The sequence below is a fragment of the Ranitomeya imitator genome, chromosome 3 (assembly GCF_032444005.1).
Source record: "Ranitomeya imitator isolate aRanImi1 chromosome 3, aRanImi1.pri, whole genome shotgun sequence".
NCBI classification, from domain to species: domain Eukaryota; kingdom Metazoa; phylum Chordata; class Amphibia; order Anura; family Dendrobatidae; genus Ranitomeya; species Ranitomeya imitator.
Window position 1 is genome coordinate 381,714,890 of NC_091284.1, and position 72,089 is coordinate 381,786,978.

General features: G+C 42.9%; 1 protein-coding gene across 1 annotated transcript; it reads right to left on the minus strand.

Annotated features, from left to right (window-relative positions):
• Window positions 1-22,208: 22,208 nt before the first annotated feature.
• On the minus strand, window positions 22,209-52,614 carry LOC138670014 (gap junction beta-5 protein-like). The gene is made up of 2 exons (XM_069756974.1): window positions 52,495-52,614; window positions 22,209-23,186 (listed from the first exon to the last, which is right to left on the minus strand). The coding sequence occupies exon 2, from the start codon at window positions 23,165-23,167 to the stop codon at window positions 22,343-22,345; it is 825 nt and encodes a 274-aa protein (XP_069613075.1). The 5' UTR covers window positions 23,168-23,186; window positions 52,495-52,614; the 3' UTR covers window positions 22,209-22,342.
• Between the last annotated feature and the right edge of the window lie 19,475 nt (window positions 52,615-72,089).

Here is a 72,089-nt window from a genome sequence, read left to right on the forward strand (position 1 = left end):
CCAACCAGTAGTCAGCACTTGTAACAATCTGGGCAACTTGGCGGTCATGGTACAGGCACAGCAGCATGTATTATAAATAGTGAGGAGCAAGTATACTCATTGCTTGGGTGGTCTCCGAGTATTTATGACTGCTCAGGGATTTAGTTTTCATCGCCCCAGCTGAATGATTTACAGCTGCTAGTCAGCTTGATTACATGTGGAGATTCCCTAGCAACTAGGCAACCCCCACGTGTACTCTGGCTAATAGCTGTAAATCATTTAGCTGCGGCGATGAAAACTAAATCTCCAAACACTAACAAATACTCATAAATACTTGGAGATCACCCAAGCGTGCTCAGGAAAACCCGAGCAACAAGTACACTCGCTCATCACTAATTATAAACCCAAAAGAATATTCACTAAACAGATAATAAATAGCGATGAGCGAGTGTACTCGTTGCTTGGGTTTTCCCGAGCACGCTCGGGTGGTCTCCGAGTATTTATGACTGCTCGGAGATTTGGTTTTCCTTGCCACAGCTGGATGATTTACGGCTATTAGACAGCTTGAGTACATGTGAGGGTTGCCTGGTTGCTCATGTTTTCTTCCTCTATCCCCTCCTGACCACTATGGACAACATAGAGGGAATCATTTTCGTCTTCATCTCCTAACTGTTGTGAGTCCAGAACCTCTTCCTTCTTGTCCTTTTCATGGTCCTTTTCCTATTTGTTCCTTCCATGGCAAACATCTGTGAAATGACAGGCCTGAACGTATAGATATTGTTAACACTAAAGGTATCCTCCTCTGTTTCCTCCTCTTCCCACAGGACCACCACCACCACCTGCTCACCCACACTATTTAAAGTGTGCTCAAGCATGTAGTAATTGGGATGCTTATGACGGCATCATCACCGCTAACCATCGTAGTAGCCATTAAGAAAACTTGTAAAAGGGTGCAGAGGTCCTTCATTGTGTCCACTACGCAAGTGTGAATTGACCCACATCCGTACTGCGCTGTGCCAGACTATGAAAAATTTCATATTGCACCAGGTCTTGGTGCTGCTGCCAAAGTCACTGCAACATGTGCAGAGTTTAATTACACGGTGTGGTCATATCGCATATCAACCTGTTAACCGGTAGTCCGAAATATCTCTATACCAACTGAAGTGGAATGATGGAAGTCAGCACATAACAGCAGTGTTTTTTTCAGCAGTGCATCCAGGATGGGACAGTGTCGGAGGAATTTCTGTACAATCAGGTTGAGGATGCAGGCTGCCATAAGGTTTGCACCATTATTGCACATGGCCTTCCCTGGCTCTAGGTTGAGTGTAGACAGCCATTGCTCCAAGTCGGCATGTATAGCTGTCCACAACTGTTGATCTGTATGACTACAATCTCCAAAGTATATTAATGTAAACACTGCCTGATTACAGTGAGCCCTTGCTGGGCAATAGGGATGAGGGGAGTTCTCTCTGCAGTGTTGTAAACACTGCCTGATTACAGAGAGCCCTTGCTGGGCAATAGGGATGAGGGGAGTTCTCTCTGCAGTGTTGGAACGTGTGTTTAATTAAGGCAGCATTTGAGGGGGCAGGTGGAGGCTCTAAAGGAGGTGGAGGAGGCAGAAGCACTGGAGGAACGGTTACATACCGAGGTTTGTTTCACAAGCCCTGGGGATTCCAAGACTTGGTATCTAGTGACACCTAGGTGTCTACTGCTTTAGTTCTCTATTCCCTGGCGCATACTAGTCTAGGTCTCCAGCCCAAGCTGTTTAGTAGTTTAGTTCTCCAACCCCTGCTGTCTAGTAGTTTAGTTATCCATCTTATGGTGTGTAGTGGTTTATTTCTCCATCCGCAAGCACCCTGCGAGCCTTGGGGATTGCAAGACTTGTAATGCAGCCCCTTCCCTGACTGACCCAACAGCCACCAGAGTAACCTAGTGCCCAGTCATCGAGATGTAACTCCCTGGCAGACACAGAATTTTTCAGGAAATGGGTGATGTTGTCTGTGACATGTTATTGTAGCGCAGGCACATCTTTCCTGGAAAAGTTATGGTGATGGGGTAACTGGTACTAAGGGACTGCGATGGCCGTCAGCTTTCGGAAACCATCTGTACTACCAGGCAGAAAGGCTGCATTTCTGTGGCCAACAGATTGGAGGGGCTATGCAATGATCACAGAGATCACAGGCCATGAGTCATACAGAAACAAGCGCTGTGATCTTTGTTGCGAATAGCTCTCATCTGGCCCCTATCATCCAGACAATGACACGATTGAGTGTCGAATCATCCAAGGAGGCCACAGGCTGTTCACAATAATTAGTTCTCAGAAAAGTAATAGTGAGCGTACGGCTTATCCATGTCCAGATTACAACACATGGAATATGTGTATATGATCACTGCTAACTCCACGATAATTCTACACTCCTTGATGCCAACAACAATCCTGTTTTTAACCAAATAAATAAAAACAGGCCAATTGGACACCATTCTTCTTTTGAGGTTCACACCATCAGGGTGTTCCACCCCCTCTCCCTCAGAGTAGTAGTCATGTACCGGCCCCAAGGCTCACCTATCCACTTCCTTGACCAGTTTTATGCGTTGCTGCCACACTTCATGTCCTTAGAATTGACAACCCTTATCCTCAGAGACTTCAACAGACCCACTTCCTCAACTGCATCCCAGCTCCTATTTCTTGAGCCTTGTGGCTCTCACAACTTTCATACTCTTAGACACACAAAAACGGTTGACCACAACTGCGGAACCGAGGGCTGGCTGCAGTGCTGACAGAGGGTGGAGTATGGTGAACTGGACAAACTGCTGGACCGTGAGTGAGGTGCAGGCATAGAAGTTATGATGGATTGATAAAGCTGTGGTGTGCTCGTTCTCTGAGATCGGTCAAGAACAGCAGGCATGTCAGCTTCCATTACAGCTGATGGGCTCTCAGTCAGCCTCACTGGAGTGGGCAAAAAATCGAAGGTTCTACAGTCGGAGACCTGCGTAACAATAATTGACATGGTAACAGAGGAGGAGGAAGAAGCCGCAGATGCACAAAGATGAATTTCACCTCCACAAAATGGCAAGATGCGATATGACATGCTGTATCACACTTAGCAACAGAAAAAAATAGGGTTTTTTAAACTCTGCAACAGCTCTGCACAAAGATAAACTTAACCGACACAAAATTAAAAGGTTGGATATGGCGTGCTGTATCACGTTTGAAACAAAAAAAAATAGTTTTTCTCCTCTGCAACAGCTCTGCACAAAGATGAATTTCACTGCCACTAAATGACAAGGTGAGATATGGCGAGCTGATTCACATTAGCAATGGAAATAAATAGTTTTTTTTACTCTGCAACAGCTCTGCACAAAGATGAGTTTAACCGCCACAAAATGACAAGGTGGGATACGGTGTGCTGTATCACATTTGAAACAGAAAAAATTGTTTTTTTATATTCTGCAACAGCTCTGCACAATGATGAATTTCACTGCCAGTAAATGACAAGGTGACATATGGTATGCTGAATTACGTTAGCAATGGAAAACATTTTTTTTTTTAATTTGGAACAGGTCTGCACCCAGATTAAGTTCTGCGGCACTAAATGTCAACGTGACATATACCTTGCTGAATCACATTTAGTAACTAAAAAAAATTGATTTTGAAAGGTTTGCTTGTGCTTGGAGCACAATAGAAGTAGCGCAAAGCATACTTTTATGAAATGTGCCCTGCTTTGTATGTCTGTGGACCTCAAAAATAGCACAAAAAAAATCTGCTGGAAGGTCAATTTCACAGCCACGCAGGACACTAGCTATCTAAGCTATCTGACTTAGGCTAGGTTGACATCGCATTGGGGCAATCCGTTTAATGGATCCGTTTCTAAGCGGCATTAGCGCTATCTAATGGATCCGTTAACTTGCCCATAGACTTCAATTAGCGTAACGCATCCTAACGCATGTCAAAATCAGCATGCATTAGCGATGGTCCGTTATTTTGTGATGCACCTTCGAACGCGGATTACTGCATTTTCGGGTACGTTATGGTGAACGCACAGTGAACAGAACCGTTCGCTGTGCATAGAACTCTATTGCTAACGTATGTTCACGCAATGCAACTATGCGTTAATGCATGCGTTAGCACGATTGCAAAAATAAAGACAATTTGGGACACATTGTTAGTGCATCCATTTAACGAATCCGTTAAACGGAATGCTCTAACACGATATGAACCTAGTCATAGAAACAACCACCTAGCTAACTAGCTAAAATCTATCAGCAGCCAGGACCAGCATCATGAACAGCCTTTATGTACTGTTATACTGACAAAATGGTGCTAAACAAGATGTCTGCTGTTTATATAGAGAGGGACATGTGATTTCAGCAGCGAATGGCAATAGCCGTTGTGTCTGATATTATGGATGTTTCCTGCACCCTGATTGGCTAGCTGTAATGTGCATATACAGGTTCATCTCACAATATTAGAATATCAAAAAGTTAATTTATTTCAGTTCTTCAATAAAAAAAGTGAAACTCATATATTAGATAGAGTCATATCAAACAGAGTGATCTATTTCAAGTGTTTATTTCTGTTAATGTTGATGACTATGGCTTACAGCCAATGAAAAACCAAAAGGCATTGTCTCAGTTAAATAGAATACTTTATAACAGCAGCTTGAAAAAATGATTTTAAAATTCGACATGTTGGCCTACTGAAATGGATATTCAGTAAATACACTCAATACTTGGTCGGGTCTCCTCAATTACTGCATCAATGCAGTATGGAATGGAGACGATCAGCCTGGGGTACTGCTGAGGTGGTACGGAAGCCCAGGTTGCTTTGATAGCAGCATTCAGCTCATCTGCATTGTGGGGTCTGATGTCTCCTATCTTCATCTTTACCATTCCCCATAGATTCTTTATCGGGTGAAGGTCAGGCATTTGGGACTTTTGGCAGCGTGGACAGGTGTCAAGTCCTGCTGGAGAGTGGAATTTTCATCTCCAAAAAGCTTGTCGGCAGAGGGAAGCATGAAGTGCTCTAAAATTTCCTGGCAGACCCATGCGCTGACTTTGGTCTTGATAAAACACAGTGTACTTATACTGTACCTACAGATGACATGGCTCCCAAACTTCCCACCACTAGACCTCAAGCAGCTTGGATTATGTGCCTCTCCATTCTTCATCCAGATTATGGGACCTTGATTTCCAAGGTCAAGTGTGAAGTTTCCACAATCAATGATGGTTTTGGGAGCCATGTCATCTGCTGGTGTAGGTCCAATGTGTTTTATCAAGACCAAAGTCAGCGCAGCCATCTACCAGGAAATTTTAGAGCACTTCTTGCTTCCCTCTGCCAACAAGCTTTTTGGAGATGGAAATTTCATTCTCCAGCAGGAATTGGCACCTGTCCACGCTGCCAAAAGAACCAATTCCTGGTTTAAAAACAACAGTATCACTGTGCTAGATTGGCCGGCAAACTCGTCTGACCTTAATCCCATAGAGAATCTATGGTGTATTGTCAAGAGGAAGATGACAGACACCAGACCAAACAATGCAGATGTGCTGAAAGCTGCTATCAAAGCAACCTGGGCTTCCATAACACCTCAGCAGTGCCACGGGCTGATCGCCTCCTTTCCACGCTGCATTGTTGCAGTGATAGATGCAAAAGGAGCCCCGACCACGTATTGAGTGCATTTACTGAACATACATTTCAGTAGGCCAACATTTGGGATTTTAAAATCATTTATTCAAGCTGGTGTTATAAAGTATTCTAATTTACTGAGATAATGACTTCTGGGTTTTCACTGGCTGTAAGCCATAATCATCAACATTGACATAAATAAACGCTTGAAATGCATCACTCTGTTTGCAATGTCTCTAATATACAAGTTTAACTTTTTGTATTGAAGAACTGAAATAAATTAACTTTTTGATGATATTCTAATTTTGTGAGATGCAACTGTTTAAAGTTAGAACATTTTTTTTTACAAGCACGCCGATCCTCTGAACTCTTCCCATGTGCCCCTGCTCAATTACTGTATATACCACCATTTTCCTAGCCAAAGTGCTAAAAATATTTTAGTGGCAACACTAATATTTTCCTGCACTTTTACTGAATGTTACAGATTTTCCCCAATTTGAAGAAAATATGCTCTTGTTTCCGATAACTAATCCAAATATGCCATATACATACTCTGGTCCTGAGTACACTGATATCCCATATGAGAGGTACAACCACTGTTTGGGTGCACGGCAGATCACCATTTGACTTTTTGAATGCAACATTTGTTGGAATAATTAGCGGAAACCATGTAACAATTAGTGAGGCCTTGATGTGCCTAAAAAGTAGAAACTCCCCCACAAGTGACCTGATTTTTAAACTAGACCCCACAAGGAATTTATCTACTGTATATGTATATGTATGATCAGCTGATCAGCACCTTGCACCCTCAGGTACTTCACAGAAGTGTATAATGTTGAGTTGTGAAAATAAAAAAAATCACATTTTTTCCACAAAATGTTATTGTAGCCAAAAAACATTTATTTTTACGACTGTAACAGGAGAAAATGGACTCGAAACTTTGTTTTGCAATTTATCCGGAGTACGCTGTGTGAGGCAGTGACCAGGGTCATATGCGTGGGTCGCTATGTGACCTCCAGGATGTGCACAGAAGCGTTTTGAGGCTGAGGGAGTGCATTGCAGTCACAGGCATAGCTTTAATTGCAATGCAGAATGAAAGTGAGTGTTGGCCTTGGGCAAGCCATTTGTCCAAGGCATATTTAGGAAAACCTGCCATGGGCTTTTATTTTTTAAATGGACTACAGGAAGGTAGTGGTGTGGTCCATTTACTCTCCAGCCAGGTTTTCCATATGGCCTACAGCCTCAGGTTCCTTGCAAAAACCCTGCAGCAGAGGGTTGGGTGTGTCAGTTTTGGTTTTGCAGGTGTGCAGAGCAGAAGGCTCTGCAGAGATTGACTTGTGTGAGTCAACAGAGAGCCAAGCAGAGCCAAAAGGCAAGGCACCCCTCAGCATACACGGTGGTGCAGTTGCCCACGTTAACCAGTCCTGGTTAAGGACTATCTTGTTTCCCGTCTGCGATCCAGAGGATTCTAGTTACTTTCTGTTTTGTGAGTACGCTGTCTATTAAAATAGACTTTTGCTTGAACTTTCTTGGGCGCATATTAGGGCTTGGAAGGGAAGTAATAATGTTTCGTAAAGCAGACTTTGATGGAATGGTATGAGGGTGTCATGTTTTGTTTGCAGGGCTCCTGTTGAGCCAAAACAGTGGAAATGTCCCTCAAGTGACCCAATTTTGGAAAACTATACCCCCTCGAGGAATTTATCTTCATGTGTGGTGAGCCCCTTGAACTTACAGAACTTGCAGAAGTTTGTAATGTTGAGTTGGGGAAAATTAAAAAAAAAATCAAATTTTTTCCACAAAAATGTTATTTTAGCCAAATAAAATTTATTTTCACAAGTCTAGCGGGAGAAAATGGACCTCAAAATTTGTTCTTGAATTCTCTGGAGTATTCCGATATCCCTTATTTGGGAGAAAAATACTGTTTGGGTGCAAGTCAGGTCTCAGACGAGAAGGAGTGACATTTTGAAATGCAGACTTTGATGGAATGGTCTGCGAGTGTCTTGTCACGTTTGCAGAGACCCTGATGCGCCTAAACAGTGGAAATGCCCAACAAGTGACAACATTTTTTCACTGAATTACTGTGCCCTGGTATGTGAATTTTATAATGTAGTGGCATACATCAGTTGGGTAGAGTGCATCAGGTTGGCATATGTGAGTTATGCCGTATACCTCAGGTTGGCATAAGTGAGTTGTGTAGCGTATGTCAGGTTGGCATACGTGGGTTGTGCAAGTCTGAGCTTTATTTAGTAGTCCATGGATGTGTGGTACAGTCTGAAGTATTACTTAATACACAGGCCAGGTTTGTCGGGGCAGTTGTCACTTTGAAAAGTGGTGTCCTTGCATATCCCCCTTCTGTAACACATTCGACAACTCCTTTGTGACCTTCCATTTTTGTGATTTGAGAGAACTTCCCCGGATACAAACACCTTCATTTTCAGAAATACTGGGGCTCACTCCTTCCTAATCTGCAAAGATTATGGCCTTGATCATTACCTCCTGGAACTGAAGTTATGACATACTGGTTTGGCCTTCATATCATGATAGCACAAATGCATTGTACATTGCCATCTGTACGATGTGCACGGCCAGCTTCTTATACCGCACCTTGACCTTTCTTATGACACGGTACCGCTGGAGGACTTGATCTGTGAGATCATCTACCCCATGTACTTGTACCCCAGTACACAGTCTAGTTTGCAGACCTATGTAGAGGTACATTGTACAGCGCAGGGGGTGCTACCGTCACCATGTGTGGTGGTCATAAAAGGACATAACTCTAGTCCTTGTACTTGATCACAGCATGTTGTCACTACATTATTATTATTATATATTTATATAGCACCATTAATTCCATGGTGCTGTACATGAGAAAGGGGTTACATACAGAGGTATAGATATCGTTTACAGTAAAAAAGTTTATAATGACAGACTGGTACAGAGGGGAGAGGACCCTGTCCTTGCAGACTTACATTCTATGGGATAGTGGGGAAGAGGCAGAAGGTAGGGGCGAGGCAGCAGCTCTGGAGATGGCGAGGCGGCAGAATGGTTATGGCAGGCTGTAGGCTTTCTTGAAGAGATGGGTTTTCAGATAAGCGCTTGAAGGCTGTAGGATGGACGCACAGTTGTGGTGCAAAAAGGGGATAAAAAAATAGACAGAAAAAAAAAATCCTTGCCAAAAATGAGCGATGGTTCTATTCAGTGGCTATGTCTGATCAGCAGCACGGCAGCTGCAAGTTTCGCACACGGAGTGGTGAAAAGGGGTGGGGGAGAAAAAGTAGCCAGTGGAAAAAAATCTCTTAGAAAGCAGCAAGCATGAGTACAGACCAGTGATTTGCTTTACTGATCAATGCTTGGTGGCTGCAGGATGCACGCACGGAGGTGGTGCAAAGAGGAGGAGGGGGGAAATGGACAGGGACAAAAAAAGTAATGGAAAACAGCGCGTATAGACGTTGATCAGTGATTTGTATCACTGGTCAGCGCTCAGCTGCTGCAGGACTCGCAATAAAGAAAAAACCTGCTAAAACTATTGATCAAGTACTGATCAACGATCAAGTGCGGGTGGTAAGGGGGGAGAGGGGGATTGGGGTGGATGAGGAGAGATCCGACAAGGATCAGGGATCAGGAACTCTTTTTACTGCTTTCTTGTTTCTTCAGCAGGAGGAGGAGAACAGGCAGCAGGATCTGTGATATCACAGGCTTCTGCGGCACCACAAGGCCTAGTACAGAGCAAAGACGGACAGAATGACCGCCCTGTACAAATCCGAATCTAGAATGAGGAAGTAGAGGGCGGTCACTTGCAGGTCACAGCACGTCTGTGCGCTCTGATTGGTGTGATCGATGTCATTATCAATCGCACTAATTACACTAATTAGAGCGGGCCCAAGTGTTCCTGGCCTTGCACAAGCCTATCATCAGTGCTTTTATAGCACCAATCCTTGGCTGGACATCTGATTGCCTGAAACACTGAGAAACGCTGCAATTGGCTGTTCAGAATTGAACAATCACAGCGATCGTAGTTGTGGGGGCGTCGCCACCCCCTAGATGACAACGCCATGTACCCTTAGATAAGATGGCGCCATAATTTTAATGATAAGATTTAATGATAAGATATTATGAATCCATACGTTGAAGGTCGGTAAGGACTAGACAACCTGGATGTATGGGTACGTATTATGTCAGAAAGGGGTTAAAATACCAATATGAAAATCGTTACTAGTTGTCATTAATGAAACCAATGTAGTGCATGACACAATGCATCAGGTTCCCTTGTTAGGCATTTTCCTTTAATCTCCCATAATTATTACATACAGTTCCTTGAAAACGTATTCATACCCCTATAACAGGGTCACTAGAGCCATATGTGAGGGAAGATATGTGTCACAAAAGTTGCTTTCTGCTTGATGTGAAAGCCATAAGTGTTTTCTCCAGCATGATATGTGATGAAAACAATCCTATCGCTGTATGGGCCTGGCACTCATGATGGGTAGGCCAGAGATGGGCAGGATTCCTGAAACACCCGCCAGGGCCATGGGGTACTCGGTACCGGGTCCTGTATTTAAAGGGATATGTTACAGCGGCAGTGACCCAGTCCGTGGCCCTGGGCGCCCATGTTAAAGGAAAGGTCTTTAAACGGATTTGTAAAATAATAAATGTTTGTGACTCCACCTGTGGTATTTGGTCAGGGATGACCAACACTGCTTAAAGGGGTCCACTGTGATGATGTTATGGCATGAGGGATGTTATGGCATACCACAGGTGAAGCTGGGTCCCCAAGGCTCCTAGTGTAGTAGGGACAGGTAGTAGGTAGTGTAGTAAGAAACGGAGGACACAGGGTTGCAGTCTCTTTACCTCTTTACTTGGATTAAGGCAGCCACAGTCCAGGGTACCGGATCACAGGTGCTGGTATGGTCCGGCCAGCTTGGAAGCGACTCAGAAATCCCCCTAACCAGGTGGAGATGGAAGCCTTCCCTCTAGCACCGTGGTGTAGTCCCTTGCTGCCTTAGGCCTCACACAAGGTCCTCACATTTTCTCTCTCTGTCACCCTTTAGTTAGGACACTAACCCGCATGGCAGGTAACTCGAGCCTTTTTACAGAGTCTCTATCATGACCCGGGCTCTATGCGTTACTGTGTCTTCAGGTGTCTTTGGTGGACAGGTGACTTGCAATCCAGCTGTCAGCCAGTTTTTGCTGCGAGACGTAAAGTACTGCACAACCTTGGTCTTCTGGCTACTATTATCTGCGCTCAACGTGGAGGAAGCCCACTTGCAGCTTCTCTCTCCAGCTCTTCACTCTCATTTGCTTCTTCTCCTCCTCAGTCTCTGTACAAGTTGCTCTGCTTTCTCTTTTCCTTCCCAGGAGCTGCAGAATCACTTGTCTGCATGGCCCCAGCTTTCCTTCCTCACTCCTCGCTCTCCTCTCACCAACTGCCTCTCTCCAACTGCTTAGCAACTACCTAGCAACTGACTCCTCCTCCTGACCAGAGAGAGCAGCTCCCCTGAAGTCGGGTGTAGAGCTCCCCCTTCTGGCCTGGAGTCAGAACGGTGTTGTATGTGCTGAATACCTGTTAAAGGGATCCTTCCTAGCTTCCAAGCATGACATCACTCTCCTCATGAGGAAAGCAATGCCACTGTAACAACCGGTCACCTGGGGTGATACATTCCTACCCACCATATCTCCACCTCCAAAGTGGGGTTCGAGGGAGTTAAATGTCTAGACAGTTTTTTTCTCTATGTTGTGTGGAGGAGAGGATGCCTCCAGACCTGCAGCTCCTGAAGCTTATATTTTCATCTGATTTAAACAGAGAAGTAAGAGAATCTCCTGGGCCAAATAACATCTTAGCTGGACAAATGAAGATTGGAAGAAAGTACTCTGTTGCGATGAAACAAGAATATCAATTTTTGGTAGTGACGGAGCGCGTAATGTTCGGAGAAGGTCAAAGGAAGACTGTCTTCCAGAGTGTGTGACAGCTACAATGAAACATCCTGAGAGTGTTTTGATTTGGGGCTGTATGTCCTGGCATGGAATTGGAAGAATACAGGTGCTTGAGGGAACTATAAATGTTTCTAAATATATTCATGATGTCCTTGAACCAAAGCTCATCCCATCAATTTGTGACCTTCGCAAGGAACAGACTGAATTTATTTTTCAACAGGATGGAGCACCATGTCACACTGCAAGGCAATGTCTAAAATGGTTTGAAAGCAAACACATTTCTGTGCTTTCATGCCATGGAATAGTCATGATCTGAACCCTATCTGTGGTCAAGATTAAAGCAATTAGTTTCTAGTAAGCGACGTAGCAACAAATAGCATTGATTGCAGCTTTTATCAGTTCCTGGTACCATGTTATAACTACAGAAAACCTGGGAATTCTTGTTGAATCGATGCCAAGGAGATGCAAATCTGTTATCGATGCTAAAGGATACTCTACATGCTACTAAAGAAAGAACACATAGGGATAGAATGAAATTAACATATTAGGACATGATATTTTGATTTGGCCATTCCACTGTTCTTATAGAAGTAATGAGATATTTTGAATTATGGTAACCTTTTTTCTAAGTAGAGGTGCTCTAATCTACCTTAGACTGCTTGTGGCATTATTGTTATAAACACTTTGTATGATTGCATGCTAAAAACTTAAAAAAATGACAAACATTTGAAGTATATCCACAATTTTTGACACTAGTGTACATACCCCAAAAGACTTTCAGCAGTAAATGCAGTGAAAAGTGGTTGACTTAAGGGAGCTGAATGGAAGTGAACATCATAATTTTCAGATTTATATTTTTTAAATATTTAGAAAACCATATCAACACAAATACTTGCTACTTTGTGTTGGTATATCATACTGTATAATGTCCAAATAAAAAACATTGTAATTTGTGGTGTGAGAAAGTCACTGGCAAGGTGCTGGAGGGAGTTAACCCCTTAAGCCCCGAGGGTGGTTTGCCAATTTTTACAATTCTGACCACTGTCCCTTTATGAGGTTATAACTCTGGAACGCTTCAACGGATCTTGACGATTCTGACAATGTTTTCTCGCGATATATTGTACTTCATGATAATGGTAAAATTTATTCGATATAATGTGCGTTTATTTGTGGAAAAACGGAAATTTGGCGAAAATTTTGAAAATTTTTCAACTTTAAATTTTTATGCCCTTAAATCACAGAGATACAGTACAGACCAAAAGTTTGGACACACCTTCTTATTTAAAGATTTTTCTGTATTTTCATGACTATGAAAATTGTACATTCACACTGAAGGCATCAAAACTATGAATTAATACATGTGGAATTATATACTTAACAAAAAAGTGTGAAACAACTGAAAATATGTTTTATATTCTAGGTTCTTCAAAGTAGCAACCTTTTGCTTTGATGACTGCTTTGCACACCCTTGGCATTCTCTTGATGAGCTTCAAGAGGTAGTCACCGGAAATGGTCTTCCAACAATTTTGAAGGAGTTCCCAGAGATGCTTAGCACTTGTTGGCTCTTCTGCCTTCACTCTGCGGTCCAGCTCACCCCAAACCATCTTGATTGGGTTCAGGTATGGCGTAGCACCCCATCACTCTCCTTCTTGGTCAAATAGCCCTTACACAGCCAGGAGGTGTGTTTGGGGTCATTGTCCTGTTGAAAAATAAATGATGGTCCAACTAAACAGAAACCGGATGGCATAACATGCCAGATGTTGTGGTAGCCATGCTGGTTCATTTTGCCTTCAATGTTGAATATATCCCCAACAGTGTCACGAGCAAAGCATCCCCACACCATCACACCTCCTCCTCCATGCTTCACGGTGGGAACCAGACATGTAGAGTCCATCCGTTCACCTTTTCTGCATCACACAAAGACACGGTGGTTGGAACCAAAGATATCAAATTTGGACTCATCAGACCAAAGCACAGATTTCCACTGGTCTAATGTCCAAACAAAGCCCAAACAAGTCTCTTCTGCTTGTTGCCTGTCCTTAGCAGTGGTTTCCTAGGAGCAATTTTACCATGAAGGCCTGCTGCACAAATTCTCCACTTAACAGTTGTTGTAGAGATGTGTCTGCTGCTAGAACTCTGTGTGGCATTGACCTGGTCTCTAATCTGAGCTGCTGTTAACCTGCGAATTCTGAGGCTGGTGACTCGGATAAACTTATCCTCAGAAGCAGAGATCTTCCTTTCCTGGGGCGGTCCTCATGTGAGCCAGTTTCTTTGTTGCGCTTGATGGTTTTTGCAACTGCACTTGGGGACACTTTCAAAGTTTTACCAATTTTTTGGACTGACTGACCTTTATTTCTTAAAGTAACGATGGCCACTCGTTTTTCTTTACTTAGCAGCTTTTTTCTTGCCATAATGCAAATTCTAACAGTCTATTCAGTAGGGCTATCAGCTGTGTATCCACCAGACTTGCTCAACACAACTGATGGTCCCAACACCATTTATAAGGCAAGAAATCCCACTTATGAAACCTGACAGGGCACACCTGTGAAGTGAAAACCATTCCCGGTGACTACCTCTTGAAGCTCATCAAGAGAATGCCAAGAGTATGCAAAGCAGTCATCAAAGCAAAAGGTGGCTACTTTGAAGAACCTAGAATATAAGACATAATTTCAGTTGTTTCACACTTTTTTGTTAAGTATATAATTCCACATGTGTTAATTCATAGTTTTGATGCCTTCAGTGTGAATGTACAATTTTCATAGTCATGAAAATACAGAAAAATCTTTAAATGAGAAGGTGTGTCCAAACTTTTGGTATGTACTGTATGTCACATAAAATAATTAATAGGCAACATTTCCGACATGTGTACTTTACATCAGCACAATTTTGGAACCAAAATTTTTTTTTGTTAGGGAGTTATAAGGGTTAAAAGTTGACCAGCAATTTCTCATTTTTACAAAACCAATATTTTTTAGGGACCACATCACATTTGAAGTCATTTTGAAGGTCTATATGATAGAAAATAACCAAGTGTGACAACATTCTAAAAACTGCACCCCTCAAGGCACTCAAAACCACATTCAAGAAGTTTATTAACCTTTCAGGTGTTTTACAGGAATTTTTGGAATGTTTAAATAAAAACATTTAACTTTTTTTCACAAAAAATTTACTTCAGCTCCAATTTGTTTTATTTTACCAAGGGTAACAAGAGAAAATGGACCCCAAAGGTTGTTGTACAATTTGTCCTGAGTACGCTGATACCCCATATATGGGGGTAAACCACTGTTTGGGCGCATGGCAGAGCTCGGAAGGGAAGGAGCGCCATTTGACTTTTCAATGCAAAATTGACTGGAATTGAGATGGGACGCCATGTTGCGTTTGGAGAGCCCCTGATGTGCCCAAACATTGAAACCCCCCACAAGTGACACCATTTTGGAAAGTAGACCCCTTAAGGAACTTATCTAGATGTGTGGTGAGCACTTTGACCCAACAAGTGCTTCACAGAAGTTTATAATGCAGAGCCGTAAAAATAAAAAATCATATTTTTTCACAAAAATGATCTTTTTGCCCCCAATTTTTTATTTTTCCAAGGGTAATAGAAGAAATTGGACCCCAAAAGTTGTTGTCCAATTTGTCCTGAGTACGCTGATACTCCATATGTGGGGGGAACCACTGTTTGGGCGCATGGCAGAGCTCGGAAGGGAAGGAGCGCCATTTGGAATGCAGACTTAGATGGATTGGTCTGCAGGCGTCATGTTGCATTTGCAGAGCCCCTGATGTACACAAACAGTAGAAACCCCCCACAAGTGACCCCATATTTGAAACTAGACCTCCCAAGGAACTTATCTAGATGTGTTGTGAGAACTTTGAACCCCCAAGTGTTTCACTACAGTTTTAAACGCAGAGCCTTGAAAATAAAAAATCTTTTTTTTCCCACAAAAATGATTTTTAGCCCCCCCAAATTTTTATTTTCCCAAGAGTAACAAGAGAACTTGGACCCCAAAAGTTGTTGACCAATTTGTCCCGAGTACGCTGATACCCCATATGTTGGGGAAACCCCTGTTTGGGCGCACAGGAGAGCTCGGAAGGGAAGTAGCACTGTTTTACTTTTTCAACGCAGAATTTGCTGGATTTGAGATCGGACGCCATGTCACGTTTGGAGAGCCCCTGATGTGCCTAAACAATTTAAACCCCCAATTCTAACTGAAAACCTAATCCAAACACACCCCTAACCCTGACACACCCCTAACTCTAATCCAAACCCTAATCCCAACCGTAAATGTAATCCAAACCCTAACTTTAGCCTCAACCCTAACCCTAACTTTAGCCCCAACCCTAGCCCTAACTTTAGCCCCAACCCTAACCCTAACTTTAGCCGCAACCCTAACCCTAACTTTAGCCCCAACCCTAACCCTGACTTTAGCTCCAACCCTAGCCCCATCCCTAACCCTATTTTTAACCCTAGCCCTAACCCTATTTCTAACCCTAGCCCTAACCCTAGCCCTAACCCTAACCCTAACCCTAACCCTAGCCCTAACCCTAGCCCTAACCCTATCACTAGCCCTAACCCTAGCCCTAACCCTAACGGGAAAATGGAAATAAATACATTTTATTTTATTATTTTTCCCTAAGGGGGTGATGAAGGGGGGTTTGATTTACTTTTATAGCATTTTTTTATAGTGGATTTTTATGATTGGCAGCTGTCACACACTAAAAGACGCTTTTTATAACAAAAAAGTTTTTGCGTCTCCACATTTTGAGAGCTATAATTTTTCCATCTTTGAGTCCACAGAGTCATGTGAGGTCTTGTTTTTTGCGGGACAAGTTGACGTTTTTATTGGTAACATTTTCGGGCACGTGACATTTTTTGATTGCTTTTTATTCCGATTTTTGTGAGGCAGAATGACCAAAAACCAGCTATTCATGAATTTCTTTTGGGGGAGGCGTTTATACCGTTCCACATTTGGTAAAATGGATAATCATTGTTTTATGTTTTGGTGCTTTTATACGATAAAAACTATTTTATAGGACTATAACTTTTTTATTTTTTTGCTGATGATGCTGTATGGCGACTCGTTTTTTGCGGACAAGATGACGCTTTCAGTGGTACCATGGTTATTTATATCCATCTTTTTGATCGCGTGTTATTCCACTTTTTGTTCGGCTGTATGATAATAAAGCGTTTTTTGCCTCTTTTTTTTTGTTTTCTTACGGTGTTTACTGAATGGGTTAATTAGTGGGAAAGTTTTATAGGTGGGGTCGTTACGGACGTGGCGATACTAAATTTGTGTACTTTTATTGTTTTTTTTAATTTAGATAAAGAAATGTATTTATGGGAATTTTTTTTTTTTATTTATTTAGGAATTTTTTTTTCTATTTTTTTTACACATGTGGAAATTTTTTTTTAAACTTTTTTACTTTATTTCTGTGGGGACATCACAGATCGCTGATCTGACAGTTTGCAGAGCACACTGTCAGATCAGCGATATGACTTGCAGTGCTGCAGGCTTACTGTTGTGAATTCTGCTCTTGGGCTCCCTCCGGTGGTTGTTGATGGTAATGCAGTTATTCCTGAGCAGCAGTATTGGACAGGTGTTTCTGCTAATTGCAATTCGGACTGGGGTATTTAGCTGTGCAGGACTCATTAGTTCTTGCCAGTAGTCAATGTTCCTTTGGAAGTGTTGGTCCTCTGCCTGGCCCCTCCTGCTTGCTTCCAATTCAGCTAAGATAATTGTTTTCTTCATTTTTTTTAGACACACTGCTGTGTGTTTATTTTCTGTGCTTATCTTGTTTCTTTTTTGTTCCTGCTAGACTGTGCTTGATGTTTTTCTCAGTCTAGTTGGACTCGCTGGAGTCGCAGATATACTCTCCACATCTTTAGTTAGGTGGTGGAGTTTTTGTATTTTTCTGCTGTGGATATTTTGTAGTGTTTTATGCTGACCGCATAGTATTCTGTACTATCCTTTCCTATCTAGGTAGAAGTGCCTCCTTTGCTTATCCCTGTTTTCTGTCTGCGTGTGTCTTTTCCTCTCCTACTCACAGTCATTATTTGTGAGGGGCTACCTATCCTTTGGGGGTCTACTCTGAGGCAAGAGAGTTTTCCTATTTCCATCTTTAGGGATATTTAGTCCTTAGGCTGTGTCGAGGTGTCTAGGTCTGGTTAGGCACACCCCACGGCTACTTCTAGTTGCGGTGATAGGATCAGGGATTGCGTTAAGTAAAGTTACCACTGCTCCAGCGAAGGTCATTTCATGCTGCTCCAAGGCAACCTGATCATAACAGCTTACCAAGCGCCTGCTCTGAGTAGGCACTTGGTAAGCCACCTCCCTCCCTGCAGGGCCCGGATGCCGTGGCCATTTTGGATCCAGGCCTTGCTGCAGGGAGGAAAGTAGGAGACCCTCACAGCAATGCGATCACATCGCGTTGCTGCGGGGGTCTCAGGGAAGCTCGCAGGGAGCCCCCTGCCTGCGCAATGCTTCCCTGCACCGCCGGCACACCACGATCATGTTTGATCGCAGTGTGCCGGGGGTTAATGTGCCGGGAGTGGTCTGTGACCACTCCTGGCACATAGTGCCGGATGTCAGCTGCGATAGGCAGCTGACACCCGGCCGCGATCGGCCATGCTTCCCCCGTGAATGCGGCCGATCGCATATGACATACTATCCCGTCACTGGGAATTAAGTCCCAGGGCACCTTGACGGGATAGTATGTCATATGGGATTAAGGGGTTAAATAGCCATTTTGTTGAAGGCTGGGTTTTTGTGGACACCCATTAGAGCAGGTGGGAGGTTGTCCACCTTATCTCCACCCCAGGGTGTGGTCTGGGACTTAAATAGTTGGCCTACAGAGGCAGTCAGTGTTCAGTAGGGCTGGAGAGAGAAAATCCAGAGTTTTGTGTCTTGAGGAGGGAAAACAAAATCAGTGTGTGGTTGTCATCTGCAGTGGGGAAATCTCCACATATACAGAGACGCTATACCATTTTGTTTTGCTTTCCTGTTTTGCCCGAAGGGCTGTGTTTATTTCCACTTCACATTGGTTTAAGCTGCATATATAATAAATCAATGGAAGATTTAAAGAGACAGTGTACCTATGTCTACCTGCATGTGTAGCCGAGTGAGCTGATCTACTACAGTGAGAAAAGTGTGAAGAAAATGTGGAAAAGTTCAAAACTTGTGAATACTTTTTTCAAGTCACTTTGTGTTTTAAAATAGGACCTATCATTACTTATAACATGTCTATTTTAGCACCTACATGAATTCCTCACATACAACAAACTTTGGGGCTCTTTTCTTATAAATCTGTATTAAACTGTTCATCTATTGTTATTTAAAAATATAAATAAATGAAAGAGCTTGTCCTGGTTGAAATGAAAAGTCTGCAGTCATTCTAAGTGATTGAAGCCTGCTAAATCGTGACAGTGTGTTATATACACACTGTCACTATTCTCCCGTATTACCCATATTGGTGGGTATAAAATGACTGCAGTCACATGTATGACTTGAATTTATAAAGTGATTGCAGTCTTGTTATTTCAGCCAAGATATCTCTTTTAAAAGCATTGTTCAGCCTTAAGATACAAGTCTAAGGATTGAGAATCCTCACAGCGCGTGCAGTGTGGGCATTCTCCAGTGCCACTGTGGGAGCGGTGGGCACTTGTTCGGAAGTATGCATACATGTGGTCATGAGACGACTAGGTCGGCACGGCTTCTATCAATACAAGTGTATTGATCAAGGTCAGATGAGACTTGTCACAATGTGGCGAGGAGTATGCTAATTGCTGCTCCCGGAGCCGACACCGGAGAATTCCCACAGCACCCAGTACACATATTGTGAGGATTTACAAAACTGCAGTCACATTGTATGCTAATGCTGGACAACCCCTTTAATTAGTGGGTTTTACCGTTCTCATTTAAAAGGCATGTGCTTCTACACTTTCCGACTCTGTCATCACTGATTGGACTGTGCAGAGACACACCAACAACTTGTTAGTACCTGTTTTCTATTTATTCACAGATTTCTAGTGCAGTAGTAACAACAAATCAATGGCACAATAAAAAGTGTCAAGAAAAGAAGCTACAGAAATTTATTTAATGGAGAATGCAAGTACTGTATTTACAAAAATAGATGTGTTAGAAAAGGTGACAAATGCCTTTTAATAGGCTCCTGGAACCATCAATTAGTATATCCATTATCTACTTAATTGTTTTATAGGTTTTTTATGTGAATATTTTGGTATGCAAGCACATAAATTTTCTTTTACTTCTAATTCATTTTTGCATATGGAATTTAAGGAAAATACTTAATTTTTAAACACCTACAAAATAAATATAGTCTTCTATATACTATATATATATATATATATATATATATATATATATATATATATATATATACACACTGTATATATAAATATATATATATATATAAATATATATATATATATGCAGCGAGACTCGGCTCACTCGAACACCTATAAGTCTATGAGTGCGAGTGACACATCGGCCCCTGCTCACAGCAGAGAAGGAGCCAAGAGTCATTAGCCTATCGCACCCGATGCCCTCGCATAGGATGACATAAGCTAGTTTGAGTTCGGCCTAAGTCCGGGAGAAGGGACCTTAGATTAGAAGCACCACACCAGTGCTGACAACCCCCCTGCTGGAGTGGTGCTTTAAGGCCAGGGTCACACTTGCAAGTGTGATGTGAGAAACTCGCGAGAGTCTCTTGCATCAATACCCGGCACTCGGGACCGGAGCGTGCGGCTGCATAGAGATACATTCAGCTGCACACTCCGGTCTGAGTGCCGGCGGCAGTGCCGGGTATTGATGCGAGAGACTTGCGCGAGTTTCTCCCATCACACTTGCAAGTGTGACCCCGGCATAAGAAACATTAGACGCTATAGTCGTTTATATGTATCATAACACTACAGTGGTACATAGACAATTGTTAGCTCTGCTGTGACCGAACTTACTGCACTTTGACTATTGGTCAGCACCAATGTGCAGGTGTAAGTTCACACTGTGGCCAGGAAAGCACAACCAAGAATTTAAACAATGAATTGTTTATGAATTACAATTACCGTAATAATTTAATTACGGCCGGGTAGTTAATCATTATTTTTATTTTAGGTCATGCTTGCCCTTTGACTATAGAAGATAGACAAATTGTATTATATAATAATTTTATAATTATTAAGTATTATAAAATGATTATTACAATGAATAGTTGACACAGCAACACCAAGCCAGATACTTGTACTAATGAATAGTGATGAGCACGTATACTCGTTGCTCGGGTTTTCCCGAGCACGTTTGGGTGACCTCCGAGTATTTGTTAGTGTTTGGAGATTTAGTTTTCATTGTGGCAGGTGAATGATTTACAGCTATTAGCCAACTTGAATACATGTGGGAATTCCCTAGCAACCAGGCAACCCGCACATGTACTCAGCCTGGCTAGTAGCTGTAAATCATTCTGCTGCCGTGCGATGAAAACTAAATCTCCGAACACTAACAAATACTCGAAGGTCACCCGAGCGTGCTCGGGAAAACCCGAGCAACAAGTAAACTCGCTCATCACTACTGAGGTTATGCATGCTTAATAATATTTTACTTCTTGATTTATACTTACAAGGTAATTGTATAATCAATACACAATAAAATTTTCATACTAAAGGCCTTTGTTAAACCGGGCAATTCTGTGGAGAATAAATTGGATTCTTGCTACACAACTAGGCCAACTTGAGCTGCATGACTTTTCTTTCATGTACATTTGCCTCCTTTTTAAAGTGTGCTCAGGACTATCTGGTCTGGTGAAGATCTTACAGCCAAAAACGTTAACTGTTTAGTCATTGTCCTGTTACTCTGTGTGAATAAAACAAGAACTAAATGACTTTTTAGAGTGTGGAAGTTAATTAAATAAATGTGGATGCATGGTGTTGCATTGTACTTAATTTGCATCACTAGGATTATGTGGCTACCTGCAACCTACTGCAACCATCATGAAAAATCCAACACTGGGATTTTTTTCAAAACCAAAGAAATGAGCTGAAACACATGCTGATATAAGTGCAATGTATAAGTGTGTAAGGGCTTATTCACACTGTGGCCATTAACAAACATAACCTAGAATAAAACAAAATGAGCGACTACCCTGTAAAAAGTAAATTGTAATAGTGCATGTAAATAACAGGGTACTTAGTTGACACTGCTTTGATTAAAAAAAAAACATAAAAGCCAGCCCACCGCAACAAGGTGTACCCACTCATAGACTTCAATGTAAATTGCCCTGTCTATTAGTTGGCTATTTTTTTTCTTACAAATCCCTGCTGTTAAAATCGTTGCACAATGCCAAATTACATGCAAGTTGCAGAAATGTTGTGTTACCAGTGTCACCATGTAGCTCTATCCTAATATTTACATTTTAGGATGTAGCATTTATTTTATGCACCAACAATACAATTAAATACAAAAAAGGTTTGTATATCATAAAAATATTATATACATTTTATCCTTGTTGATATTCCAATATAATGCATTCTGCTATAATAATTCTTATTGGTTCTGGTTGTCTGTTATGCCGAGATGATGAAAAAGCTGACAAGACTTAGCTTTTTTCCAATGGCTGCCCAAGTACCCAGCTATGACAAAAATACATGGTATGCATCTGAATACATAAGCATAGGTTATACTCAACATAGTCACTAGTTTATCTGAACTTTAGTCCTGGTGACCTTAGTATTTCAGATCTGGCAAAAATGTTTGAGCCCATAAAAATATGGATGATTTAAAATACTTCCTTGATTTCACTAAAGCCCTACACCGGCTCTGCCACATCAATATCCTGATTGCATCCATCATTATCAATTTCATTGATTGAGGATTTACGATCTTCTGAAATGATAACTGTCTTTTCACATTTGGATAGTTTGCGCTCATTGAGGTTACCGCAGACAGAGTTTTTTGGTTTAGTTGCCTGCCCTTTGGAAAGTATGTTCTCTTTACACTTCTTTCCAACAAGATATGCAGCTTCTATGAGATTCAGAAGAACACACACCCCAGAACTGATAATCATAAATAGGGTGAATATATTTTTCTCAGAAGGCCTGGATACGAAGCAGTCCACAATGTTTGGACATGGAGGAAGAGTGCATTTTACTACTCGAGGAAGAAAGAAATTTTCATAGAGTCGATAAAACACATAGATAAAAACAGAATCCATTATGGCTTTTACAAGAAGACTGATGAGATAGGTCCACCAAAGTCCACCTCTCTTTTTTCCAATGTCTTGGTAAAGTTTACCACTGTTCTCTCCCATCTTCTCCCTACGCTTCTTCTCTCGATTATCTCTATATGCCACATGCATAACAACAAGAAGAGAAGGACATGTAACCATGATGAGCTGTAAAGCCCAGAGGCGGATGTGTGAGACGGGAAAATATTGGTCATAGCAGACATTCCTACATCCAGGCTGTCGGGTATTGCAGTCAAAGTCTCTTTGGTCATCTCCCCAAACCCGGCTGGCTGCTACTGCATATACAAGGATCCTAAAGATAAAGACAATAGACAGCCAGACACGACCAAATTCAGTGGAGAATTTATTAACTCCGGTCAGTAGAGCTTCATATACTGCCCAGTTCATTTCTGTAATTCAGCGTTCACTGAAAAAGAAAAGATGATATATCAGCAATAAAAGTTCTATTATGCGGTTTACATCAAGACTTCTTAAACTATCTCCCCTAATAATAATTTTATTTACAAAGCACCAACCTAATCGGCAGCACTATTCAATGGAGCAGGGACATGTACAGACAATAAAGACAGTACAAAGTAACTCATAGTTTGTTACAGGAGGAGTAATTGCCCTGCTTGCAAGCTTACAATCTATAAAGGAGATGGTGGGGTGGGGTGACACAATAAGTAAAAAGATCTTGTCATGTATGGTCTAGCCATCATTATTAACTAAGGCATTTCAAATAAGCTCCATGATCCGGTAATCAGCCAGTATCTGTAGAAGTACAGTTACCAAGTGCTATTGGGTGTGTGGAGGATGTGCAGGAGGGATCATATTCTGCCGAAGGGTTAAGAAAGAGGGAATAGAGAAGAGTTAGATTAGTGAAGTGAGTTGATAAGCTTGTCTAAAGAGATGTGTTTTTAAAGCACACTTAGGGTCTAGGTATTAGTCGGATCGTCCGGGGAAGTGCATTCCAGAATACTAGAGCAGCATAAGAGAAGTTTTGAAGATGGACGGAGGAGATTTAGATCATGGAGAATGTTAGTTTATATCAGTTGAAGAATGGAAGGCATGGAATAAGGTGATTAGGGTGAAGATGCTTTGTGAGTGAGAAAGATGAGTTTGCATTGTATTGTGTAGTGAATGGGCAACCATTGTAATGACTGGCATAAGATGGAGACACCGGTGTAAATAAGTAATGCAGTACAACTGAAAAAAAGCATGTTTGTTTAAATACAGCATCTGGCATAGCTTACTTGTCTCATATCCTGTCAACAGCCATGTTAAACTGCATGCACTTCAACGATCTTGCAACTAGAAAGAGTTTGCACATGTCCCCTCCAACACATGTGCTCTTCCTAAGCCAGATCTGAATATATAGGAACTATCTGCTAAGATCTCGGCCTAATGTATTTCCTAAACAATTAATCACCTAACCAGAAACCAGAGCAGGTAATGCTACAGTCATGGCCAAAAGTATTGACACCCCTGCAATTCTGTCAGATAATACTCATTTTTTTTCTGAAAAAGATTGCAAACACAAATTATTTGGTATTATTATCTTTATTTAATTTGTCTTAAATGAAAAAACACAAAAGAGAATGAAGAAAAAAGCAAAACATTGATCATTTCACAGAAAACTCCAAAAATGGGCCAGACAAAAGTATTGGCACCCTCAGCCTAATACTTGGTTGCACAACCTTTAGCCAAAATAACTGCGACCTACCGCTTCCGGTATCTATCAATGAGTTTCTTACAATGCTCTGTTGGAATTTTAGACCATTCTTCTTTGGCAAACTGCTCCAGGTCCCTGATATTTGAAGGTCGACTTCTCCAAACTGCCATTTTTAGATATCTCCACAGGTGTTCTATGGGATTCAGGTCTGGACACATTGCTGGCCACCATAGAAGTCTCCAGTGCTTTCTCTCAAACTATTTCTAGTGCTTTTTGAGGTGTGTTTTGGGTCATTGTCCTGCTGGAAGACCCATGACCTCTGAGGGAGACCCAGCTTTCTCACACTGGGCCCTACATTATGCTGCAAAATTTGTTGGTAGTCTTCAGACTTCATAATGCCATGCACACGGTCAAGCAGTCCAGTGCCAGAGGCAGCAAAGCAACCCCAAAACATCAGGGAACCTCCGCCATGTTTGACTGTAGGGACAGTGTTCTTTTCTTTGAATGCCTCTTTTTTTTCTCCTGTAAACTCTATGTTGATGCCTTTGCCCCAATAGCTCTACTTTTGTCTCATCTGACCAGAGAACATTCTTCCAAAACATTTTAGGCTTTTTCAGGTAAGTTTTGGCAAACTCCAGCCTGGCTTTTTTATGTCTCGGGGTAAGAAGTGGGGTCTTCCTGGGTCTCCTACCATACAGTCCCTTTTCATTCAGACGCCGATGGATAGTACGGGTTGACACTGTTGTACCCTCGGACTGCAGGGCAGCTTGAACTTGTTTGGATGTTAGTCGAGGTTCTTTAGCTAACATCCGCACAATCTTGCGTTGAAATCTCTTGTCAATTTTTCTTTTCCGTCCACATCTAGGGAGGTTAGCCACAGTGCCATGGGCTTTAAACTTCTTGATGACACTGCGCACGGTAGACACAGGAACCTTCAGGTCTTTGTAGATGGACTTGTAGCCTTGAGATTGCTCATGCTTCCTCACAATTTGGTTTCTCAAGTCCTCAGACAGTTCTTTGGTCTTCTTTCTTATCTCCATGCTCAATGTGGTACACACAAGGACACAGGACAGTGGTTGAGTCAACTTTAATCCATGTCAACTGGCTGCAAGTGTGATTTAGTTATTGCCAACACCTGTTAGGTGCTACAGGTAAGTTACAGGTGCTGTTAATTACACAAATTAGAGAAGCATCACATGATTTTTCAAACAGTGCCAATACTTTTGTCCACCCCCTTTTTTATGTTTGGTGTGGAATTATATCCAATTTGGCTTTAGGACAATTCTTTTTGTGTTTTTTTCATTTAAGACAAATTAAATGAAGATAATAATACCAAATAATTTGTGTTTGCAATCATTTTCAGGAAGAAAATGAGTATTATCTGACAGAATTGCAGGGGTGTCAATACTTTTGGCCATGACTGTATGCAAGATAAGCAAGCACCCTTGCTGGATGGAAAAGACAATTAACAAAAAACATCAAGTGATTGAGAAAACTTTGAAGATTTACAAATAAACAACATTACACCAAATATAAAATCTTACAATATTAACCACTTTCTGTCATCTGATGTTATAATCCTTCCCTGCGCTCTGGGTCTTATTGACCAGGGACGGATTATTACGTCATCGAGATCGCCCACGCACATGGGCTGTGTGCGGGCGATCTCTGCCAGGTGTCAGCTGATTCTAAGTGCCAGGAGCGGTCCCATACTGCTCCTGGCAATGCTGCTCGATTGCAGCATTGCGGAAGTCGGCAGAGGGTTGACAGCCCCTCTTCCCTTTGATCGGAGACCCCATAGCAGAATGTTGTCATGGTGACCCGATGTCCATCCGGGTAGCCAGAGCTAGGAAAGTGCTCAGAGGATGGTCAGCAACTTTCTCTGTCAGTGTAGAGCTGCTGCATCCCCATGTTGTACAAGCGATTAGCCTGCAAAAAATGATAGTCCCATAGTGGGACAAAGCAAAAAAGTAAAAAAAAAAAAAAAAGGAAAAAAGTTTTTTTTAAGTAATTGTAAAAATACATTTAAATAAAAAAAAAAGATACTGTATCTGTAAATAAATATTTGTATGAAAAAAACAATAAAAGTATATATATTTGGTATTGTCGCGTCCGCAATGACCCGACCTCTTTAGTGAACACCATAAAAAAGTTATAAAACATTGTTTTTTGCCTTGTTTTTTATCCTACCACTGAACAAAAAGTGGAATAAAATGCGATAAAAAAGACGGATATATATATAAACATGGTACCGCTGAAAACAATATTTTGTCCCGCAAAAAAGAAACCACCATACAACTCCATCAGCGAAAAAATAAAAAAGTTATAGCTCTCAAAATAAAGGGATGCAAAAATAATTATTTTTTCTACAAAATAGTTTTTATTGTTCAAAAGTGCTGAAACATAAATAAAAAGATATAAAAGAGGTACTGACCAGAAGAATAAAACTGCCTTATCAATTTTACCACACACGGAATGGTATAAACGCCCCCCCCAAAAAAAAAATCCTGAATTGCTGTTTTTTGTTCATTCTGCCTCCCAAAAATCGGAATTGAAAGCGATCAAAAAATGTCATGTGCCTAAAAATGGTACCAATGTAACACAGAAATATGGAAGAATTATAGCGCTCAAAATTTCGTGATGCAAAAACTATTATTTCCAATAAAAAGCATCTTTAAGGCTATGTGCACACGTCAGGATTTTATCCAGAAATTTCCTGAACAAAACCAGACTTTTTCCGCAGGAAATCTGCATGCGTTTTTCACACGTTTTTCTTGTGGTTTTTGTGCGTTTTTTGTGCGAATTTTTCGCGTTTTTTTCCGGAGCTTCTAAATGCAATAAATAGTGGGAAATCTGCAAAAAATCCGCAAAATTACTGAACATGCTGCGTTTTTTTCCGCAATGTATTTTTATCATGTGCACAAAAATTGTGGAATGCATTAAAAATTATGGGATGCTTAATGTATGTGTTTTTTAGCATTTTTGCCACGGAAAACCGCTGAAAAAAATGCACAAAATAACGCGAAAAATCCGGAAGGTGTGCACATAGCCTTAGTGTGTGACAGCAGCCAAAAAACTATATAATTCTGGTATCGCTATAATCGCATAGACCCGAAGAATAAAGTCAACAAATCACTTATACCGCATGAGGAACAGTGGAAAAGTAAATAAAACCAATTCCTCACCTGCTATTCATTTTTTCATTCTGCCTCCCAAAGATTGCAGTAAGGATCAGCACTCATTTATCCTGCACTCTGCGCTGAAAGCTTGCACAGGGTTTTCCGTGTAAATCTCTGAAATACAAGATTCAGACGGAACCTCTGGTGGAAAATTCCCTATAATGAGGCAGATGGAGACACTGTGGACGCCATCTGACCTGTGATCTGGCAGTGTCCATCTTTTTACGATTGCATAAAAATGCCGTCAGCCACAGTTTTGTGCACTTCTGAAAAGGACACCGCTGAACAGAGGCCAGACAGAGTCTAGAGTAACTCTGCTGCCTCATTATAGTGAATGAATCCATCGGGGGTTTCATCTGTCATGTCACTCAAAGATTTAGATGGAAACCCCACAATAAGTGGTCAGCATAGCGCACTGGATAACTGTGATTCCAAATGTTATGTAAAATGTTTCCAATAAAGCTTCAACTCAAACCACAAAAAAAAGAAAGCCCTCACTCAGGTCTGTCATCTGTCAATGGCAATATAGGGGTTTTAACGTTACTGGTAGCACAAAGGCTCTGGAAAAGTGAAATGGCTCCTCACCCACTGAAAGAGATTCAGCAAATTCTCTGCTCCCAAATCCAAATGCCCCTTCCTTCTGACCCTTACAGTGTACCCAAGCCACATATAGCATCCACGTTTGAAATTTATGAAGCGATGAGAGCCCGCCTAACTTACGAGTGCATGTCTCCAGAAGCACGGGCTGGGCATATCATACTGGTGACTGCAACGTACTGGTCACTACAGCATCAGATTACAATTTTCACTCGGAAACATTTATTGCTGCTTGTTTCTAAAAAAATAGCCATGGAGTCAAAACCGTCACTACACCTGTAGATAAATTCCCCAAGGGGTATAGTTTCCAAAATGGGGTCACTTGAGACTCTGCTCTTCTAGAAATTAGGGACTCTGTATATGGAGTCCGCAACCTGTTCTAGGAGCATCCAGGAGGCAAATAGTTCTCCGTTCCTCCTGAGTCTCTTCATAAGGCTAATTAGTACTGTACAGCCACATATCGGGTATTTTCACATTCAGTAGAAATTGTTGGACAAATTCTAGTGCCATTTTTACCCACTTCTTGTGTGAAAATGTAAAATCTGGGGCTAATACAAAATTTTGGTGGTAAAAATGTAGTTATTTTGTTTTCACTACCCAATAAAATTCTGTGACACACCCATGGTGTCAATATGATCATTGCACCCCTAGATGAATTCATTGAGAGATGTAGTTTGTAAAATGGGGTAACTTATGGGTGGGTTCTGCTGTTCTGGTACCTCATGGGCTCTCCCAGTGGGTCATAGTACCTGCAAACCATAACAGTAAAATCTGGTGCTCCTTGCCTTCCGATCTTTGCACTGTTACTGAAAAATATTTCCCGATTACATGTAGGGTATTGGCGCTCTAAGGAAAAAATGAACTTCAGTTTGTTGTAAAAAAAAATTCATATTAGCCCTTAGAAAAATTAAAACTTGCGTCTAAAACAACATTTTAGTGGTAAAAATGTAATTTATTCTTTCTTCACCGCTCAGCGGTATAACATTCTGTGAGGCACATGTGGTGTTAATATGATCCCTGCACCCCTAGATGAATTTATTGTGTGTAGTTTGAAAAATGAGTTTACATATAGTTGGTTTCTGTTGTTTTGGCACCTAAGGGGCTCTGCCAATGTGACATGTCACCCTCAAATCATTCCAGCAAAATCTGAACTCCAATGTGGTGCCTTTTCTGTTCTGAGCTTTGCACTGTGCTTCAAAAGTGGTATTCCTCTACATATGGAGTATCTGCATACTCAAGAGAAATTGCACAACTTTTGTGATCCAATTTCTCCTGTTACCCTTGGGAAAATAAAAAATTGGGCTCAAAAAGATCATCTTTGTGGAAAAAATATGATTTTTCATGGCTCTACGGTATAAACGTCTGTGAAGCACTTGGGGGTTCAAAGTGCTCACCATACATCTGGATACAGTGGGGGAAATAAGTATTTGATCCCTTGTTGATTTTGTAAGTTTGCCTACTGACAAAGACATGAACAGTCTATAATTTTAAGGGAAGATTAATTTTAACATTGAGAGAAAGAATATCAAAAATAAAATCCAGAAAATCACAATGTATAAATTATATAAATTTATTTGCATTTTGCAGTGAGAAATAAGTATTTGATGCCTCTGGCAAAAAAAGACTTAATACTTGGTGGCAAAACCCTTGTTGGCAAGCACAGCAGTCAGACATTTTTTGTAGTTGATGAGGCTTATGCACATCTCAGAAGGAATTTTGGTCCACTTCTGTTTCCAGATCATCTCTAAATCTTTAAGATTTTGAGGCTGTCACTTGGCAACTTGGAGCATCCACTCCTTTGTTGCCATGGTTGTATGTTTTGGGTCAATGATTTGCTGGAAGTTCCAGCCACAACCCATTTTTAATGCCCTGGCGGAGAGAAGGAGGTTGTCACTCCGGATTTTACGGTACATGACTCCATCCATTCTCCCCTTGATGTGGTGAAGTAGTCCTGTGCCCTTAGCAGAGAAACACCCCCAAAACATAATGCTTCCACCTCCATGCTTGATAGTGGGGATGGTATTCTTTGGGTCATAGGCAGTATTTCTTTTCCTCCAAACCCGGAGAGTTGAGTTAATGCCAAAGACCTCAATTTTTGTCTCACATGACCACAGCACCTTCTCCCAATCGCTCACAGAATCATTCAGATGTTCATTGTCAAATTTCAGACGGGTCTGCACATGTTCCTTCTTGAGCAGGGGGACCTTGCGGGCACTGCAGTATTTTAAACCTTTATGGTGTAATGTGTTACCAATGGTTTTCTTGGTGACTGTGGTCCCAGCTGCCTTGAGATCATTAACAAGTTCCCCCTGTGTAGTTTTAGGCTGATCTTTCACCTTCATCATGATCAAGGATACCCCACGAAGTGAGATTTTCATGGTTCCCCAGATCGATGTCCATTGACAATCATTTTGTATTTCTTCCATTTTTTTACTATTGCACCAACAGTTGTCTCCTTCTCACTCAGCGTCTTACTTATGGTTTTGCAGCCCATTCCAGCTTTGTGCAGGTCTATGATCTTGTTCCTTAGAAAGCTTTTTGGTCTTGCCCATGTTGTAGAGATTAGAGTCTGACTGATTAATTGAGTCTGTGGACAGGAGTCTTCTATAAAGGTGATTATGTAAGACAGCTGTCTTTAAAGCATGTAATGAGTTGATTAGGAGCATCTAACTGGTCTGTAGGAGCCAGAACTCTTAATGGTTGATAAGGGGTCACATACTTATTTCTCACTGCAAAATTCAAATAAATTTATACAATGTGATTTTCTGTATTTTATTTTTTATATTCTATCTCTCAATTATAGACTGTTCATTTCTTTGTCAGTGGGCAAGGGATGAAGTGCTTATTTCCCCCACTGTAAGTTCCTTGGGGGGTCTAGTTTCCAAAATGGGGTCACTTGTGGGGGGTTTCCACTGTTTAGGCACATCAGGGACTCTCCAAACATGACATGGCGTCCAACCTCAATTACAGCCAATTTTGCGTTGAAAACATCAAATTGCGCTCCTTCCCTTCTGAGCTCTGCTATTGACTCAAACAGTGGTTTACCCCCACATATGGGGTATCAGTGTACTCAGGACACATTTATCATCAACTTTTGGGGTCCAATTTTTCCTGTTACCCTTGGAAAAATACAAAATATTTGATCTGAATAAATTTTTTCTGAAAAAAAGTTATTTTTTTTTAAACATTCCAAAAATTCCTGTGAAGCACCTGAAGGGTTAATAAACTTCTTGAATATAGTTTTGAGTATCTTGAGGTGTACAGTTTTTAGAATGACGTCACTTTTGGGTATCTTCTATCATATAGACCCCTTAAAGTGATTTCAAATGTGAGGTGGGCCGTAAAAAAAAATGGTGTTGTAAAAATGATAAACCGCTGTTCAAATTTTAACCCTTATAACTTCCTAACAAAAAACATTTTTTTTTCCAAATGATGTAAAGTAGACATGTGGGAAATGTTACTTATTAAGTATTTTGTGTGACATATCTCTGTGTTTTAACTTAAAAAATTCAATGTTGGAAAATTGCAAAAGCTTTGCCAAATTTCTGTTTTTCTCAAAAACAAGCGCAAGTCATATCAAAGAAATTTTACCACTATCATGAAGTACAATATGTCACGAAAAACAGTCTCAAAATCACCGGGATCCATTGAAGCATTCTAGAGTTATTACCTCATAAAGGGACAGTGGTCGGAATTGTAAAAATTGGCCATGACATATAGGTACGTCACATGTTGGGAAGGGGTTAAAATGGGGGCTGGTTCTTGAAATCATTGTTTTTTACTGTTAACTATGATTAATTCCAAATAGACATATGCAGTAATCATTATTTTGCAACATAAGGACATTGCTGCTTGTAAGATTGCCCCTAAATCAATCAATTATTGGGTCATCAATAACTTAAAAGAGAAAGTTCAATTGCTTTGAAGATGGCTTCTGGCCATCTAAGAAGGTCCACCAAGTGCCAGGACAGTCTCCTAAATAGAATTTAGCTATGGGGTCAGTTCAATACCAGTGAAGACTTTGCTCAAGAATGGCAGCAGGCTGGTGTCAGTGCATCTGCATGCACAATGAGGCCAACACTTTTGAAGGTTGGCCTTGTGTCAAGAAGGGCATCAAAGAAACCCATTTTCTCTAAGGAAAAGATCAAGGACAAACTGACATTTGGCAGGAAGTACAGGGATTGGACTGCAGAGGACAGTGTAAGGCCGGAGTCACACTACCGTATAATACGGAAGAATGCTATAAAACATCGCATAGCACTTGGACCAATGTTAATCGATGGGGCAACTCCCATCATCGGGTTTTTTTCTTGACCGTATATACGTGCGAGTGAAGTCGCAGCATGCTGCGATTTGCACTGTGTATCAGCCGAGACTCGGCAATGAAAGTCTATGGGTGCGAGAAAAACTCTCACACCACACGGACCACCAGTGTGACTTGCGAGAAATACACACATGTGTCCTTTAGAAAAGCCAGCAATTCAGTGCGGTATAATGTAAAATCACACTGACAGGTTAAAATAGAATAGATAAATTAAATGTCTACACATAGTATAGGTACATATATACAGTATATATATATATATGTATATATATATATATATATATATATATATATATATATATATATATATATGCACTGCATATATGTTTTCACGTATATTTGAGCCCATGGATCCATTATATGTCCATTTTGCAAGCCGGCAAGAAAATCTTGCCATGCAGATGCCACACGGATGTCACACTGATGTCACATGAATGCTTACATAGTAACATAGTAAGGCCGAAAAAAGACATTTGTCCATCCAGTTCAGCCTATATTCCATCATAATAAATCCCCAGATCTACGTCCTTCTACAGAACCTAATTGTATGATACAATATTGTTCTGCTCCAGGAAGACATCCAGGCCTCTCTTGAACCCCTCGACTGAGTTCGCCATCACCACCTCCTCAGGCAAGCAATTCCAGATTCTCACTGCCCTAACAGTAAAGAATCCTCTTCTATGTTGGTGGAAAAACCTTCTCTCCTCCAGACGCAAAGAATGCCCCCTTGTGCCCGTCACCTTCCTTGGTATAAACAGATCCTCAGCGAGATATTTGTATTGTCCCCTTATATACTTATACATGGTTATTAGATCGCCCCTCAGTCGTCTTTTTTCTAGACTAAATAATCCTAATTTCGCTAATCTATCTGGGTGTTGTAGTTCTCCCATCCCCTTTATTAATTTTGTTGCCCTCCTTTGTACTCTCTCTAGTTCCATTATATCCTTCCTGAGCACCGGTGCCCAAAACTGGACACAGTACTCCATGTGCGGTCTAACTAGGGATTTGTACAGAGGCAGTATAATGCTCTCATCATGTGTATCCAGACCTCTTTTAATGCACCCCATGATCCTGTTTGCCTTGGCAGCTGCTGCCTGGCACTGGCTGCTCCAGGTAAGTTTATCATTAACTAGGATCCCCAAGTCCTTCTCCCTGTCAGATTTACCCAGTGGTTTCCCATTCAGTGTGTAATGGTGACATTGATTCCTTCTTCCCATGTGTATAACCTTACATTTATCATTGTTAAACCTCATCTGCCACCTTTCAGCCCAAGTTTCCAACTTATCCAGATCCATCTGTAGCAGAATACTATCTTCTCTTGTATTAACTGCTTTACATAGTTTTGTATCATCTGCAAATATCGATATTTTACTGTGTAAACCTTCTACCAGATCATTAATGAATATGTTGAAGAGAACAGGTCCCAATACTGACCCCTGCGGTACCCCACTGGTCACAGCGACCCAGTTAGAGACTATACCATTTATAACCACCCTCTGCTTTCTATCACTAAGCCAGTTACTAACCCATTTACACACATTTTCCCCCAGACCAAGCATTCTCATTTTGTGTACCAACCTCTTGTGCGGCACGGTATCAAACGCTTTGGAAAAATCGAGATATACCACGTCCAATGACTCACCGTGGTCCAGCCTATAGCTTACCTCTTCATAAAAACTGATTAGATTGGTTTGACAGGAGCGATTTCTCATAAACCCATGCTGATATGGAGTTAAACAGTTATTCTCATTGAGATAATCCAGAATAACATCCCTCAGAAACCCTTCAAATATTTTACCAACAATAGAGGTTAGACTTACTGGCCTACAATTTCCAGGTTCACTTTTAGAGCCCTTTTTGAATATTGGCACCACATTTGCTATGCGCCAATCCTGCGGAACAGACCCTGTCGCTATAGAGTCCCTAAAAATAAGAAATAATGGTTTATCTATTACATTACTTAGTTCTCTTAGTACTCGTGGGTGTATGCCATCCGGACCCGGAGATTTATCTATTTTAATCTTATTTAGCCGGTTTCGCACCTCTTCTTGGGTTAGATTGGTGACCCTTAATATAGGGTTTTCATTGTTTCTTGGGATTTCACCTAGCATTTCATTTTCCACCGTGAATACCGTGGAGAAGAAGGTGTTTAATATGTTAGCTTTTTCCTCGTCATCTACAACCATTCTTTCCTCGCTATTTTTTAAGGGGCCTACATTTTCAATTTTTATTCTTTTACTATTGATATAGTTGAAGAACAGTTTGGGATTAGTTTTACTCTCCTTAGCAATGTGCTTCTCTGTTTCCTTTTTGGCAGCTTTAATTAGTTTTTTAGATAAAGTATTTTTCTCCCTATAGTTTTTTAGAGCTTCAATGGTGCCATCCTGCTTTAGTAGTGCAAATGCTTTCTTTTTACTGTTAATTGCCTGTCTTACTTCTTTGTTTAGCCACATTGGGTTTTTCCTATTTCTAGTCCTTTTATTCCCACAAGGTATAAACCGCTTACACTGCCTATTTAGGATGTTCTTAAACATTTCCCATTTATTATCTGTATTCTTATTTCTGAGGATATTGTCCCAGTCTACCAGATTAAGGGCATCTCTAAGCTGGTCAAACTTTGCCTTCCTTAAAGTTCAGTGTTTTTGTGACTCCCTGACAAGTCCCCCTAGTGAAAGACAGGTGAAACTGTACAATATTGTGGTCGCTATTTCCTAGATGCCCGACCACCTGCAGATTTGTTATTCTGTCAGGTCTATTAGATAGTATTAGGTCTAAAAGTGCTGCTCCTCTGGTTGGATTCTGCACCAATTGTGAAAGATAATTTTTCTTGGTTATTAGCAGAAACCTGTTGCCTTTATGGGTTTCACAGGTTTCTGTTTCCCAGTTAATATCCGGGTAGTTAAAGTCCCCCATAACCAGGACCTCATTATGGGTTGCAGCTTCATCTATCTGCTTTAGAAGTAGACTTTCCATGGTTTCTGTTATATTTGGAGGTTTGTAACAGACCCCAATGAGAATTTTGTTATCATTTTTCCCTCCATGAATTTCGACCCATATGGACTCGACATCCTCATTTCCTTCGCTAATATCCTCCCTTAAAGTGGACTTTAGACAAGACTTTACATAGAGACAAACCCCTCCTCCTCTCCGATTTTTACGATCCTTTCTAAACAGACTGTAACCCTGTAAGTTAACTGCCCAGTCATAGCTTTCATCTAACCATGTCTCGGTTATTCCCACTATGTCAAAGTTACCTGTAGATATTTCTGCTTCTAGTTCTTCCATCTTGTTTGTCAGGCTTCTGGCGTTTGCGAGCATGCAGTTTAGAGGATTTTGTTTTGTTCCAATCTCCTCGCTGTGAATTGTTTTAGAAATGTTCTTACCTCCCTTCTGAGTATGTTTTCCTGGATCTTCTTTGTTCAAGTCTAATGTTTTTCTTCCCGTCCCCTCTTCTTCTAGTTTAAAGCTTAGATGCGAGAAAATCGCATCCTCGCATTGCACTCGGATGACATACAGATCACTGTTCAGGGAACATTTCTGCGATTCTCGTCCGTGTAAAATGGACCGTATTTTTATACGTTAAGTGTGACTCCAGCCTAAAAGTTATTTTCTCTGAAGTTCCCATCAGAGCATTTGGGACATCTTGTACATTGATCGCCTAGAGAAGAAAAGGTGAGTGATGCCATGAATCCTGCATCATGCCACCAGTAAAGCACCCTAAGTCCATTCATATGTGGGGTTGCTCTTGATGCAAGGAAGTGGGCTCACTCACTATTTTGCCTAAGAACACTGCCATGAATAATGAATTGAATCTAAACAAAATTGCTAAAAAAAATACCAGGTGTATTATTTGTGTAGGTTATTACGATAATATCAAATTTAAATTGTTATTTTTTGTATTTCACTGTATTAAAAAAAAGGAAAAAAAGCTTTGGAATAAAAGATTTATGTTGGCATTTTTTGATATAGTATATTTATATTTAATTCTCAATGAAGCTGTTTGAGGGCTTGCTGGAGGTCCACGTCTTATTGGTACAAGGTGAAGAAAATAAAATTCTGTACGTTTTATTTTTTTAATTAAATTTGCTGTGCGGGATCAATAATTTTATATTTTAAAAGATTTCTTTCCTACAGAAAATGCGATATGAAACATGCTTATTTTTTTCTTTTAGTATGGCAAAAGAGGTGTGATTTTAATATTTTCTCTCCAAAAACATTTTTTTTAAGTCCCTCAAGGGGACTTGAACTAGTGATTGCTTCATTGCTTGTTGAAAACACTGCAATTGCACTGCCTTCAGGAAGGTTTCATAGAATCACAAATGGCAGACACAGAGACTTAAACTGACTGCTATGACAACACCATAGTCACCACACAATTGTGTCTTGGAGGGCAATGGGTGACGGAACAGATGATAGTGACAGTTTTTATGTTATTATTATTACTAACAGAATGATCATCACTAGTGATGAGCGAGTATACTCGTTGCTCGGTTTTTCCCGAGCATGTACTCCGAGAATTTGGCGTGCTCAGAGATTTATTTTTTGTCGATGCAGCTGCTAGCCAGTCTGAGTACATGTGGAGGTTGCTTGGTTACTAGGGAATCCTCACATTTATTCAAGCTGCCTAGCAGCCGCAAATTATGCAGCTATGGAGACAGAAACTAAATCTCTGCATACTCACAAAAACTTGGAGAGTACCCGAGCATGCTTGGAAAAACCCGAGCAACGAGTATACTCGCTCATCACTACTTATCACTGCTAAGGCCGGGGTCACACTAGAGAGGAATACGGATGTATGAGAGGTGCAAAAAAAAAGCATTGCAGACTGACCAATGTTTATCTATGGGGCAGCTCCTATCTAGCGTATATTTCTCAGCCGTACTTTACGGGCTGAGAAAATCGTAGCATGCTGCGTTTGTCAGCATATTGCGCAAAAATCCCGCCAATGACTGTCTATGGAGGCGATAAAAAAACGGATTGCACACAGACCATGTGTGTGACTTGCGAGAAATACGCACCGGTGTTCTATAGAAAAGCCGGTAATTCAGTGCGGTGTACAGTAAAATCACACTGACAGGTTAGAATAGAATAGATAAAATAAATGTCTACACATTGCTTAGGCAGATATATATATACATATATATATATTGTAGGGATTTCACTCACTCAGGTGCGACGGCTGACACTCAGGAGGCACGTTCCTTTAAAAGTTCACAGGGTTTATTGCTTCATAAACCACATGGCAAAATAACAGAAAACAAATAGCCTTTGGCTCAGGCAAGAAAAGCAAGTGTCCAGTCCTTCAGGCTCAGTCCTGGAGCCTTAACACACTCAGGAGGGTTTCACCTCCACACATATCTCCTGTGTAAAGCATCAGCCTGTCTTATATAGAGCTAAGCACACCCAGGAACCCATCACATGATTAGACATGTGGTCTGACATCACCACAGGTCCTGAAACACACAGATATATACATGGTTATGTGCAATAAAGAAACCACTCCGGGCTACATCACAGCGACAAGCCACCTATGTGACACATACCTCCCGTCGACTACATACCTCCCCCTCTGCCTAAAGCCGTGGGGCTTGGCACTTTCCCTCACTAAACAAAGAATTTTTGATAGGGCATCTGCATTACCGTGCAGCTTTTCGGCCCTATGTTCCACATGGAAACTGAAGTCCTGCAGGGCTAAGAACCAACGGGTGACCCTAGCATTTTTACCCTTTGTTTCCCTCATCCATCTAAGTGGGGCATGGTCAGATATTAGTCTGAATTTATGCCCCAGCAGATAGTACCGTAACGTGTCCACCGCCCACTTTATGGCCAAACTCTTTTTCTACGACTGAGTAGTTCTTCTCAGATGAGGACAACTTTCTACTCAGATAGAGAATAGGATGCTCCTCCCCATGTAGCTCTTGGGAAAGGACTGCTCCTACCCCAACATCTGAAGCATCTGTCTGAAGAATAAATTCTTTCTTGAAATCTGGGGCCATCAGAACGGGTTGCTTACATAGAGCCCCTTTCAATTCTTGGATGGCTGACTCTGTCTCTTCTGACCATTTAACCATCACTGATTTTGTCCCCTTTAGCAGATCAGTCAGAGGCGCAGCCACTGTGGCGAAGTTCGGGATGAACCTCCTGTAATATCCCACGATCCCCAGAAAGGCTTTAACTTGCTTTTTGGAGAGTGGTTTTGGCCATGTTTGGATTGCCTCCACTTTCCTGATTTGGGGCTTTATTTCTCCACGACCCACTATATAGCCTAGGTACTTAGCTTCTTCCTTACCCAAGGCACACTTCTTCAGGTTTATTGTAAACCCCGCCTCTCTGAGAGCATCAAACACCGCTTGGACTTTTCCGAGATGACTCTCCCAGTCCGGGCTAAAGATGATGATATCATCCAGGTACGCAGCAGCGTATGGCTTATGGGGTGCAAGGACTCTATCCATAGCCCTCTGGAAGGTCGCCGGCGCTCCCTGTAGGCCAAACGGTATCCGGACATACTGGAAGCATCCATCTGGTGTAGAAAATGCCGTCTTCTCCTTGGCTTCCTGTGCCATGGGGATCTGCCAATACCCCTTTGTCAAATCCAAGGTGGTTATATATCTGGCGTGCCCAAGACTTTTGATGAACTCATCAACGCGGGGCATCTGATAAGCGTCAAACTTGGAGACCTCATTCAACTTCCGATCGTCGTTGCAAAACCTCCACTCTCGATCAGGTTTTGGGACCAGGACAATTGGGCTCGACCAACCCTCTTGGATTCCTCAATGACTCCAAGCTTCAACATACCCCCCATCTCCTTGGAGATTACTTCTCAACGAGCCTCAGGAATATGATAGGGCTTCACGTTCACCCGCACATGTGGCTCTGTTAGGACCTTGTGCTCTATGACCTTCTTGTATCCGGGCAACTCTGAAAACAGGTCACTGTTTTTCTGGAGTAACTCCCGGCACTGCTGTTTCTGGGTCTTCGATAGCGTCTCCGCTATTGTAACCGCTCCAACCTCACCTTCTGGGTTGCTTAACAAAGATGGAGTTACTGTCGGCTCTCTATCTTGCCATGGCTTGATGAGGTTGACATGGTAAACTTGGAATGGTTTCCGTCTTCCAGGTTGGTGAATTTTATAATTTACCTCAACAAGTTTCTCGACAACCTCATATGGCCCTTGCCATTTGGCCAAGAACTTGCTTTCCAATGTTGGAACTAACACAAGAACTCGGTCTCCCGGATTGAACTGCCTCACTCTTGCACACCAGTTGTAGACCCTGACCTGAGCTTCTTGTGCCTGGAGGAGGTGTTCTTTCACGATAGGCATCACCTTTGCAATCCTCTGCTGCATCAGGGCCACATGCTCAATGATGCTTCTGTGGGGCGTGTGTTGTGAATTCTGTGGCTGAATTCACTCCTGTGGTCACAAGTGGTACTGCAGCTTCTGAGCTTCCTCCCTCAGGTGTTCTGGTGAGCTCGTTAACTGCTTCATTACTTAACTCCGCCTGATGCTGCTATCCTTGCTCCTTGTCAATGTTTCAGTGTTGGATCTGAGCTTCTCCTGATTGTTCCTGTGACCTGCTGCTCTGTATAGCTAAGTGCTGTTGCTTTTTTGTTGCTTTTTTTCTGTCCAGCTTGTCTTTTGTTTTGATGGAAGCTCTGAGACGCAAAGGGTGTACCGCCGTGCCGTTAGTTCGGCACGGTGGGTTTTTTTTGCCCCCTTTGCGTGGTTTTGCTTTAGGGTTTTTTGTAGACTGCAAAGTTCGCTTTACTGTCCTCGCTCTGTCCTAGAATATCGGGCCCCACTTTGCTGAATCTATTTCATCCCTACGTTTTGTCTTTTCATCTTACTCACAGTCATTATATGTGGGGGGCTGCCTTTTCCTTTGGGGAATTTCTCTGGGGCAAGTCAGGCCTATTTTTCTATCTTCAGGCTAGCTAGTTTCTTAGGCTGTGCCGAGTTGCCTAGGTAGTTGTTAGGCGCAATCCACAGCCGCTTTTAGTTGTGTTTAGGATAGGATCAGGTGTGCAGTCTACAGAGTTTCCACGTCTCAGAGCTCGTTCTTGTATTTTTGGGTATTTGTCAGATCACTGTGTGCGCTCTGATCGCTAAGCACACTGTGTTTCTGGATTGCCTACATAACACCTGTCATTAGCAAACATAACAGTACAAGGAGCCAAACTAATGATTCTCAATAGAGGGAAAGAAAAAGTTCTGACATCATTTTTTTTTTTTTCTCTGCTCTGTGTTCACTTTTTTTTTTTCCCCTAGACATTTGGGTGATTCTGGACACAGGTGTGGACATGGATATTCAGGGTCTGTGCTCTTCAATGGATAATCTCGTTATAAATGTACAAAAAATTCAAGATACTATTGATCAGAAATCTATGTTAGAACCAAGAATTCCTATTCCTGATTTGTTTTTTGGAGATAGAACTAAGTTTCTAAGTTTCAAAAATAATTGTAAGCTATTTCTGGCCTTGAAACCTCATTCTTCTGGTAATCCTATTCAACAGGTTTTGATTATTATTTCTTTTTTGCGCGGCGACCCTCAAGACTGGGCATTTTCTCTTGCGCCAGGAGACCCTGCATTGAGTAGTGTCGATGCGTTTTTCCTGGCGCTCGGATTGCTGTACGATGAGCCTAATTCAGTGGATCAGGCTGAGAAAAATTTGCTGGCTTTGTGCCAGGGTCAGGATGATATAGAAGTATATTGTCAGAAATTTAGGAAATGGTCAGTACTCACTCAGTGGAATGAATCTGCGCTGGCAGCTTTGTTCAGAAAGGGTCTCTCTGAGGCTCTTAAGGATGTCATGGTGGGATTTCCTATGCCTGCTGGTTTGAATGAGTCTTTGTCTTTGGCCATTCAGATCGGTCGACGCTTGCGCGAGCGTAAATCTGTGCACCATTTGGCGGTACTGCCTGAGGTTAAACCTGAGCCTATGCAGTGCGATAGGACTATGACTAGAGTTGAACGGCAGGAATACAGACGTCTGAATGGTCTGTGTTTCTACTGTGGTGATTCCACTCATGCTATTTCTGATTGTCCTAAGCGCACTAAGCGGTCCGCTAGGTCTGCCGTCATTGGTACTGTACAGTCCAAATTCCTTCTGTCCATTACCTTGATATGCTCTTTGTTGTCATTTTCTGTCATGGCGTTTGTGGATTCGGGCGCTGCCCTGAATCTGATGGATTTGGATTATGCTAAACGTTGTGGGTTTTTCTTGGAGCCTTTGCGGTGTCCTATTCCATTGAGAGGAATTGATGCTACACCTTTGGCCAAGAATAAACCTCAATACTGGGCCCAGCTGACCATGTGCATGGCTCCTGCACATCAGGAAGTTATTCGCTTTCTGGTGTTGCATAATTTGCATGATGTGGTCGTGTTGGGGTTGCCATGGCTACAAACCCATAATCCAGTATTGGATTGGAATTCCATGTCGGTATCCAGCTGGGGTTGTCAGGGGGTACATGGTGATGTTCCATTTTTGTCGATTTCGTCATCCACCCCTTCTGAGGTCCCAGAGTTCTTGTCTGATTATCAGGATGTATTTGAAGAGCCCAAGTCCGATGCTCTACCTCCGCATAGGGATTGTGATTGTGCTATCAATTTGATTCCTGGTAGTAAATTCCCTAAAGGTCGATTATTTAATTTATCCGTGCCCGAACACGCCGCTATGCGCAGTTATGTGAAGGAATCCCTGGAGAAGGGACATATTCGCCCATCGTCATCACCACTGGGAGCAGGGTTCTTCTTTGTAGCCAAGAAGGATGGTTCGCTGAGACCGTGTATTGATTACCGCCTTCTTAATAAGATCACTGTTAAATTTCAGTATCCCTTGCCATTGTTATCTGACTTGTTTGCTCGGATTAAGGGGGCTAGTTGGTTCACTAAGATAGATCTTCGTGGTGCGTATAATCTGGTGAGAATCAGGCAAGGAGATGAATGGAAAACTGCATTCAATACGCCCGAGGGTCATTTTGAGTATCTAGTGATGCCGTTCGGACTTGCCAATGCTCCATCTGTGTTTCAGTCTTTTATGCATGACATCTTCCGTGAGTATCTGGATAAATTTCTGATTGTTTACTTGGATGACATTTTGATCTTCTCAGATGATTGGGAGTCTCATGTGAAGCAGGTCAGAATGGTTTTTCAGGTCCTGCGTGCTAACTCTTTGTTTGAGAAGGGATCAAAGTGTCTCTTCGGTGTGCAGAAAGTTTCATTTTTGGGGTTCATCTTTACCCCTTCTACTATCGAGATGGATCCAGTTAAGGTCCAAGCCATCCAGAATTGGATTCAGCCGACATCTCTGAAAAGTCTGCAAAAGTTCCTGGGCTTTGCTAATTTTTATCGTCGCTTCATCTGTAATTTTTCTAGCATTGCCAAACCATTGACCGATTTGACCAAGAAGGGTGCTGATTTGGTTAATTGGTCTTCTGCTGCTGTGGAAGCTTTTCAGGAGTTGAAGCGTCGTTTTTGTTCTGCCCCTGTGTTGTGTCAGCCAGATGTTTCTCTTCCGTTCCAGGTCGAGGTTGATGCTTCTGAGATTGGAGCAGGGGCGGTTTTGTCACAGAGAGGTTTTGATTGCTCAGTGATGAAACCATGTGCTTTCTTTTCCAGGAAGTTTTCGCCCGCTGAGCGTAATTATGATGTGGGCAATCGAGAGTTGCTGGCCATGAAGTGGGCATTCGAGGAGTGGCGTCATTGGCTTGAAGGAGCTAAGCATCGCGTGGTGGTATTGACTGATCATAAGAACTTGACTTATCTCGAGTCTGCCAAGCGCTTGAATCCTAGACAGGCCCGTTGGTCGTTATTTTTTGCCCGCTTCGACTTTGTGATTTCGTACCTTCCGGGCTCTAAAAATGTGAAGGCGGATGCTCTGTCTAGGAGTTTTGTGCCCGACTCTCCGGGTTTATCTGAGCCAGCGGGTATCCTCAAGGAAGGAGTCATTGTGTCTGCCATCTCCCCTGATTTGCGGCGGGTGCTGCAAAAATTTCAGGCGAATAAACCTGATCGTTGTCCAGCAGAGAAACTGTTCGTCCCTGATAGGTGGACTAATAAACTTATCTCTGAACTTCATTGTTCGGTGTTGGCTGGTCATCCTGGAATCTTTGGTACCAGAGAGTTAGTGGCTAGATCCTTCTGGTGGCCATCTCTGTCACGGGATGTACGTACTTTTGTGCAGTCCTGTGGGATTTGTGCTAGGGCTAAGCCCTGCTGTTCTCGTGCCAGTGGGTTGCTTTTGCCCTTGCCGGTCCCAAAGAGGCCTTGGACACATATTTCGATGGATTTCATTTCTGACCTTCCCATTTCTCAAAAGATGTCAGTCATTTGGGTGGTCTGTGATCGCTTTTCTAAAATGGTCCATCTGGTGCCCTTGGCTAAATTGCCTTCCTCCTCTGATTTGGTACCTTTGTTCTTTCAGCATGTGGTTCGGTTGCATAGCATTCCTGAGAATATTGTTTCTGACAGAGGTTCCCAGTTTGTTTCAAGGTTTTGGCGAGCCTTTTGTGGTAGGATGGGCATTGACCTATCCTTTTCCTCGGCTTTCCATCCTCAGACTAATGGCCAGACCGAACGAACCAATCAGACCTTGGAAACATATCTGAGATGTTTTGTTTCTGCAGACCAGGATGATTGGGTGTCCTTTTTGCCGTTGGCTGAGTTCGCCCTTAATAATCGGGCCAGCTCGGCTACCTTGGTTTCTCCATTTTTTTGCAATTCTGGGTTCCATCCTCGTTTCTCTTCAGGACAGGTTGAGTCTTCGGACTGTCCTGGTGTGGATTCTGTGGTGGATAGGTTGCAGCAGATCTGGACTCAGGTAGTGGACAATTTGATCTTGTCCCAGGAGAAAGCTCAACTTTTCGCTAATCGCAGACGCCGTGTGGGTCCCCGACTTCGTGTTGGGGATCTGGTTTGGTTATCTTCTCGTCATATTCCTATGAAGGTTTCCTCTCCTAAATTTAAACCTCGTTTTATTGGTCCGTATAGGATTTCTGAGGTTCTCAATCCTGTGTCTTTTCGTTTGACCCTCCCAGACTCCTTTTCCATACATAATGTATTCCATAGGTCGTTGTTGCGGAGATACGTGGCACCTATGGTTCCATCTGTTGAGCCTCCTGCCCCGGTTTTGGTGGAGGGGGAATTGGAGTATATTGTGGAGATGATTTTGGATTCTCGTGTTTCTAGATGGAAACTCCAGTATCTGGTTAAATGGAAGGGTTATGCTCAGGAAGATAATTCCTGGGTTTTTGCCTCTGATGTTCATGCTTCCGATCTTGTTCGTGCCTTTCATGCGGCTCATCCTGGTCGGCCTGGGGGCTCTGGTGAGGGTTCGGTGACCCCTCCTCAAGGGGGGGTACTGTTGTGAATTCTGTGGCTGAATTCACTCCTGTGGTCACAAGTGGTACTGCAGCTTCTGAGCTTCCTCCCTCAGGTGTTCTGGTGAGCTCGTTAACTGCTTCATTACTTAACTCCGCCTGATGCTGCTATCCTTGCTCCTTGTCAATGTTTCAGTGTTGGATCTGAGCTTCTCCTGATTGTTCCTGTGACCTGCTGCTCTGTATAGCTAAGTGCTTTTGCTTTTTTGTTGCTTTTTTTCTGTCCAGCTTGTCTTTTGTTTTGCTGGAAGCTCTGAGACGCAAAGGGTGTACCGCCGTGCCGTTAGTTCGGCACGGTGGGTTTTTTTTGCCCCCTTTGCGTGGTTTTGCTTTAGGGTTTTTTGTAGACTGCAAAGTTCGCTTTACTGTCCTCGCTCTGTCCTAGAATATCGGGCCCCACTTTGCTGAATCTATTTCATCCCTACGTTTTGTCTTTTCATCTTACTCACAGTCATTATATGTGGGGGGCTGCCTTTTCCTTTGGGGAATTTCTCTGGGGCAAGTCAGGCCTATTTTTCTATCTTCAGGCTAGCTAGTTTCTTAGGCTGTGCCGAGTTGCCTAGGTAGTTGTTAGGCGCAATCCACAGCCGCTTTTAGTTGTGTTTAGGATAGGATCAGGTGTGCAGTCTACAGAGTTTCCACGTCTCAGAGCTCGTTCTTGTATTTTTGGGTATTTGTCAGATCACTGTGTGCGCTCTGATCGCTAAGCACACTGTGTTTCTGGATTGCCTTCATAACACCTGTCATTAGCAAACATAACAGGCGTGACTTCGGCTTCCCAGGTTTCCTTGGCTATATCCAGGAGTCCTCGTGGATGTCGGCCATATAGAAGCTAAAACGGTGAGAACCCTGTGGAGGCCTGTGGAACTTCACGAATGGAAAACATCAGATATGGTAAGAGACAATCCCAGTCTCTTCCGTCTTTCTCTATAGCTTTTCTCAGCATGCTCTTCAGTGTCTTGTTAAATCTTTCAACAAGGCCATCTGACTAGGGATGGTACACCGAGGTCCTCAATTGGGAGATTTTCAGGACTTTGCATAACTCCCTCATCACCTTGCTCATGAAAGGTGTCCCCTGGTCAGTCAGGATCTCTTTCGGCAGACCTGTCCGGGAAAACACATGGACCAACTCGTGGGCTATACTCTTCGAGGAAGAATTTCTCAAGGGAATTGCCTCAGGATAGCGTGTGGCATAGTCCAGGATGACTAATATATACTGATGGCCCCGGGCTGATTTAACTAAGGGACCAACCAAGTCCATGGAAATTCTCTCAAACGGCACCTCAATAATGGGCAATGGCACAAGGGGGTTCCGGAAATGAGGAGTGGGAGCAGTTAGCTGACATGTAGGGCAGAACCTGCAATAGTTCACTATTTCCCGGTGATACCCTGGCCAATAGAACCTCTGCACAACCCGTTCCTGCGTTTTTTCCACCCCTAGGTGTCCACCCAAGATGTGTGAATGGGCCATGTCCACCACCTTCTGTCTATATGGACCCGGCACTACCAACTGCTGTACCAACTCCTCCCTTATTTTCGTGACCCGATACAACAACTCCCCACTCATCAGAAAATGGGGAAATCTTGTGTCTGCCCCCGGCTCCTGTACCACCCCGTTAATAACTGTGACATTATTAAAGGCTTCCCTCAGAGTGGGGTCCTTATGTTTGGCAGTCCCAAAATTTTCACCGGTTACCTCTAACTCCAGAATGTCAGATGCAGGGGACACTTCCCCCTCATCCCCAACCAGAACACAAAAAGGAAACCTGTCTGTCTTTGGGTGTGGCGACACATTTTTAGGGTTCATTGGTTCCCTACTCTAGCTAGGGAGCTCAGAACCTTTTCCCCACGAATGCCAAAACAAACAGAAATCCCGGCCAATAATTATAGGGTGCAACAAGTCCCGAACGACGCCAACTATATGGGACTCAGTGCCACATGCCGTTTCAATGTCCACCCTGGCCATAGGGTAGTCCTTTGCATCACCATGTATGCATCGCACACAGACCTTCTTTCCCGGGAGCAGGTGGAGAGGAAAAGTGGCCCTCACCAGGGTCACTAAGCTCCCCAAGTCTAGCAGCGCCAATACCGCTTGACCGTTCACCTTTACGGGACGCGCTTGAGGTCTCTCGTTGGGCGGAGAGTTCACACTGCAGGCTGAATACGCATAGTATGAACTACGGCGTCCCATGCTGCAGTCCATCTGCTCAGAGTTCTGGGAACAACGGGCAGCTATATGTCCTGGCTTGTGGCACCTCCAGCAAATAATATCACCCATAGGGACCTTGGGCACCACCTCCACCGCCCTTTGTGAACTTGGATGCCCCACGCCTTTTTGGGACTCTGCCCCCTTCTGGGACCCCCAGTACGGCATGGGCTGCCTCCCGAAGGAGCCTTCCAACCTTGGTATCTCTCAACCAGTCCGATCTGCTCGACGGCATTCTGGGGATCACCCTGGGCAATCCAAGTCTGTATGAGCCTCAGGAGGGAATGCACAAACCGATCCATCATCACTCATTCTACCATCTGTGCAGGTGTAGATGACTCTGGCTGCAGCCATTTCTGGACCAGGTGCAACAGATCAAACATTTGGGAGCGAGGCGGGTTGTCCCGGTGATAGGCCCAGCAGTAAATTCGCTGTGCCCTGACAGTCAGTGTCATCCCCAAACATGCAAGAAACTCAGCTTTCAATTTGTGATACTCCTTAGCATCCTGCAATGTCAAGTCATAGTACGCCTTCTGGGGTTCTCCCATCAGGTATGGCGCCAGTACCTCTGCCCACTGCTCTGGCAGAAGTTTTTCCCTCTCAGCGACCCTCTCAAATACCGTCAGGAAGGCCTCAACATGCGCGTCTTACCGTCTTCCGGACGTGGGTGTCATCAGCCAGACCTGGGGTTGGGGCGCTCTTCTTGCCCTGGATGGTGGTTGCCAGAAGCTGCATCTGCTGCCGTTGCTCCTGCTGGCTCTGTTGTATTAGCTGCCATTGCTCCTGCTGGCTCTGTTGTATCTGTTGCATCAACAGCCTGTTGGTCTCTTGCTGAGTCTGCTGCCGTTGCTCCTGCTGTGACTGCAACTGGACCAAGTGTTTCAGCAGGTCCTCCATTTTGCCCAGCAATGCTTGCTGGCTTGCAACAGACTTGACCCAGGACATTCAATAATAGACTTACGTCTCCGATGGGAACGCTGCCCTCACGTCTACCACCAATTGTAGGGATTTCACTCACTCAGGTGCGATGGCTGACACTCAGGAGGCACGTTCCTTTAAAAGTTCACAGGGTTTATTGCTTCATAAACCACATGGCAAAATAACAGAAAACAAATAGCCTTTGGCTCAGACAAGAAAAGCAAGTGTCCAGTCCTTCAGGCTCAGTCCTGAAGCCTTAACACACTCAGGAGGGTTTCCCCTCCACACATATCTCCTGTGTAAAGCATCAGCCTGTCTTATATAAAGCTAACCACACCCAGGAACCAATCACATGATTAGACATGTGGTCTGACATCACCACAGGTCCTGAAACACACAGATATATACATGGTTAAGTGCAATAAAGAAACCACTCTGGGCTACATCACAGCGACAAGCCACCTATGTGACACATACCTCCCGTCGACTACACACCCTTTAGCCATGCTACAATATATATATCAGTCAGACACCCACATATATATATATATATATATATATATATATATATATATATATATATATTACATACAAAGAAAGGCAATCACCGATCTTAAAATCCCAATTTTATTCAATCTTCATTAAAATTCCATGGCCGGGTGGATGAGGAAAAGGAGTTGCTGTGAGTAGGAACAAACGACGGCCCTTTCGCGCTGTGCTTGTGCTTCTAGTATGTTAGAGGAAATGACCATATATATTTATATTTAATACAGAGCTAGATAGCAGAAAAGCCGGTAATTCAATTGCCGGCTTTTGCTATCTCCTTATCAAACCAGACAGGATATGAGACATGGTTTACATACAGTAAACCATTTCATATTTGTTATATTTTTACATATTCTTCACTAATAATGTTAGAAGTGTCTGTGTGTAAAATTTGGGAGCTCTAGGTATTAAAATAAAGTGTTAAATCACGGAATAAACTGGTGTGGGCTCCCACGCAATTTTCTCTGCCACAGTAAGAAAGCCAGTGACTGAGGGCAGATATTAATAGCCTAGAGAGGGACCATGGTTATTGCCCCCCTTGCTAAAAACATCTGCCCCCAGCCACCCAAAAAAAGGCGTGTCTGTAAGATGAACTCTAAGGCTGCCGTCACACTAGCAATATTTGGTCAGCATTTTACATCAGTATTTGTAAGCCAAAACCAGGAGTGGGTGATAAATACAGAAGTGGTGCATATGTTTCTATTATACTTTTCCTCTAATTGTTCCACTCCTGGTTTTGGCTTCCAAATACTGATGTAAAATACTGACCAAATACTGCTAGTGTGACGGCAGCCTAACGTGGGAAAATATTCTGAAAAATTCCCATGCTAGAGTTCATATGAGGTTATGCCAGTAGGAGACACAGCGCCGCAAGTCTAGGTAGCTACGTTCCCCTGCACTACATTTATTCCCCAGTTTTTACAGCCGGGGCAGCTGCATTAGCAGGCTCCTGGTTGTAAAATTATTTAACCCCTTCAGATGGATTTACATCGTGGGACATGACTGTACGATGGACAGGTATGGGATATTGTTGTTTTTTTATTTTAACTTTTTTTCAGAAGACAAGGGGCATAGATTGAGCGTATAATAAAGCTATTACAACCCCATGTGTATTTATTTCATTAAAATACTTTTTTCCTAATGTGTGTTTGTTTTTTTTATAACCCTTTATTAATATTTGATTAATAATGGATAGGTGTCTTATTGACACCTCTCCATTATTAACCAGGCTTAATGTCATCTTACATTAGCAAGGTGACATTAACTCTTTATTACCCCATATCCCACCATTACTCGGGAGTGGGAAGAGAGTAGCTAAGTGCCAGGATAGGCGCATCTTACAGATGTGCCTTTTATGAGGTGGCTGGAGGTAGATGTTTTTAGCAGAGGGGGGGGGGGGCAATAACCATGGTCCCTCTCTAGGCTATCAACATCTGCCCTCAGTCACTAGCTTTCCCACTCTGGCGGAGAAAATTGCGCGGGAGCCCACGCCAGTTTCTTCCGTGATTTAACCCTTTATTTTAACACCTAGAGCTCCCAAATTTTGCACACACACACACACAAAAACACACACACACACACACACACACACTACTAACATTATTATTGAGGAATATGTAAAAAAACAAGGGATATGAAATGTTTTACTGTATGTTCGCCATGTGTCATATCATGTCGGGTTTTATAAGGAGATAGCAAAAGCCGGCAATTGAATTACCTGTTTTTCTGCTATCTAGCTCTGTATTATATTTATATATCACTGACACATATACAGTACAGACCAAAATGTTGGACACACCTTCTCATTTAAAGATTTTTCTGTATTTTCATGACTATGAAAATTGTAAATTCACACTGAAGGCATCAAAACAATGAATTAACACATGTGGAATTATATACTTAACAAAAGAGTGTGAAACAACTGAAAATATGTCTTATATTCTAGGTTCTTCAAAGTAGCCACCTTTTGCTTTGATGACTGCTTTGCACACTCTTGGCATTCTCTTGATAAGCTTCAAGAGGTAGTCACTGGAAATGGTCTTCCAACAATCTTGAAGGAGTTCACAGAGATGCTTAGCACTTGTTGGCCTTTTGCCTTCACTCTGCGGTCCAGCTCACCCCAAATCAAGAGAATGCCAAGAGTGTGCAAAGCAGTCATCAAAGCAAAAGGTGGCTACTTTGAAGAACCTAGAATATAAGACTTATTTTCAGTTGTTTCACACTTTTCTGTTAAGTATATAACTCCATGTGTTAGTTCATAGTTTTGATGCCTTCAGTGTGAATTTACAATTTTCAAAGTAATGAAAATACAGAAAAATCTTTAAATGAGAAGGTGTGTCCAAACTTTTGGTCTGTACTGTATATAGACTGTATATATGTTTTCATTAATATTTGAGCCAATGGATCCATTCTATGTCCATTCTGCAAGCCGGCGAGAAAATCTCGCCGTATGGATGCCATGCGGATGACACACGGATAATTTTTTGAGAAAAAAATCGCATCCTCACATTGAATACGGATCACTGTTCAGGAACTTTTCTGCGTATCTTGGCCATAAAAACGGACCATATTTTCCTATGCTAGGTGTGGCACCGGCCTTATTGTAGTAGTAATAGTGGTAGTATTGGTTTGTAAGTTTTTCTTAACAGTGAACTTTTGTTTAAAATATGAAACCCTTGCATTTAAGTGGTTACAAGCAGAAATTGGAGCTAACTCTGCTGCTGTTAGAGGCAGATCCTGGCTGTATTGTACAGCTGGCACCTGGCCTATAAGAAGTGTGTTCAACACCTGAGTCCACTGTATTCATGTGATATACATGTATGTCACATGTCAGGAAGACGTTATTGGGTAGATACCTGTAGGTGGCACGAAAGAGACCGCTTTACTTCTAGGAAAGAGCTAATTTGCAAATTTTATTTCAAGGTGCAATGCCTAAAATGTCCAAGAGTGTATTTGCATTGGTAACCAAGTGAAGAGCATGATGACTAATACGTTTTAAACAGTCAATGTACGCATTAAAAAAATATGCCCTATATATGACTAATGTGACAGAAATTTGACTCCGTTCTCTACTATATTATTAAAGCAGTTGACCTGAAAATAACATTTTTTTTAATTTCTGTTACTTATATAGCACCAACATAATCCACAGTGCTGTATAGGAATGCTAATCAATCACTGCCCCTAGTGGGGTGTACAATGAGAAGTTCCAATGAACAACCCTGCATTAATATGGAGATATTGAGCCACCATGCTTCCTATGGTATTATGCATGATATAAATGTATGATCAATGGGAGTCAACTGTTACTGGAATTTCTACCAATTATGAGAACGGGGGTCCCATCATCCCAGTTTGAATGAAGCGGTGGTCATACATAAGTACTACTGCCTTATATATTTCATCTATAGGACTGACGGTGATAGTCGAGTACAGTATATTAACCCTATTATATAGCAAAACATATATGTCGTTAGAAAAAGGTTGCTGATATGCAATGAAAAATATATTTTCATACTGTTAAAAAATGTATATTTTCTTAAGCTTAAGGAAATATGTATTATGGGTTTTGGAAATTTTATTTAACAATTTTGATTGCAACATAAAATAAATACAAATGTCATAGCACTCTACAATAATTTCCATACTTTAACAGCAATTACAATTATAATATATATCTAACATTATATATATAATATATCTAACATTTTGCTCTGTAGGATCCATAAAAAACAATAATTTTGTATGTAAAGCATATACAAACGTATCAACATCACAAACAACACTATCCTGTGCACAGCATTTGTTCCTTTATAGTGAAACCCTGTCTTACTCGGATACAACTGCTTACATGTACCATGCCCGAATATACTGTATAGTAAAGATGAAAAGACCACCAAAGATCCAAAACTTACCCTCCTGGCAATCAGTTGGGCCTTCAGTATGTAGTTGCTGCTTTTTGTCACGCTTCATTGTTCAAGTTGTCAGCCATGTCTTCTCTATGTTTAATACTAACACAAATAGCATACATGGGTGTGTCTTACAGCTCGAGGTGGAGTAGAAATTCAGGAATACATTTTTCTGTCAAACATTTTTAACATTATCATTCCACGTTACACACATGTACAGTGAAATTATACAGAAATCACACCAACAAATGTTGCAAACAAACCAGTAAATGCAACTTTTCTTCTCTAAAACCTCAACAATCCAGACTTCACTGCTTCAAACTTAGTTCACATTTGAAGCAGGAAGCTCAGATTGGTTTACACTAAAGAAACATTTTTCTCACAAAAAACCTTTAGCTGCATTTTTTTCTACTTTCTTTTTCATCAAACGTTATTTAACCCCTCTCTGACCTTAGACGTACTATCCTGTCGAGGTGCCCTGGGCCTATCTGACCCTCGACGGGATAGTACGTCATAGCGATCGGCCGCGCTCACGGGGGGAGCGCAGCCGATCGCGGCTGGGTGTCAGCTGCCTATCGCAGCTGACATCGGCACAATGTGCCAGGAGCGGTCTCGGACCGCTCCCGGCACATTAACCCCAGGCACACCACGATCAAACATGATCGCGGTGTGCTGGCGGTATAGGGAAGCATCGCGCAGGGAGGGGGTTCCCTGCGGGCTTCCCTGAGCCCCCCGCAGCAACGCGATGTGATCGCATTGCTGCGAGGGTCTCCTTACCTCACTCCCTGCTCCAGTCCCGGATCCAAGATGGCCGCAGCATCCGGGTCCTGCAGGGAGGGAGGTGGCTTACAACGTGCCTGCTCAGAGCAGGGCTTGGTAAGCCTGCAGCACTGTAAGTCAGATCGGTGATCTGACAGAGTGCTGTGCAAACTGTCAGATCACCGATCTGTGATGTCCCCCCAGGGACAAAGTAAAAAAGTTAAAAAAAATTTTTTCCAAATGTGTAAAAAAAAAAATAACAAAAAAAATTCCTAAATAATGAAAAAAAAAAAAAAAATATATATATATATATTATTCCCATAAATACATTTCTTTAAATAAAAAAAACAATAAAAGTACACACATTTAGTATCGCTGCGTCCGTAATGACCCCACCTATAAAACTATTTCACTAGTTAACCCCTTCAGTGAACACCGTAAAAAAAAAAAAAAAAAAACGAGGCAAAAAACAACGCTTTATTCTCATACCGCCAAACAAAAAGTGGAATAACACGCGATCAAAAAGACGGATATAAATAAGCATGGTACCGCTGAAAACGTCATCTTGTCCCGCAACAAATGAGCAACCACACAGCATCATCAGCGAAAAAATAAAAAAGTTATAGTCATCAGAATAAAGCGATGCAAAAATAATTATTTTTTCTGTCAAATAGTTTTTATCGTATAAAAGCGCCAAAACATAAAAAATGATATAAATGAGGTATAGCTGTAATCGTACTGACCCGAAGAATAAAACTGCTTTATCCATTTTACCAAATGCGGAGTGGTATAAACGCCTCCCCCAAAAGAAGTTCATGAATAGCTGGTTTTCGATCATTCTGCCTCACAAAAATCGGAATAAAAAGCGATCAAAAAATGTCATGTGCCCGAAAATGTAACCAATAAAAACGTCAACTCGTCCCGCAAAAAACAAGACCTCACATGACTCCGTGGACTCAAATATGGAAAAATTATAGCTCTCAAAATGGGGTAAAGCAAAAAATATTTTTTGCAATAAAAAGCGTCTTTCAGTGTGTGATGGCTGCCAATCATAAAAATCCGCTAAAAAACACGCTATAAAAGTAAATCAAACCCCCCTTTATCACCCCCTTAGTTAGGGAAAAATAAAAAAGATTAAAAAAATGTATTTATTTCCATTTTCCCATTAGGGCTAGGATTAGGGCTTGGGTTAGGGTTAGGGTTAGGGTTAGGGCTAGGGCTAGGGTTAGGGCTAGAGTTAGGGTTAGGGCTAGGGTTAGGGTTAGGGCTAGGGTTAGGGCTAGGGTTAGGGCTAGGGTTAAGGCTACAGTTAGGGTTGGGGCTAAAGTTAGGGTTAGGGTTGGGGCTAAAGTTAGGGTTAGGGTTTGGATTACATTCACGGTTGGGAATAGGGTTGGGATTAGGGTTAGGGGTGTGTCTGGGTTAGGGATGTGGTTAGGGTTACCATTGGGATTAGGGTTAGGGGTGTGTTTGGATTAGGGTTTCAGTTGTAATTGGGGGGTTTCCACTGTTTAGGCACATCAGGGGGCTCTCCAAATGCGACATGGCGTCCGATCTCAATTCCAGCCAATTCTGCGTTGAAAACGTAAAACAGTGCTCCTTCCCTTCCGAGCTCTCCCATGTGCCCAAACAGGGGTTTACCCCAACATATGGGGTATCAGCATACTCAGGACAAATTGGACAACAACTTTTGGGGTCCAATTTCTTCTCTTACCCTTGGGAAAAAAAATTGGGGGCAAAAAGATGATTTTTGTGAAAAAATATGATTTTTTATTTTTACGGTTCTGCATAATAAACTTCTGTGAAGCACTTTTTCGGTCAAAGTGCTCACCACACCTCTAGATAAGTTCCTTAGGGGGTCTACTTTCCAAAATGGGGTCACTTGTGGGGGGTTTCAATGTTTAGGCACATCAGGGGCTCTCCAAACGCAACATGGCGTCCCATCTCAATTCCTGTCAATTTTGCATTGAAAAGTCAAATTGCCCTCCTTCGCTTCCGAGCTCTGTCATGCGCCCAAACAGTGGTTCACCCCAACATATGGGGTATCGGCGTACTCAGGAGAAATTGTACAACAACTTTTGTGGTCCATTTTCTCCTGTTACCCTTGGTAAAATAAAACAAATTTTTTGTGAAAAAAAGTTAAATGTTCATTTTTATTTAAACATTCCAAAAATTCCTGTGAAACATCTGAAGGGTTAATAAACTTCTTGAATGTGGTTTTGAGCACCTTGAGGGGTGCAGTTTTTAGAATGGTGTCACACTTGGGTATTTTCTATCATATAGACCCCCCAAAATGACTTCAAATGAGACGTGGTCCCTAAAAAAAAATGGTGTTGTAAAAATGAGAAATTGCTGGTCAACTTTTAACCCTTATAACTCCCTAACAAAAAAAAATTTTGGTTCCAAAATTGTGCTGATGTAAAGTAGACATTTGGGATATGTTACTTATTAAGTATTTTTTGTGACATATCTCTGTGATTTATTTGCATAAAAATTCAAATTTGGAAGATTGCGAAATTTTCCAAATTTTTGCCAAATTTCCGTTTTTTTCACAAATAAACGCAGGTAATATCAAATAAATTTTACCACTATCATGAAGTACAATATGTCATGAGAAAACAATGTCAGAATTACCAGGATCCATTGAAGCGTTCCAGAGTTATAACCTCATAAAGGGACAGTGGTCAGAATTGTAAAAATTGGCCTGGTCATTGAGGTGCAAACCACCCTTGGGGGTGAAGGGGTTAAAAGCATATAGTATATAGTAAAATTGTTTTGGCTTGTAGTATTTTGGGGTTAGTGGCCTTTACAATGTCTCTTGGATGATCAAGGAAAGTTGCATTTTGGCATTTTTTCCTTTTTTTTTTCCTTTCCTTTGAACAAAAAAAGCCTCAGTAAAAATGTGCTACATTTTGATTTGGAATGTAAATCTGTTTTCCCGTACCAATCTCCAATCTCAGCAGCACAACAAATAGAGACATGCACCAAAATTGGAAGCTGATAAGAAAAATGTAAAGTTTAGTAGACACCTAAACACTAAACTGCTTCAAACTTCACCCCCTTTGTGTATTTTAAACTTTTATTAGAAGACTAAGAACATTAAGGCCACATGCACGTGAGGAGTATTTGGCGAATTTTTAAATAAGTATTTGTAAGCCAAAACTAGGAGAGGGTGAAAAAATATAGATGTGGTGCACGTGTATTATACTTTTCCTCTGATTGTTCCACTTCTGGTTTTGGCTTTCAAATACTGAGGTAAAATTACTCACCAAATACTCAACATGTGCACGTGGCCTATAAGGAGGAAGACCATGATTTGTTCTCTTTACGGATATTTAACTAAGGTGGTTTCAGTAAGGAAATCACAACACAGTGGTAATTCCCATAGAGCGACAGGTTAGCCTGGGTCTGATGCATATTCCAATAAGATTAACCTGGGTGAACTACATTCCAAAGAAGGTGGATATTGCAGCAACCTGTTCTTGAGAGGAGGAAGAACTACTAACCTTTTCTTTTCTTGATTGGATGCCTACTATGGTACTTATCTGACATGAGACAGTCCTGTGGATATTAGTAATGCAACATGAACTTCCTGAGGAAATTGACAATTTGGCTTCATTGATGCAATAGATTGTCTCATCCTCTGCATTAATAGGGAAAACCACATTTTACTAAACGATATCAAATTATGGCTTTGTGAGGTATAAGGGCGGTGTCCCACTTACAACTGCAATGCGAGAAATTCACGCGAGTCTCTCGCCTTAATACCCGGCAATGCCGCCGGTGGTTCGGACTGGAGCATCCAGCTGCATAGAAATACATGCAGCCACACATGGTGGTCCCGAGTGCCAGCGGCAGTGCCGGGTATTGAGGCGAGAGACTCGCATTGCAGTTGCAAGTGGGACACCGGCCTAACCCTGCTATACTTTACCTATTAAAGGAAAAATATCATGGGATTTACATCCCATCTACTACTAGCAGGATATTCTCCATGTATAAGGTGTAAAATGCTGGGAGCCATTCCTCACTTCTAAGACCTGCTGGAAGAAATCATGGCTTAGTGAACTCTCTCTGGAATCATACAGCCTGTTCTCTGGATGCTTAACTACCTGAGATGTCTCTTGCTTGATCCTGATAAATCATGTGTGAACAAATGATCCATTAAAACATTTTTAATTAATAAATTCTAAAAAAATACCATTACCCAGTGTAACAGACAATAACAAAAGCGAATATATGAAATGCAAAATCCACCCTAAATCAGACCATAGATAGAACCATATCAATAGTTGCTATTTTTGCTATTAGTATACAGAATATATACAACAACCTATAATTACCTAAAAGTCCCTTACTAGTATCCTATGCTGTTACTACCTAACCACGGAGGTCGGTACTCTAATAAACACAAGATGTGGTGCCCCTGAGCAGGCAGGAAAAGGCAGGTGGATAAATAGAGATGGAAAAATACTTATCAATATACAGAATATAGTGGACTTTGTCCAAGGTTGATATATAGTACAGGCATAACAACCTAGGAAGGAGGGAATACTAGAAGAAGAGGGAATTGATACCATAAGTTTATATTCCCTCTAATGTGAGTAAATGCTTACACTGGTGTGCAGATAGATTTGGTGATAGATCTATAAATAACTATAAGTCCCTTTTCATATACCGAATCTGATTCTGCCTGGCAGCGGAGGTTGGCACTCTATTAGGTTACGAGATGTTTTGCCCCCACTCATGAACTGCTCTCCCTGTCTTTCCCTTCTAGCCCTATTAAAATCATAAATGACGAGTGGGAACACCGTTGAGATAAGGCTAATGAAGAAAATCTAAAATGTTTAATACCTAGAGCAAGTAAAAATACCCCAGATGCACATACAGTATAGGCATAATAGATCAAAAGGGGTCATAGTGAATCATAGGTGACTTATTGTACAGGTCAGTAGTGCCTCAATGCGTTTCCCCATCCATTTAGTTCATCAGGAGGCCTGTAGAATGGATGATATACTGTATATGATGTAGGATGCAAAAAGGTGTCGCTGGCATACCTGATAGTAGGGTCTGTGGGCTTTAAATATCCCTCCAATGCCAGGAGTTGATAGAGCAGTACACTCATTATCTCATAAGCCCAATCCTGTTACTGAACACAAAAAATTGCTGTTCACTAGCTCAGTGTAGGGTATACAACATTAATTACGATTTGCCTAAGGCAACAAAAAAAAACCATCTGAAGACCATAAAAATTAACTTTTAATTCACTACTTAATAGGAATAAATCATTTAAAAACCTACATAGGTCAGTGTGTATAAGGAGCAGATCAGATATAGTCTATCTCTTGCTGATCATAGTCACAGTGCTTTTCTCCTTGCTCATATGCATTGCCCTGTACCACGGTTTATAGGGATTTATTGGTGCAGCCGCTACCTTATTCCCTTCAAAATCACCATACACATCTGACCAATGTTAATTAAAAATTGCCCTAAAGCCTCCCCGACATGTTTCACCAGAGACCTGGCATCATCAGGGGATAGAGAACTGAGCACATGTGGAACCCAGGCTTTTAAAAGCTTAGTTATGATGTCATCATATTGTATCCAATCATCATGGACCATATATAAAACCAATCAGTGGCAGACGGTGTGTAGAGTCATCCTTTTAACCAATCCTTTTCTTTATTAGATCTACCTCTTCCCTTATTGGTCAGTCATAGGTTGAATAGACCTATTATGATGTAATTCTAATAGCGACAACCTATAAGGGAAGCCAGCCATGTCATACCTCCTTGCAGGAAGCAATGCCGTATCTCATTGTCGCCCGCATCATTTCTTCTCCTTCCAATATGGTCAGACCGGATCTCAGTTGCCGGAAGTCCGCACGTTGACGTATTCACACGAGCGCACTAGTAGCCAGTCTTCCTGGAAACAAGAGGAGACACGTATCAGAGTCATGGGATAAGTGCGCATGCTCAAATTGAAAATTCACCAAAGTCTAACATTGACTATAGGTGGAGCACTATTGCGCATGCCCAGTGATAAATGGTAATAGCCCACTGATGATATACTCATAATTCATATTCCAAGAGATGAATCAGTCTCTCTCCCATAAGGGAGTACAATCAGAATCCCAAACTATCCTTTTAACTGATAATTATCACTGTATTATTTTATAGATACATCTATCCCCCATATTCTCAATATCAGTCAAAATGATATTGATATTATATATTATTTTATTAATATTGTACCTATCATATTTCTTTTAAAATTCCCTGATAATTCCAATGGGTTCATTAAATTCTAACATATTAACTCATTTTTATAATTCCTTTATAATCGTTTAACGGTAATGGCAGTTTTATGTTTACCTCTTACCATCAATTCAATAATTATCAGTGCACCTCTCCGTCCCTATTATACTATTTCTACTGTGGTGCAATTGATGCCACTTCTGTGGTGTAAGGCCCTCATGTGTTCAAATGTGAACACTCCTGGTTGGGTGTCCAACTGCAGGATTGGGCATAGAGGAAGATCTGTCAGTCCCTATTACACTATTTCTACTGTGGTAAAATTGATGCCACTTTTGTGGTGGCTGACACTAATTTTTGGAAATGTGAACACTACTGGTTGGGTTCCATCTGCTGGATTGGGTGTAGTGGTAGACCTGTTGGTCTCTATTATACTATTTCTACTGTGGTGAAATTGATGCCATTTCTGTGGTGTCTGCCAGCAGGGGCTGGCTGGCAATTTTTGGCCTGGGGGGCAAGTACACAGCAGTGGCCCATCCTTATTGTGTTTTCTTCTGGGTGACTTTAAAAGGGAGTAGAGGTTACAAGGGTTTAAAGGGAACCTGTCACCTGAATTTGGCAGGACCGTTTTTCGGTCATATGGGTGGAGTTTTCAGGTGTTTGATTCACCCTTTCCTTGCCCGCTGGCTGCTTGCTGGCCGCAATATTGGATTGAAGTTCATTCTATGTCCTCCATAGTACACGCCTGCGCAAGGCAATCTTGCCTTGTGCAGGCATGTACTACGGAGGACATAGAATGAAGGTGGCCATTATACAGTATGGAGGTATGAGCCTCCACATAACTTCTTTATCTATAGTATGAGCTGTCACATAGCCCAATATACACAGTATATGTGAGCTCAACATGTCCCCTTTATATACAGTATGAGCCCTATATACAGTATAAGCACTCAGATAGATCCTTATATTCAGTGTGAATCCTCACATAGCCCCCTATGATGCTCCATTCTGTATAATGGCTCTACATAGCACGCCATACTGTATAATGGCCCCACATGATGCTCCATACTGTATAATGTCCCCATGTGATGCTCCATACTGTATAATGGCCACACATGATGCTCCATACTGTATAATGGCCACACAGTGCTCCATACTGTATAATGGCCCCACATACTGTTCCATACTGCATAATGGAACCAGATGATGATCCATACTGTATAATGGCCCCACGTGATGCTCCTTACTGTATAGTGGCCACACATGATGTTCCATACTGTATAATGGCCCCACATGATGCTGCATACTGCATAATGGAACCATATGATGATCCATACTGTATAATGGCCCCACGTGATGCTCCATACTGTATAATGGCCACACATAGTGCTCCATACTGTATAATGGCCACACATAGTGCTCCATACTGTATAATGGCCACACATAGTGCTCCATATTATATAATGGCCACATATGATGCACCACACTGTATAATGGCCACACATAGTGCTTCATACTGTATAATGGCCTCCACATGATGCTCCATACTGTATAATGGCCTCCACATGATGCTCCATACTGTATAATGGCCACACATAGTGCTCCATACTGTATAATGGCCACATATGATGCTCCATACTGTATAATGGCCACACCTAGTGCTCCATACTGTATAATGGCCAAATATGATGATCCATACAGTATAATGGAACCAGATAATTATCCAAACTGTATAATGGCCCCACGTGATGCTCTATACTGTATAATGGCTACACATGATGCTCCATATTGTAAAATAGCCACACATGATGCTCCATATTATAAAATGGCCACACATAGTGCTTCATACTGTATAATGGCCACACATGATGTTCCATACTGTATAATGGCCACACATAGCGCTCCATACTGTATAATGGCCAAATATGATGATCCATACAGTATAATGGAACCAGATAATGATCCAAACTGTATAATGGCCCCACATGATGCTCCATACTGTATAATGGCCACACATGATGCTCCATATTGTATAATAGCCACACATGATGCTCCATATTGTAAAATGGCCACACATAGTGCTTCATACTGTATAATGGCCTCCACATGATGCTCCATACTGTATAATGGCCTCCACATGATGCTCCATACTGTATAATGGCCACACATAGTGCTCCATACTGTATAATGGCCACATATGATGCTCCATACTGTATAATGGCCACACCTAGTGCTCCATACTGTATAATGGCCAAATATGATGATCCATACAGTATAATGGAACCAGATAATTATCCAAACTGTATAATGGCCCCACGTGATGCTCTATACTGTATAATGGCTACACATGATGCTCCATATTGTAAAATAGCCACACATGATGCTCCATATTATAAAATGGCCACACATAGTGCTTCATACTGTATAATGGCCACACATGATGTTCCATACTGTATAATGGCCACACATAGCGCTCCATACTGTATAATGGCCAAATATGATGATCCATACAGTATAATGGAACCAGATAATGATCCAAACTGTATAATGGCCCCACATGATGCTCCATACTGTATAATGGCCACACATGATGCTCCATATTGTATAATAGCCACACATGATGCTCCATATTGTAAAATGGCCACACATAGTGCTTCATACTGTATAATGGCCACACATGATGCTCCATACTGTATAATGGCCAAACAGTGCTTCATACTGTATAATGGCCCCACATGATGATGCATACAGTATAATGGAACCAGATGATGATCCATACTGTATAATGGCCACACATAATGCTCCATACTGTATAATGGCCACACATAGTGCTGCATACAGTGTAATAGCCCTACGTGATGCAGCATGCAGTATGATTGCCCCAAGTGATGCTGCATACAGTATAATGGCCACACGTGACGCTGCATGCAGTATAATCACCCACTTGATGCTTTATACAATATAATTGCCCCACATGATGCTGCATACAGTATAGTGGTCCCACATGATGCTGCATACAGTATGATTCCCCCACATGATGCTGCATACAGTATAATGGCCCCACATGACGCTGCATATAATATATTAGCCCACGTGATGCTGCATGCAGTATAATAGCCCCACATGATGCTGCATACAGTATAATGGCCCCACATGATGCTGCATACAGTATAATGGCCCCACGTGATGCTGCATACATTATAATGGCCCCAAGTGACACTGCATACAGTATGATTGCCCCATGTAACACTGCATACAGTATAATGACCCCATGTGATGCAGCATACAGTATAATGACCCCACATGATACTGCATACAGTATAATGGCCCCATGTGACACTGCATACAGTATGATTGCCCCACATCACACTGCATACAGTATGATTGCCTCAGATGACGCTGCATACAGCATAATGACCCCACGTGATGCTGCATACAGTATAATGCCCTACATCATGCTGCATATAGTATAATGGCCCCACATAGTGCTCCATTCAGTATAATGGCCCCACAAGACGCTGCATACAATATAATGGCCCCACGTGATGCTGCATACAGTATAATGGCCCCACGTGATGCTGCATACAGTATAATGGGCTAACGTGACGCTGCATACAATATAATGGCCCCACGTGACACTGTATACAGTATAATGGACCCACGTGATGCTGCATACAGTATGATTGCCCCATGTGATGCTGCATACAGTATAATGGACCCATGTAATGCTGCATATAGTATAATGGCCCCACGCAATGCTGTATACAGTATGATTGCCTCAAGTGACGCTGCATATAGTATAATGACCTCACATGACGCTGCATACAGTATAATGGCCCCATGTGACTTTGCATACAGTATGATTGCCTCACATGACGCTGCATACCGTATAATGGGCCGATGTGATGCTGCATACAGTAAAATGGCCCCACGTGATGCTGCATACAGTATGATTGCTCCACCTGATGCTGCATAGAGTATAATGGCCCCACGTGATGCTGCAAACAGTATGATTGCCCCACGTGACGCTGCATACAGTATAATGGCCCCACATGATGCTGCATACAGTATGATTGATCCATGTGATGCTGCATACAGTATAATGGCCTCACATGATGCTGCATGTTGTGAATTCTGTGGCAGAGCTCCCTCCTGTGGTCACAAGTGGTACTTCGGCTGATTCTCTCTGGGAGCTTCCGTTTGTGGAGGAAACTGGTACTGCTGCTTCTGAGTTTCCTCCCTCAGGTGATCTGGTGAGGTCGTTAGGTGCTTCTCTACTTAACCCCACCTGTTGTGAATTCTGTGGCAGAGTTCACTCCTGTGGTCACAAGTGGTACTTCGGCTGATTCTCTCTGGGAGCTTCCGTTTGTGGAGGAAAGTGGTACTGCAGCTTCTGAGTTTCCTCCCTCAGGTGATCTGGTGAGGTCGTTAGCTGCTTCTCTACTTAACTCCACCTGATGCTTTGATCCATGCTTCCTGTCAATGTTCCAGTGTTGGACTTGTGTTTCTCTGGATCATTCCTGTGGCCTGCTGCTCTGCATAGCTAAGTGCTTCTTTGCTATTTGTTGCTATTTTTTCTGTCCAGCTTGTCTATTTGTTTTGCTGGAAGCTCTGGGACGCAAAGGGTGTACCTCCGTGCCGTTAGTTCGGTACGGAGGGTCTTTTTGCCCCCTTTGCGTGGTTTTCTTTAGGGTTTTGTGTAGACCGCAAAGTTATCTTTCCTATCCTCGTTCTGTCTAGAATATCGGGCCTCTCTTTGCTGAATCTATTTCATCCCTACGTTTGTCTTTTCATCTTACTCACAGTCATTATATGTGGGGGGCTGCCTTTTCCTTTGGGGTATTTCTCTGAGGCAAGGTAGGCTTATTTTTCTATCTTCAGGCTAGTTAGTTTCTCAGGCTGTGCCGAGTTGCATAGGGAGCGTTAGGCGCAATCCACAGCTGCCTCTAGTTGTGTTTGGAGAGGATCAGGAATTGCGGTCTACAGAGTTTCCACGTCTCAGAGCTCGTTCTATTATTTTGGGTTATTGTCAGATCACTGTATGTGCTCTGATCGCTATGTACATTGTGTTACTGAATTGCCTATCATAACAGTACAGGAAGCCAAAAGTACTAATGATTCTCAATAGAGGGAAAAAAGAAATTCTGAGACCATTTTTTTTCCTTTGCACTGTGATTTGTCTTTTTTTTCCCCTAGACATTTGGGTGGTTCAGGACACAGGTGTTACAATGGACATTAAAGGTCTGAGTCAAGAGTTCAAGATATTCAAAATTTTGTGGTTCAGAATTCTTTGTTAGAACCGAGAATTCCTATTTCAGATTTGTTTTTTGGAGATAGAGCTAAATTTCTGAGTTTCAAGAATAATTGTAAACTGTTTCTGGCTTTGAAACCTCGCTCCTCTGGTGACCCAGCGCAACAGGTTAGGATCGTCATTTCTTTTTTGCGTGGCGACCCTCAGGACTGGGCATTTTCTCTTGCCTCAGGAGATCCTGCATTGAGTGATATCGATGCGTATTTCCTGGCGCTTGGATTGCTGTACGATGAACCTAATTCAGTAGATCAGGCAGAAAAAAATTTGCTGGCTCTTTGTCAGGCTCAGGATGAGATAGAGCTATATTGCCAGAAATTTAGAAAATGGTCCGTGCTCACTCAATGGAATGAATCTGCGCTTGCAGCCATTTTCAGAAAGGGTCTCTCTGAAGCCATTAAGGATGTCATGGTGGGATTTCCTATGCCCGCTGGTTTGAATGAGTCTATGTTTTTGGCCATTCAGATCGGTCGACGCTTGCGTGAACGTAAATCTGTGTACCATTTGGCGGTATTACCTGAGATTAAACCTGAGCCTATGCAGTGCGATAGGACTATGACCAGAGTTGAACGGCAAGAACACAGACGTCTGAATGGGCTGTGTTTCTACTGTGGTGATTCCACTCATGCTATCTCTGATTGTCCTAAGCGCACTAAGCGGTTCGCTAGGTCTGCCGCCATTGGTACTGTACAGTCAAAATTTCTTCTGTCCGTTACCTTGATATGCTCCTTGTCGTCGTATTCTGTCATGGCGTTTGTGGATTCAGGCGCTGCCCTGAATTTGATGGACTTGGATTATGCTAAACGTTGTGGGTTTTTATTGGAGCCCTTGCAGTGTCCTATTCCATTGAGAGGAATTGATGCTACACCTTTGGCCAAGAATAAGCCTCAATACTGGACCCAGCTGACCATGTGCATGGCTCCTGCACATCAGGAGGTTATTCGCTTTCTGGTGTTGCATAATCTGCATGATGTGGTCGTGTTGGGGTTGCCATGGCTACAAGCCCATAATCCAGTATTGGATTGGAAATCCATGTCGGTGTCCAGCTGGGGTTGTCAGGGGGTACATGGTGATGTTCCATTTTTGTCAATTTCGTCATCCACCCCTTCTGAGGTTCCAGAGTTCTTGTCTGATTACCGGGATGTATTTGATGAGCCCAAGTCCGATGCCCTACCTCCGCATAGGGATTGTGATTGTGCTATCAATTTGATTCCTGGTGGTAAATTCCCAAAAGGTCGACTGTTTAATTTTTCCGTGCCTGAGCACACCGCTATGCGCAGTTATGTGAAGGAGTCCCTGGAGAAGGGGCATATTCGCCCGTCATCGTCGCCATTAGGAGCAGGGTTCTTTTTTGTAGCCAAAAAGGATGGTTCGCTGAGACCTTGTATAGATTATCGCCTTCTTAATAAGATCACTGTTAAATTTCAGTACCCCTTGCCTTTGTTATCTGATTTGTTTGCTCGGATTAAGGGGGCTAGTTGGTTCACCAAGATTGATCTTCGTGGTGCGTATAATCTGGTGCGAATCAGGCGAGGCGATGAATGGAAAACTGCATTTAATACGCCCGAGGGTCATTTTGAGTATCTAGTGATGCCATTCGGACTTGCCAATGCTCCATCAGTGTTTCAGTCCTTTATGCATGACATCTTCCGAGAGTACCTGGATAAATTCCTGATTGTGTACTTGGATGACATTTTGATCTTCTCGGATGATTGGGAGTCTCATGTGAAACAGGTCAGAACGGCTTTTCAGGTCCTGCGTGTTAATTCTTTGTTTGTGAAGGTATCAAAGTGTCTCTTTGGTGTGCAGAAGGTTTCATTTTTGGAGTTCATCTTTTCCCCTTCTACTATCGAGATGGATCCTGTTAAGGTCCAAGCCATCCATGATTGGACTCAGCCCAGAGGCGTAGCTAGAGCTTTTGCCGCCCGGGGCTGTTCCCGAGTTTGGCGCCCCCCCCCGCCCCGGCTCAATACACACAAAGGTTACCAAAAACGGTTTTCCTGTTTTGTAGAACTTAAACTGGGCCTAATGGTGTCACCCCCACATGCCACACCTGTGACTTAATACCACCACACCATGACCAGGCCACATAGTGACCGAATAATACTACATACAAGGGACAAATACCACAACACCATTTCCAGACCACATATTACCACCACATAGTGACTGAATACTACAATACTGATCAGTAATAAAAAAAAAACCCACAATACTATCACCATAAGTGCCAGTATTCACAGGAGATCTGTACTTAGTATGCAGTGTCTGTGTAGAGGTAATACAGAGATCACTGGTGACATTATACACAGGACCTCTATATAGTATACAGTGTATAGTGTCAGTGTATAGGTAACACACTGACTCACCAGTGACGTCTCTAGGTGAAGTCCTTCATCTTTCATCCAGCACAGACCGCCATCATTCCTTCCAGCCAGGACTCGTTTCTGCAGGAAATAACACAGTTATCTCGAGCTCCGCTTGCAGAACACATTACTTAATTTTTCACAACTTCTACATTACATCACATGAAGAAAAAAAGGTGATATAGTGTCACTCTGCACAGTAACAGGACCGCCCCCCCATTTAAAACAGTATACTCAAAAAATAAAATAAATACATCACTGCAGTAATAATATCCCTTAATTAGCCCCTATGGTAATAGGTAATAATATTCCCCACCCTGGCCCCGTTTCTCATTCCTGGCTCCAGCCATATGTTCTCGCATCCTGCCCTCATGAGTATCCATTCTACCCCATATGATCTCCACATCCTGCCCCACCAGCCTCCATCGTATCCGTCCTGCCCCATGATCCAATCCTGCCCCGTGTCTCCAATCATGCCCCGTATCTACATTCTGCCCATGCCTCAAGTCCTGCCCCCAGTGTGTCCAGCATATTACCCCCATGTTGTCCAGCAATCTGCCCCAGTGTGTCCAGCATATTACCCCCATGTTGTCCAGCAATCTGCCCCAGTGTGTCCAGCATATTACCCCCAGTGTGTCCAGCAATCTGCCCCAGTATGTCCAGCACTGCCCCCAGTGTGTCCAGCAATCTGCCCCAGTGTCCAGCCTTTCCCCAGTGTGTCCAGCAGTCTGCCCCAGTGTGTCCAGCATATTACCCCCAGTGTCCAGCATTGCCCCAGTGTGTCCAGCATATTACCCCCAGTGTGTCCAGCAATCTGCCCCAGTGTCCAGCATTGCCCCAGTGTGTCCAGAAGTCTGCCCCAGGGTCTCCAGCATTGCCTCAGTGTCCAGAAATCTGCCCCAGGGTCTCCAGTATTGCCCCAGTGTGTCCAGCAATCTGCCCCATGGTCTCCTGTATTGCCCCAGTGTGTCCAGCATTCTGCCCCATGGTCTCCAGTATTGCCCCGTTGTATCCAGCAATCTGCCCCATGGTCTCCTGTATTGCCCCAGTGTGTCCAGCATTCTGCCCCATGGTCTCCAGTATTGCCCTGGTGTGTCCAGCAATCTGCCCCATGGTCTCCAGTATTGCCCCAGTATGTCCAGAAGTCTGCCCAGGGTCTCCAGCATTTCCTCAATGTGTCCTGAAATCTGCCCCATGGTCTCCAGTATTCAGTGTGTCCAGCAATCTGCCCCATAGTCTCCTGTATTGCCCCAGTGTGTCCAGCATTCTGCCCCATGGTCTCCAGTATTTCCCCAGTGTGTCCAGCATTCTGCCCCATGGTCTCCAGTATTGCCCCAGTGTGTCCAGCAATCTGCCCCATGGTCTCCTGTATTGCCCCAGTGTGTCCAGCATTCTGCCACATGGTCTCCTGTATTGCCCCAGTGTGTCCAGCATTCTGCCCCATGGTCTCCAGTATTGCCCCAGTGTGTCCAGCAATCTGCCCCATGGTCTCCTGTATTGCCCCAGTGTGTCCAGCAATCTGCCCCATGGTCTCCTGTATTGCCCCAGTGTGTCCAGCATTCTGCCACATGGTCTCCTGTATTGCCCCAGTGTGTCCAGCAATCTGCCCCATGGTCTCCTGTATTGCCCCAGTGTGTCCAGCATTCTGCCACATGGTCTCCTGTATTGCCCCAGTGTGTCCAGCATTCTGCCCCATGGTCTCCAGTATTGCCCCAGTGTGTCCAGCAATCTGCCCCATGGTCTCCTGTATTGCCCCGTTGTATCCAGCAATCTGCCCCATGGTCTCCTGTATTGCCCCAGTGTGTCCAGCATTCTGCCCCATGGTCTCCAGTATTGCCCCGGTGTGTCCAGCAATCTGCCCCATGGTCTCCAGTATTGCCCCAGTATGTCCAGAAGTCTGCCCAGGGTCTCCAGCATTGCCTCAATGTGTCCTGAAATCTGCCCCATGGTCTCCAGTATTCAGTGTGTCCAGCAATCTGCCCCATAGTCTCCTGTATTGCCCCAGTGTGTCCAGCATTCTGCCCCATGGTCTCCAGTATTTCCCCAGTGTGTCCAGCATTCTGCCCCATGGTCTCCAGTATTGCCCCAGTGTGTCCAGCAATCTGCCCCATGGTCTCCTGTATTGCCCCAGTGTGTCCAGCATTCTGCCACATGGTCTCCTGTATTGCCCCAGTGTGTCCAGCATTCTGCCCCATGGTCTCCAGTATTGCCCCAGTGTGTCCAGCAATCTGCCCCATGGTCTCCTGTATTGCCCCAGTGTGTCCAGCAATCTGCCCCATGGTCTCCTGTATTGCCCCAGTGTGTCCAGCATTCTGCCACATGGTCTCCTGTATTGCCCCAGTGTGTCCAGCAATCTGCCCCATGGTCTCCTGTATTGCCCCAGTGTGTCCAGCATTCTGCCACATGGTCTCCTGTATTGCCCCAGTGTGTCCAGCATTCTGCCCCATGGTCTCCAGTATTGCCCCAGTGTGTCCAGCAATCTGCCCCATGGTCTCCTGTATTGCCCCAGTGTGTCCAGCAATCTGCCCCATGGTCTCCTGTATTGCCCCAGTGTGTCCAGCATTCTGCCACATGGTCTCCTGTATTGCCCCAGTGTGTCCAGCAATCTGCCCCATGGTCTCCAGTATTGCCCCAGTGTGTCCAGCAATCTGCCCCATAGTCTCCTGTATTGCCCCAGTGTGTCCAGCAATCTGCCCCATGGTCTCATGTATTGCCCCAGTGTGTCCAGCAATCTGCCCCATGGTCTCATGTATTGCCCCAGTGTGTCCAGCAATCTGCCCCATGGTCTCCAGTATTGCCCCAGTGTGTCCAGCATTGCCCCAGCCCCAGACAGTCAGACATAAAGAAAAAAAAAAAAAGTAAAATCCTCACCTCTCCCGTTCCTAGCGCAGGTCCGGTGCAGTCAGCGTCTCTCCGGATCTGCGACGCTCAGGACAGAGAGGCAGAGCGGCGCGCACAGTAGTGACGTCATCGCGCCCTCTGCTCTGAGACGTCGCAGAGTCAGAGGACGCTGCAGCTGCCGGCGCCGCAGGAACCAGGAGAGGTGAGTATAGAGCGGGGGGCGGGGTCCGGTGGTGGGGGGAGCTGGCCCTGGTCGTGGCGGCGGACGGCGCCGCCCGAAGATTTAAAGGGGCGTCTTTTTTTTTTTTTTTCTTCTCCTGCAGCGCCGGCCGCCCCCCGCATTGTGCCGCCCGGGGCGGACCGCCCCCCCCGCACCCCTTTTCCTACGCCACTGACTCAGCCGACATCTCTGAAAAGTCTGCAAAAGTTCCTGGGCTTTGCTAATTTTTATCGTCGCTTCATCTGCAATTTTTCTAGTATTGCTAAACCGTTGACTGATTTAACCAAGAAGGGTGCTGATTTGGTCAATTGGTCTTCTGCTGCTGTGGAAGCTTTTCAAGAGTTGAAGCGTCGTTTTTCTTCTGCCCCTGTGTTGTGTCAACCAGATGTTTCTTTTCCGTTCCAGGTCGAGGTTGATGCTTCTGAGATTGGAGCAGGGGCTGTTTTGTCGCAGAGAGGTTCTGATTGCTCAGTGATGAAACCATGCGCTTTTTTTTCCAGGAAGTTTTCGCCTGCTGAGCGGAATTATGATGTGGGCAACCGAGAGTTGCTGGCCATGAAGTGGGCATTCGAGGAGTGGCGTCATTGGCTTGAAGGAGCTAAGCATCGCGTGGTGGTATTGACTGATCATAAGAACTTGACTTATCTCGAGTCTGCTAAGCGTTTGAATCCTAGACAGGCTCGTTGGTCGCTGTTTTTCGCCCGTTTTGACTTTGTGATTTCGTACCTTCCGGGCTCTAAAAATGTGAAGGCGGATGCTCTGTCTAGGAGTTTTGTGCCCGACTCTCCGGGTTTATCTGAGCCGGCGGGTATCCTCAAGGAAGGAGTAATTGTGTCTGCCATCTCCCCTGATTTGCGGCGGGTGCTGCAAAAATTTCAGGCTAATAAACCTGATCGTTGTCCAGCGGAGAAACTGTTTGTCCCGGATAGGTGGACAAATAAAGTGATCTCTGAGGTTCATTGTTCGGTGTTGGCTGGTCATCCTGGAATCTTTGGTACCAGAGAGTTAGTGGCTAGATCCTTTTGGTGGCCATCTCTGTCGCGGGATGTGCGTACTTTTGTGCAGTCCTGTGGGGTTTGTGCTCGGGCTAAGCCCTGCTGTTCTCGTGCCAGTGGGTTGCTTTTGCCCTTGCCGGTCCCGAAGAGACCTTGGACACATATCTCTATGGATTTTATTTCAGATCTTCCCGTCTCTCAAAAGATGTCAGTCATTTGGGTGGTCTGTGATCGCTTCTCTAAGATGGTCCATCTGGTACCCTTGTCCAAGTTGCCTTCCTCCTCTGATTTGGTGCCATTGTTCTTCCAGCATGTGGTTCGTTTGCATGGCATTCCAGAGAATATCGTTTCTGACAGAGGTTCCCAGTTTGTTTCGAGGTTTTGGCGAGCCTTTTGTGGTAGGATGGGCATTGACTTGTCTTTTTCCTCGGCTTTTCATCCTCAGACTAATGGCCAGACCGAATGAACCAATCAGACCTTGAAAACCTATCTGAGATGCTTTGTTTCTGCCGATCAGGATGACTGGGTGTCCTTTTTGCCTTTGGCTGAGTTTGCCCTTAATAATCGGGCCAGCTCGGCTACCTTGGTTTCGCCATTTTTCTGCAATTCTGGGTTCCATCATCATTTCTCTTCAGGACAGGTTGAGTCTTCGGACTGTCCTGGTGTGGATACTGTGGTGGACAGGTTGCAGCAGATTTGGACTCATGTAGTGGACAATTTGACCTTGTCCCAGGAGAAGGCTCAACGTTTCGCTAATCGCAGACGCCGTGTGGGTCCCCGACTTCGTGTTGGGGATCTGGTTTGGTTATCTTCTCGTCATATTCCTATGAAGGTTTCCTCTCCGAAGTTTAAACCTCGTTT

Bases quoted from the DNA above. Each gene is read 5' to 3' on its own strand.
- LOC138670014 (XM_069756974.1), bottom strand. From the start codon at position 23,167: ATGAACTGGGCAGTATATGAAGCTCTACTGACCGGAGTTAATAAATTC.